The sequence below is a fragment of the Apteryx mantelli genome, chromosome 28, assembly GCF_036417845.1.
Source record: "Apteryx mantelli isolate bAptMan1 chromosome 28, bAptMan1.hap1, whole genome shotgun sequence".
Classification (NCBI taxonomy): domain Eukaryota; kingdom Metazoa; phylum Chordata; class Aves; order Apterygiformes; family Apterygidae; genus Apteryx; species Apteryx mantelli.
The window spans coordinates 7,193,191-7,261,491 of NC_090005.1; the positions used below are offsets into that span (position 1 = coordinate 7,193,191).

At 52.4% G+C, this 68,301-nt stretch overlaps 2 pseudogenes; both read right to left on the reverse strand.

Annotated features, from left to right (window-relative positions):
* Nucleotides 1-9,819: 9,819 nt before the first annotated feature.
* LOC136994350 (olfactory receptor 6F1-like) lies at nt 9,820-12,691 on the reverse strand (annotated as a pseudogene).
* A 17,140-nt stretch (nt 12,692-29,831) lies between these two features.
* On the reverse strand, nt 29,832-37,799 carry LOC136994351 (olfactory receptor 6F1-like; annotated as a pseudogene).
* Between the last annotated feature and the right edge of the window lie 30,502 nt (nt 37,800-68,301).

The window sequence follows — 68,301 nt, forward strand, 5'->3', positions numbered from 1 at the left end:
ACCCAGAAGCGTCAGTTACTGTGCTATTAATTGGAAGCACTGCTTATCCCTACTTGAAAGCTAGCTTGTTCACTGTCTTGGTGAGAGGACTCTCAACCTCGAGGAGTTACCTTAACCCAGCATCCCAGGAAAAGGGGAGGGTTGGGGGGAATACTCACGGTCCAGCTGGAGAGGATGATCAGGTCATGTTTCCATCCCTGCTCAAACTCTCTTAGCTCCCAAGTCTCTTTTTATAGGGCTGGGGCTCTGGCAAACACTGCTTTTGCTGACTTGTGCGAGTTTCACAATGACAGGACTGTTGGTTTGTCTGCTTGGAAAGACCCTGGTAGCGAGGCAAGAGCACAATACCTCCGTATTGCTCCTTCCCTCCCTGGGGGTCCATGCAGATTCCCCAGGCTGTCCTTATCAGGCAGCAGAGTTCTTTAGTGCTGTTAACTCTTCTATTCCGCAGCCTTGAGCATATCAGTCCTTGTGCATCTCAGGCGGCAGACTTCTTCAGTCCTGTTAAGTCTTCACTCGCTCGTCAGCCGGGATTGGCAGGCTGTTGAGGAAGGCACACAGGCTTCTTCTCCTTCCCCTTGTCCTGCCAGGGCCCTACAGGGGTGGTGGAGGGGAGAGATGTGAGTGCTGAGCCTCCAGGTAACTGGCAGTGTTTCTGTAGGGAGGCAGGGGCTGGAGGTGGGATATGACAAATAACCAGATATGAGAAGTTAGATGGAGAATGGGGATAGCAAGAGGGCTGATGAAGTGGTCGATAGATGGATACACGGATAAGCAAAGTTAAAATGCCTTCCTGGCTTTACAGGTCATGCGCAAAAGGACTCTGTGCTCCAGCTCCCACCGAAAAGGACCGTCCAGGCAGGACACAGTGCAACACTGCACTGCAATTTCTCCACCAGCGACTCTTATCCCTACATCTTGTGGTACCAGCAGTTCCTGACCCAGCCCCCTCAGCTGCTGCTGCATGTGGACAAATCCAAAGCTCGTGTGGATTCAGGGAGGTTCTCCTCTGTGCTGTCTGCTGAGAGCTCCCTGGTGCTTCTGCATGTGCAGGATGCCAAGCTCCAGGACAGTGCTGTCTATCTCTGCGCGCTGAGCCCATGCTGGTGCGTACACCCTGCAGCATTGCAGAGAAAGGCTTGTGGGCTGCTTTGGGGAGTGGATGCCTCCCTGCCACTGTCTGCATGAAGCCCTGAGCTGAAGCCTGTGGTAGCAGCCACACCTGGGGGGTTGTGGTGAGGTTTGGTCTCTGCCTGCCAAGCCTGTGCAGCAGGGAAAAACGGTGAGAGGCACGTGCTGGTGTGACTTTTAGAGCTGTTTCTAGAAGCAGGAGCTTGGATGAGGAAAAGGTTCCAATAAATCAGACATGGGTTCCAGGGGAGACAGGGCTGGAGGCAGACCCCTTGAAGCCTGCAACATACACAAGGCAAGGCAAGCTCACAGATCCTGTGCTCAAAATAGCTGGAACATTGGAGCAAGTACTTAGGAGAGTATGCTACCTGCTTCTCTTCTTGTTCCTCTTCCCTCTGTCTCCACCCACGGCCCCTGTTGGGGAAGGGGCTCTTGGTAGGAGACACAACTGCTCTTGTGGTTTTGCCCCCTGGCCAAAGTGGCACACAGAAAGAATATGCCTTCGTAGCCCTGCATCTGGGAATCAGCTAAGCCCTCAGGATGTGAGCAAGACCCGTCAGCCGGGCACTGGACAAGCTTCCCTGTTCAAGCCCCTGCCAGCCCCTGCCTCTGAGCACTCCCACTCCTTTTCATGTCTCTTGTCCAGGCTTGGCTGGGTGAAGGTGTGGTGTCCCTGAGCTGGTGTGGATTTCTCTGCCCACCAGGAAACAGCTGGTCACCCCATTTCTGGGAACTAGTTTGTCCCTCTGCACAGAGTGCTTTTTCCATGCTGAGTGTGACTGGTGGAGCAAAGAGCTGGCCCTGGAGAGCAGGTGTGGCTGATGCTGGCAAATGAGCCATGGTGGCTGCAGGGAAGCATTAGCTGGTGTTTGCTCCGTGAGGGAGTAAATGTGCTGGTGTTTGCTCCTACTGCAGGGCACTGCTCCTTGTCCGCGACATGGGGGAGAGAGCTGGGGAGCCACCTTCACTTTCAAGCTCTGCTTCTGCAGCTATTGGATCAAATAGCCAAGGAGAGAGGAGAGGAATGGGGGTGCAGGGACTGTGAGCATTAGACCTCCCTCTTCCTTTTCAGCCTTGGCATTTCACCTGAGGCAGCCTGACTCCCAGCACCGCTTGCTCGAACCACTAGGGCGGGTGTCTCCTCCAGACGCTGGGCACAGGGAAGTCCACCCCCTTTGACTGGAGCTTGATAAACCCCTTTCCCAACCAAGGACCCAGGAGTCGTGACTCTGCAGTCACAGAGGGTCCTCCAGGCTCCTGGTCTCTGCCCAGACGTGGGGTCAAAAAAGGGGAGTGGGTTTCCAGATGCACAGGTTCCTCACTCTCTAAGAGCTGGGCATGGAGATCTGGTTAGTATAACTTTGACAGAAGGTTGAGGTTAGAGGGGCCCTTTAGAGGTCACCTAGTGCAACCCTCCTGCTCACGCCGGCTCACCTAGGAGGTTGCTGAGGACCATGTCCAAATGGCTTTTGAATATGTCCAAGGGTGGTGACTCCACAACCTCTCTGGGCAAGCTATTCCAGTGCTCAGTCACGCTCACAGTAAAAAAAGGTTTTCCTTAGATTCAGACGCAGCTTCCTGTGTTTCAGTGTGTGCCCATTGCCTCTCGTCCTGTCACTGGGCACCACTGGAAAATGTGTGGCCCCATCCTCCTTAGACCTTCCCTTCAGGTAGCTAAATGCATTGATAAGATCCTTCCTGAGCCTTCTCTTTTCCAGGCTAAACAACCGCAGCTCCCCCAGATCAGGCCGTTAACCTTTTGGAAGCAATGCCTTGTTCTGCTTGGGCACATCTTTGTCATGTCAGAACAAAACGGAACACCTGGACGAGTGTGGGAGCAAGGAAGTGACTGGGCAAATCTTTAGTCTCTGTTGGTGCCAGAGGGTGGCGACACCCCCGCTGTTGTAAAATGTACTGCTAAATTCACCAGCATGGAGGTCTGCGCCTGCCTTGGCTCAGGAGCAGGTGGTAGAAGAGGGTGAAAGCCAGGAGGGGAGAGCCCTATAGCCCCTTCCTACCCATCTTGGGAGGCTGTGGGAGGACAAAGTGGGGCCAGCTCGCTCCGGGGTGGGGTGTAAGGAGAGGACTCCTTGGCTGGGCCAGGCTGTGTCGGTCTCGGGAGCTTCTAGCTCTCCGGGAAGCCCCTTTACGCTGTGAAAGGTACATTTCTTGCAGGGGAGGAACAAGGAAAAGATTCAGAGATCCTGCTGGCTTTAATGCCTGTGTTCTTGTGGGGAATGCAGGCAAACATTGTTATAATTATTACTGTCATTCCTTTCAAAACAGAGACTATTTAGACTTAATCAGAATCCCCTAACCCATGTAATAAGACCATTTTGTCATGTCTGGGTTTATGGCAGTCCTACAGCCCCCTCTGGAGCCTGCTTCCTCTCTGGGGTTGCAGCTTATGCCCCCTGCACAGGACACAGCCATACTCCCAGGGGTAGGTCAGAGCAGGGCTCCCCACCCAGCCTGCTAGAGATTTTGCGGAGAGGTGTTGTTCCCAGGCCCTGGAGTAAGGGATGGGGAGAAGGGGTAGCAATAGCAGGGACACCTGTTCGTAGAAGAAATACCACTGTCCAACGAGAAGCGGGGATCATGGGGAAAGATGTGAAACCCCAGTGAGGCAACCTGCCTTGGCAAAAAGGCCAAGCAGTGGTGTGCAGAAGAGCAGGCATTTGTAGCTGAGGAGGCACAGACAATGGTGGAGGAGAGAAAACCACAGCAGGGGCATTTCAGGCACGGTGAGAAAAAATGTGCTGCTTCTTTGCTCCGTTAGTGGTGTCATTTCTGGCAGCTCTGCTCCCTCGAGGTTGTGAGGTCTTTTTTTGACTCTCTCACACACGAACTGGGGGATTAGGTTCAGCACGCGTCTCAGGTATTTCATCCTCACTGCCTTCCTGTGGCAACCACTGGCTAAGCTCTGGCTTTTACCTGAGGCATAGTTCCTCTTTTCTATGGGAAACTATTGCACAGTTGCTGACTGCAATTCTGCCAGCTGCAATGGTCCAGGCCACCATTACCCAGCCAGAGGTACTAGTCACAGTGGAGGAGATCAGCACCTTCCAGACTACCTGCCTGTGCCAAATCCTTAACTTTTACACCTTGTTCTGGTAGCAGCAGAGATGTCAAGCCCTCCAGCTGGTCTCTTATCAATTGGCAGCTGGCCTCAAGGACAGCAGACGTTCACCACATTGCTGAACACGACAGGGAAATACAGCCTCCTGCAGCTGGAGGAGATCAAGGGCTCTGACTGCCTTGCTCCTCTGTGCTGTGAGTGACAGTCTGGTGCAGGCAACTTCCTTGGCTGTGCAAAAACTGGGAGGGAAGAAGGTGGTGTCTCTGTGCAAGGCTGAGCTCTGGGGAAGGGGCTCTCAGCTCTCACTTGGCAACCTATTTGTCCTCCATACTCAGGGTTCAGCAGGCCTCAACCCCCAAGAAGTGGGAATCTCTTGGGGCGGGGAGAATCAGTGACCACACACCAATGTTTCCCAGTGCATTTGCTGAACCCTGTGACAATCTGCATGCACTTCCGCCTTGACTTGGATGCATGCTGACCACTGTGAGGGGCATTGTTGTTTTGGATGAAAACAACTCTTGAAGATTTTTTTTTAAAAAACCCTGATGGTTCTGGAGGCCAGAGCCAGGGGTGAGGATGTTTCATCCTCACCTGAGCAGTTTCTCAGGGGCAAGTTTGACTGCAACCTCTACAGACCTAAGGGGGAGGAACTGGGAGCAGAAGAGAATACATCTCAAATTTGTGCACTGTCCAGGCAGTTCCCCAGCTGGAAAATATCAACCTTACTTTGTAAATTAAATTTATAATCCAAGCAAAACACAACCAAACAAAATCCTCAGCGCTGTATTTTATCAGGAGAAGATGGATTTTCTCATGAAAGCAAGAAACCTCATTCTCATTTGCCCTCTGAGAAGTTGTTAGTGGGAAACAGGGGGCGGGGCGGGGGGGGGGCATTGTCTATTCTCTTTGTGTGCATAAAATACAGCTTTGTGAAGGACTTGCTGACCTGGACTGCACAGACCTGAGCTGTTCCTCCATATCTGTGAGTGACTCTGGCTGAGCAGGAGAGCCTGTTGTCAGTGCCTGCAGTTGGGGCTGGAAAGCAGTGTCCTTTTGGCAGTCCTTGCAGGTCTGTGAGGGACAATTGCTGGGAAGAGATGGGTGTTTCCAGCCTGGTGGGTTTAAGAACGAATCTGTGTACATGTCAGGTTTCACTTAACTTCATATGGAGCTCCTCTGCGCTCAGGGACAGGCCTCAGCCAGGCAGGGTGTGCACAGCTGGAGAGATTTTGCTGCCAGCTCAGGAGATTCATGGGGGAGAGTGCAGCAGGGTGAGGAACAGAGAAGGGCTGTGACATTCCTGTCCTGTGCAAGACAAGCTTTGGAAAATGCAGTGCTTGTGAAATCCCATCTCAGCTGGCTGGGACTCAGGAGAGTCTGTTCTGAGACACTGTCAAGATGTCCTGGTCCTTAGAGTATTCACCTCGTTTTGTCCTGGTCCTTAGAGTATTCACCTCGTTTTCTCAGCCTTAACTCTAAAGACACAACAGTCTAGGTACAGCCCTCTCCAGACTGTGTTTTCAGTTTTACACTCCCAGAAGGGATGTCAGTCCTGACTGAAGCACCTCATCCAGGCTCCTAACTGACTTGAGAATTAAAAGTAACCTGCAGATTTTTTCTGCCAAAGGGCATGAGGAGCTAGACATAGATATTCACTTTTCTGGGTCTGCTGCACAACTCAAAGAATGATTCCCATGTCAAGAGAAAATCTGTGTTCACAGTAACAAATCACTCATAGATAACAGACTGTATTCAAATGCACACAGCATGGGGAAACTTAGAGGAGGAAGTAAAAGTCTGTGTGCAGCTACAGGGCTCCAATCTCATTGGGATCATGGGGACATGGGGGATAGTTCACACAAGTAGAGTGCTGCAAGGTGCTAGATGGATAGGTACAGGCTCTTTAGGAAGGACTGGCCAGGAGGGCAAGGAGGGGAAGTTGCCCTTTATGTGAGAGAGCAACGGGAATGCATGGAGCTCTGCCTAGGGATGTGCTAGGGGCGTGCCAAGAGCTTTTGGGTCGGGATTAGTGTGCAGACCAGCATGGGTGATGTAGTGGGTGTCCGCTATAGGTGGTCTGATCAGGAAGGAGAGATAGATGAGACCTTTTTCAGAAAGTCTGAAGAAGCCTCATGTTTGCAGGCGCTCATCCTCACGGGGAACTTTAGCCAACCCAACAGCTGCTGGAGGCACAACACAGCAGGGCACAAATAAGCCAGGAGGTTTCTGCAGTGCATTATGATAACTTCCTAACACAGGTGACTGAGGAGCTGAGAAGGAGAGGAAAACCTCATACTTACAAACAAGGAAGAACTGCTCAGAAATGTGAAAGCTGGGGACAGCCTTGGCTGCCGCAACTACGAGGCAGTGGAGTTCACAATCCTGAGAGGAGGGAGGAAGGAAAAAAGCTGGATCAGAGCCGTTGACTTCAGGAGAGCAGAATTCAGCCTGTTCAGGGAACTGCTTGGAAGAATCCCGTGGGATATGGTTTTGGAGAGAAGAGGGATCCAAGAGACCTGGTTGATATTCAAGCATCTGCTCCTTCAACCTCAAGAATGGTCCATCCCAACATGCAGGAAAGCAAACAAAGGTGGCAGGAGGTCTGCATGAATGAACAAGGAGCTGCTGCCAAAACTCGGACATAAAAAGGAAGTATACAGAAGGTGGAAGCAGGGAGAGATGACCCAGGAGGAATATAAGGACACTGTCAGAGCATGCAGGGATGGGGTTAGGAGAGCTAAAGCCCATCTGGAGTTGAAACTGGCAAGGCACGTGAAGGGCAACAAGAAAGGCTTCTACAAGTGCGTCAGCAACAAAAGGAAGGCTGGGGAAAATACGGTCCTGCTGCTTAGTGGGACAGGGGCCCTGGTGACAAAGGACACTGAAAAGACAAAGGTACTGAATGCCGCCTTCTCCTCAGCCTTTACTGGTAAGACTGGCCTTTGGGAATCCCAAGCCACTGAGACCAGTGGGGAATTCTAGAGCAATTAAGACTCCAAACCCACTGAGGCAGGGGGAGGATCAGTTCAGGGATCACTTAAGCAAACTGGACATACACAAGCCCATGGGCCCTGATGGGATGCATTCATGAGTGCCGAGGAAGCTGGCTGATGTCACTGTGAGGCCACACAATTCTCTCTGAAAAGTCATGGCAATCAGGGAAGATGCCTGAGAATGGGAAGAGAGCAAATGTCACCCCTATCTTCCAGAAGGGAAAGGAGGAGGATCCAGGGAACCGCAAGCCAGTCAGCCTCACTTCAGTCCCTGGAAAGGTGATGGAACAACTAATTCTGGAAACCGTTTCCAGGCATGTAAAAAACAAGCAGATGATCAGGAGTAGTCATCACGGATTTATGAAGTGGAAATCCCGCTTAACCAACCTGATAGCCTTCTATGACCAGATGACTGGCTTGGCGGATGAGAGGAGAGCAGTGGGTGCTGTCTGTATTGCTTTTAGTAAGGATTTTGACACTCTCTCCCATAACTTCCTCATAGAGAAGCTGATGAAGTGCTGGCTAGGTAAGTGGACAATGAAGGTGATTGAGAAGTGTCAGAAGTGCTGGGCTCAGAGGGTTGTGGGAAGTAGGAAGTCCAGCAGTAGGAAGTCCAGCAGGAGAACAATCACTAGTGTTGTACTCCCAAGGGTCAATACTGGGTCCAATCCTGTTCAACTTCTTCATTAATGATCTGGATGACGGGGCAGAGTGTACCTTCAGCAGGTTTGCTGAGGATGCAAAACAGGGAGGAGTGGCTGATACCGCAGAGGGTTGTTTTGCCATTGAGAGGGACCTCAGGAAATGGGCAGAGAGGAGCCTAATGAAGTTCCACAAAGAGAAATGCAGAGTCCTGCACCTGGGAAGGAATAACCCCACACATCAGTATAGGTTGGGGGCTAACGTGCTGGAAAGCAGCTTTGCAGAGAAGGACGTGCAGGCCCTGGTGGACCAGAGGTTGACCATGAGCCAGCAGTGTGCTCTTGTGGCAAAAATGACCAATGTATCCTGGGCTGCATTAGGAAGAGTGTCGTCAGCAGGTTGAGGGAAGTGATGCTTCCCCTCTACTCAGCCCTGGTGAGGCCACTCCTGGAGTGCTGTGTCCAGTTCTGGGCTCCCCAGGGTAAGAGAGATACGGAGCTACTCGAGTGAGTCCAGTGAAAGGCTACTAAGGTACTTGAGGGATTGGAGCATCTCTCGTATCAGGAAAGGCTGAGAGAACCGGGATTGTTTAGCCTGGAGAAGAGCAGACTGAGGGAGGATCTTATCAATGTGTATAATACCTGAAGGGAGGGTGTCAAGAGGATGGAGGCAGTCTCTTTTCAGTGGTGCGCATTGACAGGACAAGAGGCAATGGGAACAAAGTGAACCACAGGAAATTTTGTCTGAATCTAAGAAAAAGCTTTTTTTTACTGTGAGGCTGGTTGTACACTGAAACAGATTCCCCAGAGACGTGGAGTCTCCATCCTTGGAAATATTCCAAAGCCATCTGGACGCAGTCATGGGCAGCCTGCTCTAGTGAGAACTGTGACTCTGCTTGAGCAGGGGGTTGGACTAGATGATCTCCAGAGGTCCCTTCCAACCTCAGCCGTTCTGGGGGTGATTCTGGGGGTCACACAGACTCCCTTTGTTGTTAGTGTGCAGAAAGAGGAACTTCAGGAGCATGATTCATCTTGTTCTGAAATAAAAGCCCTAGGAAGGGTAAAAGCAAGCGCCCTTTGGAAGTACTAATCTCTTTTCACTGAGTGTAAAGACAGACCTGCTACCCAGGAACCCTCTCAGTCCTCTGTCATTTCCAGTGAGAGGAATCTGTTCTCTGGTGACTTTGCAAAATAGCTGTAAGTGTTTCCACAACAAAGCCACAAATGCATGGAATGATGGTCTGCTTAGGACTGGCATGGAACTGTAGATGTGGACACGCCCTGACTCACCTAGCACAAATCATGGTATTTTGAGTATTTTTAATGAAAATTAATAAATACATTGAGAAACTAGGGGTGGTGAGGAAATGAGAATGTAAACTTTGTTGATCGTCTTATGCCAGGAATAACGGCTACTGCTAGAGATAGCAGCCATGGTCAAATACATCTTGCATCTAAGGATGATCCAGTGAAACAGCCACAAGAAGGTGGCATAGATGCATCCAGACAATAGCAGATTAAAAAGGAGACTATGTGTCCACTTCCAAAAAGCAATGATGCAGGTATTTGAAGTTCTTTAGGGGATTCACATTAATCCCTGACAAAGTTAAACCTTTAGCAAATTGAAGCATGAACCACCAGAGGACCACTCCTCCGGCTCTGCCAGGGAGTTGTGTTTGGGTGGGCTATCTTGTCCTTGTCAGGGGCTAGTCTTTGGAGCGCTATGAGGCACTCTAGGTTTATCCTATAGTGACCAGAGGGAGGTGGGCACATGAGAATCAAGCTACACCCCATCCTTCACCCCAGCCGTCTTAATGGCTGCAAGGTGATTGAGATGAACTTGCACTGGAGCTGGTGGTTTGTTGCCACCTGCGATGCCCAGGTGCACTTACACCAAGGTGAGGAACTTCTGGGGGCCAGAAGTCAGGGGGGGGATGAGTCTGTTGCTCACATCAAGGCCTTTTGATAAGCTCCTTCACTTCTTCTGGAAAGCCTTCTCCAGAGCTTGTATCACTTCCTTGTTTCTGAGTGTGTAAATGAAGGGGTTCAACAAGGGAGTTACAACTGTGGTAAAGGTATTAACAAGTTTGTGCAGATCCAAGGAGTTCTGGGCCGACGGCTTGACATACAGGAATATAGTGGAGCTGTACCATATTGTAACGACCATGAGATGGGCAGAGCAGGTGGAAAAGGCTTTCTTCCGGCCCTGGGCTGATTGGATTCTCAGGATGGTAGAGATGATGTACATGTAGGAGACTAGCGTAACCACACAGGAGACCACCACAACAATTATGGAGATGAGGAAGGTCGCCAGCTCCACGGGCCGTGTATCTGTGCAGGAGAGGGCGAGGCAGGAATCTATATCACAGAGAAAATGATTGATGACTTTTGGTCCACTGAATGTCAGCCTGGATGTCAAAAAGGCCAGCAGCGAGATGGCCAGAAAGCCTCCCAGTCAGGAGCCGAGGGCCAGCTGAGCAGAGAAGACATTGTTCATGAGGGAGTTGTATCTCAAAGGGTAACATATGGCTAAATAGCGGTCATAGGCCATGACAGCCAGGAGAAAACATTCGGTGGAGCCTAGGGAGAGAAGAGAGAACAACTGAAGGATGCAGACTCTGAAGGAGATGGTCTGGCTAGTCCCCAGCATGACTCCCATAGCTTTGGGAACAATGCCCGTTATGTACCAGATCTCCAGAAAGGAGAGATTACAGAGGAAAAAATACATTGGGGTATGGAGGTTCCTGTTTGCCCATACAAGGGCTATGATGGATGCATAGCCTGTTACTGTCAGGGAATACATCAGTGCAAACAGCACCACAAGGGACACCTGGAAATGCCATGTGCCTGGGAAACCCAAAAGGATGAATTCTTGCACAGTTGTCATGTTTTCCATGTCCCTCCAAGTGCAGGGGTCCATCTGTCAAGACAGAAAAGATCGTGTGGTAGTTTGAATGCCTAGGCTGGGCCTACTGGCAGGTAAACATGCTACCAGTAATTAAACAAGATCACCATCCCTGAAAATACAGCTTCTCCAGAGCAGGAAAAAGCTGTACCTGCGCTCCATACTACATGAGGAAGAGACTGCACTGCAATACTTTAGGGAGGGTTTTGTCTACCTTGAATTAAAGATGTCAGCTAAATCATACCTATGTTTGGACAGTTGAATAGGACTCTGAAGACCAGGCAACACAGTCGAAGGAACCTGGAGAATTCTTTATCTGACCAAGTGCGTGGGTCTTCTTTAGAACATGGTGACTCTAATGGCTTCTGAGAGACGAAAATCCTGTTCAGGGAAGTGCAAAAAACAGGCTGAGAGTCTTCACCTACATGAAAGGCTGTAGCACAGAGGAAGGGAATAGCATAGCTGCACTCCGCAGGGCAAACAATACTGAGTTATGATTTCAGCAAATGAGACTGAGGTACCAGTAAACGATAAGGAGAACATGACACTGGAGAAGATTTTCTGACCTCTTATAGGCCAGCTGATCACAAGGGCTTCAGGCTGAAGTGGCAGTGTCACAGGACAACAGAGTAGAATGACAGGCGTTACTTAAGAACTCACGGTCTCCTAAATTTACCTTTTTCCAAGTCCTCAGGACTGGAAGCTTTCAGAATTACCTCTATTACCTCCATTTAGGTCTGCTTCTCAACATAGCTGCTCAGGAGGTGTAGGACTCACCTCCGTAATTTTGCCATCTGAAAGTCATGGGAAGAATCTATGCTGACCACATTTAAACAACAACAACAACAACAACAGTAACAATAATAATAATAAAAATAAATCATATCTGACCGCCTCAGCTGAAGTCCCTTCCTTCTCAATGGATACAAAAACAGGAGGCATGGCTTACCTCGTTTCATATAGATGGCTAAAAGCACTCTAGAAGTGCCAATTTCTCCCCGAGGACAAGGGTAGGAGTCTAGCAACCAGCTCAGGTGGACAAGTCAGACATGTCAACCTGGGCAGAGGCATCCCTGTATCTATCACCTCTTGCAGGCCAAATTCACTAAGCTGAATCCCACCCAACATAACTCTGTTGAGAAGCCAGCTGATCTGAGGGGTTTAAGCTACTTCCTCCTTCCAGTTAATGGAGGGAGAACAGTACCTCCAGAGAAGAACTGATCTCTTCCTCAGGGGTGTGTCTAGGACAGATGGGGTTGAATCATCATCTGAAGAATCCCTTTCTTTCCTTTCATCCTCCTTAGGAACATATATGCAAAATCTCACGTGGCTAGAGCAAAGAAATCCTCCTTAATCCATTTCCCTTTAAATGTGCCAGGCATTGAAAGTCTACACCAGATGTCCTGGGCAGGCGTCACGTACCAGCTCTGCCAATGGAAATGATCTAAACAAACTCTCTTCATGCAACATCATCTCTCCTCCAGATGAAGCCATGATCCCCCTTGGCTGAAGGAAAACAGAGGAAAGAGGGTGATTTATTGGAGCTGGTCTAGACAAGTGCCTCAGAAAGCACTGCCTCTCGCTATGGCAGGCTCCAGTCTCTCCACAAGAGAAGTGAAGATGAACACCTTCCTGACTCATTGCAAGATGTATCAAATTGCCTGATGGTGATTCCTCCCCTTCCACCCATTAGGTAGTGGCAGCTTGCACTCCTGCTTTTCTTTCCCCCTCACAGCCACCACTGTACCTCTACAAAGCAGGCTTAGCATGCACACACGCGCACACACACACACACACACACACACACACACACAGAGTAAATTATCTCCACTTTACCTCCATGTAGTGACAGCATACAGCAGAGAATTACAAGACAGGCAAACTCTTCACAGCCAAAGACTGTGAACAAATGCCTTTTTCCTGCTGAGAACTCCCCCAGCATCCCTAGCATAAAAACATCCCCACACCCACCTTGTTAGCACACTGAAGCTCCAACTGGCTATGCAGAGGAGACTGTTTTGAATTTTTCCTCTGTGTGCCACAGGGAGTTTGATCTCTTAGGGGAATTTCACAGGCTTGTTGAAGATGGATAGTGTTCTCTCTTCACACAGGCTAATTAAAGAACAGTAATGCAATTCTCTAAAGTGGCTGTCAGATGTGGGGTTTTTTTTTTGCCACCTGCCTGCCACGGTATGTGAGCCTTGGCAGAAACTCAATGTTCTCTTGTGTGGCAATTTCCTGACATGCTGATGTCTGAAATAGCCATGCCCCAAAAGACTGGAAGTGTCAAATACCTGGATGCTGGGCATTAAGATCTTGAAATCTCCAGGCTGGGGATAATTAAAGACAAATATGGTCATACGAATACAGAGATAGAAAGGTGGGATTCACCTACCTCTTTTCAGCTGTCAGAATATCGAACAGCAGTTGCGGCCTAAGTTTTCAGTCTTAATCTAAGTGAAGAGCTAAGCTCTAAGTCAGACAAGACTTGAGTATAGGCATATTGACCTCCCCTGCCTTCAGGGCAGGTGCCTCCACACGATCTATTCATCTTTGCTCTGCTGATCAGCAGGGAAGAGAAACAGGCACTTTCAGGCCTCAGTTCACCTCCTCCAAAAGTTCCTGTCTAATACAGGTCAGGCAAGCCCTGCCTAGAAGCATCCATTTTTCTTCCGGTGATGCTTAAGAGAGACTAGACAACTGACTCAGACAGAAAACAAACTACAACAACAACAACAAAACCCCAGCAGAGTAGACATCCAGAGTTAGTTGAGGAGCTTTGCACCCAAAGAGAAGATGTCTTCACTGCCCAAGGCCACCACAGAGAGATGTTGTAAATGACAGAGTCATCTTCTGCAGCTCCTGTGTCATGTCTAAGGGCTTGCTTAATTAACATTGGTTGATGTTAAGGAAAGAGTGCTTCGCATGGTGCATGGGGCAGGTCCAGCCGATTAGAGTAACCTGCCCAACTTGACTCCTGCACACAAAATCTCTCTCCCTGCCACCTCTCTCTCTTGAAAACTTTGGACATGGGTACGAGGTTCAGCCAGGGGACGGAGGTGCTTGTACAAGCCAGTATGGCAGGTGATGGGTTCACTTCTGATCATGTGATGAAGTGAGCCATGCACTTGTGGCCATACAGCAGGTTCACAGCACTCAATCAGAGATCAGAGGACAGTTTATTCACATTGCCTTTACTAACACCTTCAACACTCTCTCCCAAATTATCCTTATAGCCAGACTGTGGAGATAAAATATGGAGAAGTGGAGCTTAAGGTGGGTGAAACAGTTGCTGGCTGTCTGGGCTCGGAAGGTTGTGATCAGAGGTATATACTCCATCTCCTATGAAGGCATTTTGATCCACTGAATTTGTGACCTCTGAATGTTTCGTCTTCACTTGGACCAGAAGGCAAAGCCTTAGGCAAAGAAAAAGACTGAAAAAATTAGATTGTCATCTTCTGCAACTCCTGTTATGGAGTAACAGTTCTGGTTAAGGCAATTTGTTTGAGGGAAGGCTGTTTCATGATGTGTGGGCAGATGCAGCTGGCTAGAGCAACTTGTCTAGCTTGAGCATGTTCATCCACACCCCCTGCCCCTTCCCTGCTCTCCCTCTCCCTAGAGTACCTTGGACATGGGTATGGAGTTCAGTGATGGCATGGAGGTGCTTGTAGAAGCCGGTAAAGCAGGTGATTAATTCAGTTCAGATCTTATGATGACATGAGCCATGCATGCATGACCATGCCTACTGGTCCTGCTGTGAGCTCATGCTAGACTGGTAGTTCAGAGGCCATGACTGGGCAAGAGAGAGAGATCAGTGCTGCCAAAAAGGTGATTCATCCCATTTATCTTACACGTCAGCTTTGCGATAGGTTAATTTCTTCTCTGAGTGAGCTGCTGCCTCTTCACTGAGTGTGTGTGGGGTGGGGCCTGGAGAGTTAGACTTGGAACAAAAAAGGCTCTGTTGGCTGCTAACTCCAGGGCAGTGAGTTTGGTGAAGGAGCTTCTACACGAGGATGTCTTTGGAGTCTGAGTCTGAACCCCATAGGAATGGAATGAAATTTACCCTGAAGGGGTAAATAACCCATTTCATTTTCAAATTCTTCATTTCTTAGACTACTAAGACCAAAATGCAAAGCATGACACAGAAGAGAAAATAAAATCCCGCTTCCTCAAGGTCTCATTCGAATCCTCCTGCTTAGCAGCTCCCTGGCTAAGAAAACAAGCTTTCTGATTAGCTGTCTGTGAACGACTGACCCAAACTGTACTCTGGGAGGCTGTCCAGCCCAGGAGCATCTCAGAGGTACACTGAGTTAAGGAGAGTTGGGCATCACTGGGACATCTGACAGAATGCTCAAGGAAGCGGTGCAGAGACACAGAGGACAAGCTGATCATCATTTTAATGGCTCTCCAAAGGGGTTGTTAGCATGGTTTTATAGGCAGGGCACACTGGTTTCATGAATTGTCCCACTTCGGCTTATAAGAGACAAAGAGCAGAGAGGCAAGCTTAGAACAGCGAGCAGAAGATGGGAACTGATGGACTCAGGATGTTTGGAGAGAAGAAGATCATATCATCCTGGAGGCACACGATCTTCTCTTCCATTAATTTCACCAGCTTTCTCCCCATCTCCCCAAGGCTGAGAGGAACTGAGTGAGAAGGAGAGGATGTGAAGCTGATCCACAAATGGAGTGGGTCCAGCTGAAAGAGAAAAGGCATAGACCTCGCTGGGTCAGAATCAAATGGTACCTTTGTGCCTAGGCTTCACTGCTGGAAATCAAGGTTATCTCCATGGTCCTGTTCTCATCCCGAACCATCTTGGCAATCTGGAGCCACAGTGACTGCTGGCTTCATTCTCACTGTGTCACAGAAGTGAAGTCCACAAAGCTGGGTCCAGTCCCTCACTGCCTCACCAACATAGTACCACCCTCAGCAGTCTGCAGGGTGTCTCTACACCCACTCCTTCTCTCACCCACAAACCCAGACATGCACACATATACACACAATGATTGCCTCAACACGCTCCCACAGCCCACACATTCTCCAGTAGGAGTGCTAGTGACCTGAGGCCAAACTGTGCTGAAACATTTCTAACATCTGAGTAGTCCAGATGATCATATCCATCACCCTGAATTAGTGCTGGCTAATTAGCTAAGAAAAAGGGTTGCACCAGTCTTCGTTTTGCCATTTAGAGGTGAAGTCACACCAGTATTCGTGCTGTCGGGCCAGAACATATGCTTGGACACCTTGCTCTCGTGCACAGAATGACCCAGGGGTATTACAGTGATAGGACAGAGACAAGGATGGGGGCAGTGGACTGGGGTGGAAAGACCTCCAAGAGCTACTCAGGCTTCATCTAGTTGCAGAAGGACCAGAGGCCCCAGTAGCTCGAAGCAATACCTTCCACTCTCGGGACCAGGTCAAGGCAGCTCAGGAGTCAGGGAGAAATTCCAGCAGGGTAGGGCTGTCACAGCTTGTGTCAGGATGATGCACACACATGCATTGAGTGGAAGATGACCCCATGAGAAGAGCTCTGAGAGTGGAGGAGGAAGTTCCCTGGGGCCAGGACTCACTTGTCCCAAGTTTTTAGTGCCCTGCCTGCATAGGGACAGGTGTGGGTGCCAGGGGCAAGAGGGCTGAGAGAGTCACAGGCCCCTGGGCCTGGCAACGCTGGCCTTGTTCCAGGTAAGAGCGATCGAGGGAAGGAGCCCAGGGCTCAGCTCCAGGATACCCAAACTCTTCCTTGTGCCCGCAGCTCAAGGGACACCTTGGGGGAGCGACTGCACAGGCCAGCATGGCCACTGGGAGCTCTACACTGGCACTGCTGCAGCCTTGCCCCCGGCCTGGCACACAAACACACCAAGCTTGGGTGTGGGCTTGTGATCCCCAACTTCGAGGCGAGGGAGCACCGCTCCGTCGCAGCAGTTCTGTCCTGCCCAGCCCCACACCACCACTGCCTGCAGAGCTGTTATAAAATATTCCTGCACCGCCCTGTGTGCAGCTGCTACCTTCTCCCTCCCCACAGTGCAAAAATGCATTCCATGCTGTGCGATCAGGTAAAGAACAGGCTCCTCTGGGAAACATTTCCAGACTTAGCTGATTCTTCTTCTTCTTCCTCTTCTTCTTCTTCTTCTTCTTCTTTTGTTAACTTACCTTAACTGGTCCTTTCAAGATTTTTTCTTTTTTTTTGCTTCATGATCAGACAAAATATCTAGTTTTGCTTGTTTGTTAGTTTTTACAGCATTTTTGTAAATACCTGCTATCTGTTTCTCTAATTTACAGCCTTTTTTTTCTTTGTAACTGTACCTTCAGGGTTTCTCTCTTTCTCCCAATCTTGGCAGCCATAATCATGACTTTACCAACAGCTCTGATTTCTTTTAAAGCCTGTAAAACTTCCTCCTTTTTATTGGTTCCCCCTCAATAAGCCCACCCACTGGCATTTCTTTTTCTTCCTGAATTTGTCAATGGCAGTTGTCACTGCACTTCATCGACTGAAATGATGTCAAAGTTTTTACATTGAGTGGATGGATGTGTTAGCATCCAGCAGAATCCAGAGTTCTTTATTTCCAGTTCTACTTTTAAATGGAGTAAAATTACAAACAGGCATTTATTTAAAAAAAAAAAAAGCAATATTTTAAAATACATGAGTACTTAACTTTAAATGATTCCTGCCATTCCCTTTTGTCTGCCGTCCCCACCCCGATAGCACTACTTCCAGGGCAGCCAGGGGTCCCCGTGGCCAAGCAAGGGTTGCCGCAGGCAGATGTCGCTCCTGAGGCGACCTCACGCGTGTCTGCGTTCAGACCCCGCGGCTGAGAGGCGGCTCCTGCTCGCAGCCGCTGCTCTGGGGACGCTCCTGGGGTTTCACGGGAGACTCGGCCAGCGGCAGCAACTCCACGGGCAGCAGAAACCCGCGGGCACCTGGCGGGAAAGTTGGTATTCTTCTGGGGTGTGCTGTCCCCGTGCAGCAACACATTAACCGTTCCTGCCGCCGGGATTCAGGACCTCTGGGTCGCTCCGCAACCGCGGCTCGCCCCGCTCCGCGGCAGCAGCGCTCGTCCCCGCCGCGACGCCCGCCCCTGCCGCGCTCGTCCCGCGCGGCCCCGGCTCCCCCCGCCGCCGATGCGCCTTCTGCTCCCCACTCGGCCCGGCCCGGCCCGGTTCCTGTGTCCGTGCCATGGCTGCGGTCACCGGGCACCGTGCCGGGCCCCGGAGCGCCGTGCGCGGCGTGGACCGCCGCCCGGCCCCGCCGCCTCCCTGTGCCGCAGGGAGCCGAGCGCCACGCTCCCGCCCCTCTCGCCTCCCCGCCACGGCCCGGGCCCGGGCGTGGACGCGGACGAGAAGCGGGGCCGGCGCCGGGGCAGGGCGCAGCCCCGGGGCGGAGCTGGCGCCGGCGGCGGCGGCCGAGAGGAGGCGCCGGCGCCGCAGCAGAGAGTCGGTGCTGGCGGGGGGCAGCGAGGCGCGGGCGGCCGAGCGGAGCGCAGCGGAGCGGCGCTGGCGCGATGCGGTGGTGCCGGGGCGCAGGGCTGGCGGCGCTGGCCACGGTGCTCCTGGGTGCGCGGGGCTGGCGGCGGCGGCGGGCCGGGGGTCTGGGGAAGCCCCCGGGGTCACATCCCCTGCGGGGCCCGCGACCCTCGAGCCGCCCTCGCCTCTGGCCCTCGGGCTCCTTTGCACACCTCCGACCCCCGGCCCTCTTCTCGTCCCTCCCTCCCTTAACACCCGTCCCACCTTCCCTCCATATTCTCAGCGGGCCATTTCTCTTCCACCCCCCCAACCCCTTCCTCCCTGTCCTTCTGCAGACATCCTTCCATTCAATCCTTACGCCCTGCTTTTTTCACCGCCTCCCTCCGGGCTCTTCTCCGTTTGCACCAGCCCTCCAAACATCACTCCTCACTTCTTCTCTCCGAGGAGCCACTCCTCGAGAAAGCTGCTCTCCATCCTTTCTTCTCAAAAGACCTTCCTACCATCCCTCAACGGTCTTCTCCTCCCCTCTCCCTCTGCCTGACCTTTTCTCTGCAAGCAAAGCGATCTTCTGAGATTTTTTTGCCTTTTCCTCGGCAGTGGCTGCGGGCAGAGCCCAGGTGCAACAGGAGCCGTCGGCAGAGACCACCGAGGGCGCCAGCATCAACATCAACTGCTCACACCCCAAAATACAGACCAGCGAGTACATCTACTGGTACCGGCAGCTCCCGGGACGAGGTCCCGCCTTCATCGTGAGGGCTGTCAGAGGGTCCAAAGAGGTGCAGGACCCGCCGGGGACCCTGTTCGTGGCCGCAGACCGCCAGTTCAGCGTCCTGCAGCTCTCCCGGCCCTGGCTGCGGGACGCCGCGGTGTATTACTGCGCCGTGGGAGACCCGGCGGGACAGGTCGGGGCTGTGGCCGGGCACGAACCGGCGCGGGCGGGGTTTGCGGGGCGGGGCGGGGTCTGTGTCTGGGGCGGGGTCTGGGTGTGGGGCGCTGCCGCTCCGCCCGCCGGGGCCGCCTGTTCCCGCGCCGCCCCGCACAGCGCCGGGCGCGGGTCCCGCTGCGCCGGTTGTTCCTAGCTTAGGTCCGCAGTGCAGGGAGCACCAGAAGCCGCCAAGAATGTGTGTCCCTTGAGCAGAGCAGTCTTCTCAGGGCGTGTGCCTGCTGGCCCCGCAGAAGGAGAGGGGCCAGCAGGTGGCCCCTTGGCTGGGTTGGGGGGTGGGGGTGGGGGGGGCGTGCCATGGCCAGCGAAGCAGAAGAGAACAAAGAAAGGGGCGAGAGTGGAAGACAGGCAAGTCAGACATTGTCGGCTGTGTTTTGAGGGAGTCCACGCTAGCCCCTTTGCTGCCCTCCTTTTGCAAGGGGAGCCCTGGATTCTCAGCCTCAGAAAATCAACGGCCTGTGTCAGCTTCTGAATTCCTTCTGTGGTGCCATCGCCAGCGGCTGTAGCAGGGGAGGCACCTTCTGCCACAGGAGCGTCTGGAAATGCTGGAGAGGTCACAGCATGTAGAGGTGATGGGGACTCCCTCACAGCTGAGGATGCTGCCAACAGCAGCAGAGGTGGAGGATCCCATGATGGTTTTGTGCGGGAAGGAGCTGAGGATGGTGCCGGGCAGGGCAACCACCACGGGAGGGGGTTCAGTGACAACGGTGGAGTCCTGGCACTGCCTGACACAGGGCTCGTTGCAGCTGTTGGCCAGCGGGGTGGGGCCGCAGGGCCGGCATGGCAAGCACCGGTTGTAGCAGGACATGTCTGGGAGCTGGAGGTGCACCAGTGACAGAGGGCAGGGAGAAAGCAGAGCAGGGAGCTGTGTGAGCAGCATCCTGTCACCCGCCACAGAGGAGCCAAAGCACCTGCTGGGCTGGTGTCACGCTATGAAGGTTCGATAGCAACGGCTGAGACAGTAACTCAATAAAAAATATGTTTATTTCCTCACGCAAGCTCTTGGATTAGTAACATCCATTAAAATAATGTGATTACTAATTTAGAAAGGATAACCCAAAACTGTCAATTACTACTTTAGAAAGGATAACCCAGAACTGTCAGTTACTGCGCTATTAATTGGAAGCACTGCTTATCCCTACTTGAAAGCTAGCTTGTTCACTCTCTTAGTGAGAGGACTCTCAACCTCGAGGAGTTACCTTAACCCAGCGTCCCAGGAAAAGAGGAGGGTGGGGGGGGAATACTCATGGTCCAGCCGGAGAGGATGATCAGGTCACGTTTCCATCCCTGCTCAAACTCTCTTAGCTCCCAAGTCTCTTTTTATAGGGCTGGGGCTCTGGGCAAACACTGCTTTTGCTGACTTGTGCGAGTTTCACAATGACAGGACTGTTGGTTTGTCTGCTTGGAAAGACCCTGCTAGCAAGGCAAGAGCACAATACTTCCGTATTGCTCCTTCCCTCCCTGGGGGTCCATGCAGATTCCCCAGCCTGTCCTTATCAGGCAGCAGAGTTCTTTAGTGCTGTTAACTCTTCTATTCCGCAGCCCTGAGCATATCAGTCCTTGTGCATCTCAGGCGGCAGACTTCTTCAGTCCTGTTAAGTCTTCACTCGCTCGTCAGCCGGGATTGGCAGGCTGTTGAGGAAGGCACACAGGCTTCTTCTCCTTCCCCTTGTCCTGCCAGGGCCCTACAGGGAGCGTCCATGCCCAGGAAGGGCCTTGCCTTGCCCATAACCTGGGAGCCACCTCAGTGAAGCCCCAGCATCACTCTGAGCCAGACCTTCTTCCCCCTTCTCCCTCCCATGAGAAGCAGCCCCAAGACGCAGGCTAAGATGAGGGAGCAGGTATTGTCTGAGACAACCCAGAGGAGAAGGAGGAGGAGAAGGGGGCCTCAGACTCTCCTGGTTCACACCAAGTAGGAGGTGAGGGAAGTGGAAGAGAGAGCAAGGGAGTCGGGCTGCCTGTTATGGTGGGCCTGCACTGCCCCAGGCACAGTGGCACCCTTTGCAGAAGTGACAATTTGCTAAGATGCTCATAATGCATGGAAAACATCCCAGGTAATGACACAGGCTGTATTGTTGCTTCCCTGCAGGCTGCCTTTTCATTTCCTGCTGTCTTCCTACCAATACAGGCTATCCTATCTTCCTGCCCAGGCTGCCACTCCACCTGCTGGGGCCTGCTGGGGCCACCTCACCCCACGCCGTGCTGTGCCACACCGGCCACAGGTCTCATTGCGCTGGGGCCTTGGCAGTGGAAGGGGCCCTGAAATGGTCCCAAGGCGGCAAGTGGGCAAGAAGCTCCTCCCACCCCTCGCCCCCCACTGCTGCCCACGCTCCCCCAAACCGGGATGAGGACAGACATTCCCCCTGCGGCAGTGGGTCACCGACCTGAATGGTGGTGGTGCCAGCAGTGCCCCGAGCAGGGCAATTTCAGGATAGGCATGGTTTGTAAAAGAGAGGGTTATGCTGGGGTGTCCTCCCTTTACTGGATTCAAGGAGTGTGTCTGTGCCTGCATGGGTGATTTCTGCAGCAGGCACTCTTTTCAAGATGTTTCTCTTGAGGAGCCCCCTCTGTGGTCGAGGGAGAAGGAAGAGAAAAATGCTTGTGCATGGTCCTTTCTCCATCCAGACTGTCCCTGGGACAGGGTGCACATGGGTGCCTGCAGGGGTTCCTTTTCCATCTTTTCCAGAACTGGTTGGAGGTCCCTCTGTCTGCCTGGGTGCTGGGTGGCAGGAGAAGATCACTGGGGTGCTTGTCCCTTGCTGTGGGATGGTTGGGCAGGTTGCGATCTACAGGAGGGCCAAAAGAGAGGGAAGGCCTCAGTAGCCTCCTTTGTGTCCCCTTTGCCTGAGCACAGCCTGCATTAACCGTCCACTAGGTTCCCACAGTCCCTTTGGCAAAGTAGCCTGGACTTCAGAGGAAGCAAATGCCACCTGTGGCTTGACTGTCCAAGTACAAAGGTGCAGTTTGATTCGTTTGCTGAGCGCTTTCAGCGCTAGCCACCATGTGTCTAGAGAGCCTTCTTGTGGTATAGGTGTGGGTCTCAAGGAGGTCTGTCTGAAGCAGCAGTGAGGGAGCTTTGCTCCACCCTGTGTGCTGAGGTTTGGAGGCTGCTTTGAGGTGGCGGAGGGAGGAGGAGGCAGGCACCTGCAAGCTTCAGCTCGCTCCTTCTGGGAGGTCCCTGGTCACCCTGTGAAGAGGAGAGCTTGACATGGCCGTGATCTTCCTGGCAGCCGTGGCGGGACTGGCAGACTTTGGTGAGACACGACTTGCAGGCTGAGAAGGAACAGGGCAAGAGTTTGTGCTGTCAGTGGTGGAGGGGAGAGATGTGAGTGCTGAGCCTCCAGGTAACTGGCAGTGTTTCTGTAGGGAGGCAGGGGCTGCAGGTGGGACATGACAAATAACCAGATATGAGAAATTAGATGGAGAATGGGGATAGCAAGAGGGCTGATTAAGTGATCAATAGATGCATACACGGATAAGCAAAGTTAAAATGCCTTCCTGGCTTTACAGGTCACGCGCAAAAGGACTCTGTGCTCCAGCTCCCATCGAAAAGGACTGTCCAGGCAGGACACAGTGCAACACTGCACTGCAATTTCTCCACCAGCGACTCTTATCCCTACATCTTGTGGTACCAGCAGTTCCTGACCCAGCCCCCTCAGCTGCTGCTGCGTGTGGACAAATCCAAAGCTCGTGTGGATTCAGGGAGGTTCTCCTCTGTGCTGTCTGCTGAGAGCTCCCTGGTGCTTCTGCATGTGCAGGATGCCAAGCTCCAGGACAGTGCTGTCTATCTCTGCGCGCTGAGCCCATGCTGGTGCGTACACCCTGCAGCATTGCACAGAAAGGCTTGTGGGCTGCTTTGGGGAGTGGATTGCTCCCTGCCACTGTCTGCATGAAGCCCTGAGCTGAAGCCTGTGGTAGCAGCCACACGTGGGGGGTTGTGGTGAGGTTTGGTCTCTGCCTGCCAAGCCTGTGCAGCAGGGAAAAATGCTGAGAGGCACGTGCTGGTGTGACTTTTAGAGCTGTTTCTAGAAGCAGGGGCTTGGATGAGGAAAAGGTTCCAATAAATCAGACATGGGTTCCAGGGGAGACAGGGCTGGAGGCAGACCCCTTGAAGCCTGCAACATACACAAGGCAAGGCAAGCTCACAGATCCTGTGCTCAAAATAGCTGGAACACTGGAGCAAGTACTTCGGAGAGTATCCCACCTGTTTCTCTTCCTGTTCCTCTTCCCTCTGTCTCCACTCAGGGCCCCTGTTGGGGAAGGGGCTCTTGGTAGGAGACACAACTGCTCTTGTGGTTTTGCCCCCTGGCCAAAGTGGCACACGGAAAGAATATGCCTTCGTAGCCCTGCATCTGGGAATCAGCTAAGCCCTCAGGATGTGAGCAAGATCCGTCAGCCGGACACTGGACAAGCTTCCCCGTTCAAGGCCCTGCCAGCCCCTGCCTCTGAGCACTGCCACTCCTTTTCATGTCTCTCGTCCAGGTCAGGGGAAAGAGCAGGGCTTGGCTGGGTGAAGGTGCGGTGTCCCTGAGCTGGTGTGGATTTCTCTGCCCACCAGGAAACAGCTGGTCACCCCATTTCTGGGAACTAGTTTGTCCCTCTGCACAGAGTGCTTTTTCCATGCTGAGTGTGATTGGTGGAGCAAAGAGCTGGCCCTGGAGAGCAGGTGTGACTGATGCTGGCAAATGAGCCATGGTGGCTGCAGGGAAGCATTAGCTGGTGTTTGCTCCGTGAGGGAGTAAATGTGCTGGTGTTTGCTCCTACTGCAGGGCACTGCTCCTTGTCCGCGACATGGGGGAGAGAGCTGGGGAGCCACCTTCACTTTCAAGCTCTGCTTCTGCAGCTATTGGATCAAATAGCCAAGGAGAGAGGAGAGGAATGGGGGTGCAGGGACTGTGAGCATTAGACCTCCCTCTTCCTTTTCAGCCTTGGCATTTCACCTGAGGCAGCCTGACTCCCAGCACCGCTTGCTCGAACTACTAGGGCGGGTGTCTCCTCCAGACGCTGGGCACAGGGAAGTCCACCCCCTTTGACTGGAGCTTGATAAACCCCTTTCCCAGCCAAGGACCCAGGAGTCATGACTCTGCAGTCACAGCAGGTCCTCCAGGCTCCTGGTCTCTGCCCAGACGTGGGGTCAAAAAAGGGGAGTGGGTTTCCAGATGCACAGTTTCCTCTCTCTCTAACAGCTGGGCATGGTTAGAGAGGTTAGAGGTTAGAGAGGCCCTTTAGAGGTCATCTAGTGCAACCCCTCTGCTCACGCTGGCTCACCTAGGAGGTTGCTGAGGACCACGTCTAAATGGCTTTTGAATATGTCCAAGGGTGGTGACTCCACAACCTCTCTGGGCAAGCTATTCCAGTGCTCATTCACACTCACGGTAAAAAAAGGTTTTCCTTAGATTCAGACGCAGCTTCCTGTGTTTCAGTGTGTGCCCATTGCCTCTCGTCCTGTCACTGGGCACCACTGGAAAGCGTGTGGCCCCATCCTCTTTACGCCTTCCCTTCAGGTAGCTAAACGCATTGATAAGATCCCTCCTGAGCTTTCTCTTTTCCAGGCTAAACAACCACAGCTCCCCCAGATCAGGCCATTAACCTTTTGGAAGCAATGCCTTGTTCTGCTTGGGCACATCTTTGTCACCCGGACGAGTGTGGGAGCAAGGAAGTGACTGGGCAAATCTTTAGTCTCTGTTGGTGTCAGAGGGTGGCGACACCCCCACTGTTGTAAAATGTACTGCTAAATTCACCAGCAAGGAGCTCTGCGCCTGCCTTGGCTCAGGAGCAGGTGGTAGAAGAGGGTGAAAGCCAGGAGGGGAGAGCCCTATAGCCCCTTCCCACCCATCTTGGGAGGCTGTGGGAGGACAAAGTGGGGCCAGCTCGCTCTGGGGTGGGGTGTAAGGAGAGGACTCCTTGGCTGGGCCAGGCTGTGTCAGTCTGGGGAGCTTCCAGCTCTCCGGGAAGCCCCTTTACGCTGTGAAAGGTACATTTCTTGCAGGGGAGGAGCAAGGAAAAGATTCAGAGATCCTGCTGGCTTTAATGCCTGTGCTCTTGTGGGGAATGCAGGCAAACATTGTTATAACTATTACTGTCATTCTTTTCAAAACAGAGACTATTTAGACTTAATCAGAACGAGCAGAGCTTGTTATCTCTGCTGTGACTGGTGCATAGGGTTGATCTGAAAAGACGGGGCCTCCCCCACCCGCCCACTCCCCCACCCCTTCCCATCCCCTTCCTGCTCCAGAGTGCAGGGCTGCCCCATTCACTCCCTCACATTGCAGCACCCTGAGGAGTGCCCCATCGGCTCCCTGGTGGTGCTGGTGTTAGTGGTGATGGATGTGGTGGGGAGGACAAACTGTTGATGCCCCATCCAGTTCGCTGCTCACTGTTCACCCCTTCACCCATGCAATAAGACGATTTTGTCACATCTGGGTTTATGGCAATCCTACAGCCCCCTCTGGAGCCTGGTTCCTCTCTGGGGTTGCAGGTTATGCCCCCTGCACAGGACACAGCCATACTCCTAGGGGTAGGTTGGAGCAGGGCTCCCCATCCAGCCTGCTAGAGATTTTGCGGAGAGGTGTTGTTCCCAGGCCGCAGAGTAAGGGATGGGGAGAAGTGGTAGCAATAGCAGGGACACCTGTTCGTAGAAGAAATACCACCGTCCAACGAGAAGCAGGGATCGTGGGGAAAGATGTGAAACGCCAGTGAGGCAACCGCCCTGCACTCCCCAAAGGCCAAGCAGTGGTGTGCAGAAGAGCAGGCATTTGTAGCTGAGGAGGCACAGACAGTGGGGAGGAGAGAAAACCACAGCAGGGGCATTTCAGGCACGGTGAGAAAAAATGTGCTTCTCCCTTTGCTCCGTTCGTGGTGTCATTTCTGGCAGCTCTGCTCCCTCGAGGTTGTGAGGTCTTTTTTTGACTCTCTCTCACACACGAACTGGGGGATTAGGTTCAGCATGCATCTCAGGTATTTCATCCTCGCTGCCTTCCTGTGGCAACCACTGGCTAAGCTCTGGCTTTTACCTGAGGCATAGTTCCTCTTTTCTATGGGAAACTATTGCACAGTTGCTGACTGCAATTCTGCCAGCTGCAATGGTCGGGATGGATGGAGCTTTTGGGTCGGGATTAGTGTGCATACCAGCATGGGTGATGTAGTGGGTGTCCGCTATAGGTGGTCTGATCAGGAAGGAGAGATAGATGAGACCTTTTTCAGAAAGTCTGAAGAAGCCTTATGTTTGCAGGCGCTCATCCTCATGGGGGACTTTAGCCAACCTAACAGCTGCTGGAGGCACAACACAGCAGGGCACAAATAAGCCAGGAGGTTTCTGCAGTGCATTATGATAACTTCCTAACACAGGTGACTGAGGAGCTGAGAAGGAGAGGAAAACCTCATACTTACAAACAAGGAAGAACTGCTCAGAAATGTGAAAGCTGGGGACAGCCTTGGCTGCCGCAACTACGAGGTAGTGGAGTTCACAATCCTGAGAGGAGGGAGGGAGGAAGAAAGCTGGATCAGAGCCCTTGACTTCAGGAGAGCAGAATTCAGCCTGTTCAGGGAACCGCTTGGAAGAATCCCATGGGATATGGCTTTGGAGAGAAGAGGGATCCAAGAGACCTGGTTGATATTCAAGCATCTCCTCCTTCAACCTCAAGAATGGTCCATCCCAACATGCAGGAAAGCAAACAAAGGTGGCAGGAGGTCTGCATGAATGAACAAGGAGCTGCTGCCAAAACTCGGACATGAAAAGGAAGTATACAGAAGGTGGAAGCAGGGAGAGATGACCCAGGAGGAATATAAGGACACTGTCAGAGCATGCAGGGATGGGGTTAGGAGAGCTAAAGCCCATCTGGATTTGAAACTGGCAAGGCACGTGAAAGGCAACAAGAAAGGCTTCTACAAGTGTGTCAGCAACAAAAGGAAGGCTGGGGAAAATACGGTCCTGCTGCTTAATGGGGCAGGGGCCCTGGTGACAAAGGACACTGAAAAGACAGAGGTACTGAATGCCGCCTTCTCCTCAGCCTTTGCTGGTAAGACTGGCCTTTGGGAATCCCAAGCCACTGAGACCAGTGGGGAATTCTAGAGCAATTAAGACTCCAAACCCATTGAGGCAGGGGGAGGATCAGTTTAGGGATCACTTAAGCAAACTGGACATACACAAGCCCATGGGCCCTGATGGGATGCATTCATGAGTGCCGAGGAAGCTGGCTGATGTCACTGTGAGGCCACACAATTCTCTCTGAAAAGTCATGGCAATCAGGGAAGATGCCTGAGAATGGGAAGAGAGCAAATGTCACCCCTATCTTCCAGAAGGGAAAGGAGGAGGATCCAGGGAACCGCAAGCCAGTCAGCCTCACTTCAGTCCCTGGAAAGGTGATGGAACAACTAATTCTGGAAACCATTTCCAGGCATGTGAAAAACAAGCAGATGATCAGGAGTAGTCATCACGGATTTATGAAGTGGAAATCCCGCTTAACCAACCTGATAGCCTTCTATGACCAGATGACTGGCTTGGCGGATGAGAGGAGAGCAGTGGGTGTTGTCTATATTGATTTTAGTAAGGATTTGGACACTCTCTCCCATAACTTCCTCATAGAGAAGCTGATGAAGTGCTGGCTAGGTAAGTGGACAATGAAGGTGATTGAGAAGTGTAGAAGTGCTGGGCTCAGAGGGTTGTGGGAAGTAGGAAGTCCAGCAGGAGAACAATCACTAGTGTTGTACCCCCAAGGGTCAATACTGGGTCCAATCCTGTTCAACTTCTTCATTAATGATCTGGATGACGGGGCAGAGTGTACCTTCAGCAGGTTTGCTGAGGATGCAAAACAGGGAGGAGTGGCTGATACCGCAGAGGGTTGTTTTGCCATTGAGAGGGACCTCAGGAAATGGGCAGAGAGGAGCCTAATGAAGTTCCACAAAGAGAAATGCAGAGTCCTGCACCTGGGAAGGAATAACCCCATACATCAGTATAGGTTGGGGGCTAACGTGCTGGAAAGCAGCTTTGCAGAGAAGGACGTGCAGGCCCTGGTGGACCAGAGGTTGACCATGAGCCAGCAGTGTGCTCTTGTGGCAAAAAAGACCAATGGTATCCTGGGCTGCATTAGGAAGTGTCGTCAGCAGATTGAGGGAAGTGATGCTTCCCCTCTACTCAGCCCTGGTGAGGCCACTCCTGGAGTGCTGTGTCCAGTTCTGGGCTCCCCAGGGTAAGAGAGATACGGAGCTACTCGAGTGAGTCCAGTGAAAGGCTACTAAGATACTTAAGGGATTGGAGCATCTCTCATATCAGGAAAGGCTGAGAGAACCGGGATTGTTTAGCCTGGAGAAGAGCAGACTGAGGGAGGATCTTATCAATGTGTATAATACCTGAAGGGAGGGTGTCAAGAGGATGGAGGCAGTCTCTTTTCAGTGGTGCACACTGACAGGCCAAGAGGCAATGGGAACAAAGTGAACCACAGGAAATTCTGTCTGAATCTAAGAAAAAGCTTTTTTTACTGTGAGGCTGGTTGTACACTGAAACAGATTCCCCAGAGATGTGGAGTCTCCATCCTTGGAAATATTCCAAAGCCATCTGGACGCAGTCATGGGCAGCCTGCTCTAGTGAGAACTGTGACTCTGCTTGAGCAGGGGGTTGGACTAGATGATCTCCAGAGGTCCCTTCCAACCTCAGCCGTTCTGGGGGTGATTCTGGGGGTCACACAGACTCCCTTTGTTGTTAGTGTGCAGAAGGAGGAACTTCAGGAGCATGATTCATCTTGTTCTGAAATAAAAGCCCTAGGAAGGGTAATAGCAAGCGCCCTTTGGAAGTACTAATCTCTTTTCACTGAGTGTAAAGACAGACCTGCTACCCAGGAACCCTCTCAGTCCTCTGTCATTTCCAGTGAGAGGAATCTGTTCTCTGGTGACTTTGCAAAATAGCTGTAAGTGTTTCCACAACAAAGCCACAAATGCATGGAATCATGGTCTGCTTAGGACTGGCATGGAACTGTAGATGTGGACATGCCCTGACTCACCTAGCACGAATCATGGTATTTTGAGTATTTTTAATGAAAATTAATAAATACATTGAGAAACTAGGGGTGGTGAGGAAATGAGAATGTAAACTTTGTTGATCGTCTTATGCCAGGAATAAAGGCTACTGTTAAGGATATCAGCCATGGTCAAATACATCTTGCATCTAAGGATGATCCAGTGAAACAGCCACAAGAAGGTGGCATAGATGCATCCAGACAATAGCAGATTAAAAAGGAGACTATGTGTCCACTTCCAAAAAGCAGTGATGCAGGTATCTGAAGTTCTTTAGGGGATTCACATTAATCCCTGACAAAGTTAAACCTTTAGCAAATTGAAGCATGAACCACCAGAGGACCACTCCTCCGGCTCTGCCAGGGAGTTGTGTTTGGGTGGGCTATCTTGTCCTTGTCAGGGGCTAGTCTTTGGAGCGCTATGAGGCACTCTAGGTTTATCCTATAGTGACCAGAGGGAGGTGGGCACATGAGAATCAAGCTACAGCCCATCCTTCACCCCAGCCATCTTAATGGCTGCAAGGTGATTGAGATGAACTTGCACTGGAGCTGGTGGTTTGTTGCCACCTGCGATGCCCAGGTGCACTTACACCAAGGTGAGGAACTTCTGGGGGCCAGAAGTCAGGGGGGGGATGAGTCTGTTGCTCACATCAAGGCCTTTTGATAAGCTCCTTCACTTCTTCTGGAACGCCTTCTCCAGAGCTTGTATCACTTCCTTGTTTCTGAGTGTGTAAATGAAGGGGTTCAACAAGGGAGTTACAACTGTGGTAAAGGTATTAACGAGTTTGTGCAGATCCAAGGAGTTCTGGGCCGACGGCTTGACATACAGGAATATAGTGGAGCTGTACCATATTGTAACGACCATGAGATGGGCAGAGCAGGTGGAAAAGGCTTTCTTCCGGCCCTGGGCTGATTGGATTCTCAGGATGGTAGAGATGATGTACATGTAGGAGACTAGCGTAACCACACAGGAGACCACCACAACAATTATGGAGATGAGGAAGGTCGCCAGCTCCACGGGCCGTGTATCTGTGCAGGAGAGGGCGAGGAAGGAATCTATATCACAGAGAAAATGATTGATGACTTTTGGTCCACAGAATGTCAGCCTGGATGTCAAAAAGGCCAGCAGCGAGATGGCCAGAAAGCCTCCCAGCCAGGAGCCGAGGGCCAGCTGAGCAGAGAAGACATTGTTCATGAGGGAGTTGTATCTCAAAGGGTAACATATGGCTAAATAGCGGTCATAGGCCATGACAGCCAGGAGAAAACATTCGGTGGAGCCTAGGGAGAGAAAAAAGAACAGCTGAAGGATGCAGACTCTGAAGGAGATGGTCTGGCTAGTCCCCAGCATGACTCCCATAGCTTTGGGAACAATGCCCGTTATGTACCAGATCTCCAGAAAGGAGAGATTACAGAGGAAAAAATACATTGGGGTATGGAGGTTCCTGTTTGCCCATACAAGGGCTATGATGGATGCATAGCCTGTTACTGTCAGGGAATACATCAGTGCAAACAGCACCACAAGGGACACCTGGAAATGCCATGTGCCTGGGAAACCCAAAAGGATGAATTCTTGCACAGTTGTCATGTTTTCCATGTCCCTCCAAGTGCAGGGGTCCATCTGTCAAGACAGAAAAGATCGTGTGGTAGTTTGAATGCCTAGGCTGGGCCTACTGGCAGGTAAACATGCTACCAGTAATTAAACAAGATCACCATCCCTGAAAATACAGCTTCTCCAGAGCAGGAAAAAGCTGTACCTGCGCTCCATACTACATGAGGAAGAGACTGCACTGCAATACTTTAGGGAGGGTTTTCTCTACCTTGAATTAAAGATGTCAGCTAAATCATACCTATGTTTGGACAGTTGAATAGGACTCTGAGGACCAGGCAACACAGTCGAAGGAACCTGGAGAATTCTTTATCTGACCAAGTGCATGGGTCTTCTTTAGAACATGGTGACTCTAACGGCTTCTGAGGGATGAAAATCCTGTTCAGGGAAGTGCAAAAGACAGGCTGAGAGTCTTCACCTACATGAAAGGCTGTAGCACAGAGGAAGGGAATAGCATAGCTGCACTCCGCAGGGCAAACAATACTGAGTTATGATTTCAGCAAATGAGACTGAGGTACCAGTAAACGATAAGGAGAACATGACACTGGAGAAGATTTTCTGACCTCTTATAGGCCAGCTGATCACAAGGGCTTCAGGCTGAAGCGGCAGTGTCGCAGGACAACAGAGTAGAATGACAGGCATTACTTAAGAACTCATGGTCTCCTAAATTTACCTTTTTCCAAGTCCTCAGGACTGGAAGCTTTCAGAATTACCTCTATTACCTCCATTTAGGTCTGCTTCTCAACATAGCTACTCAGGAGGTGTAGGATTCACCTCCATAATTTTGCCATCTGAAAGTCATGGGAAGAATCTATGCTCTCTGGGTTGCCCCTGACCAGAGGGGGTTGGGGCCTTTGATCCCAGTGGCCCTTGATTGGGCGGTCAAGCACCCTGTGAGTCAGTGCTAGGGAGAGGCCTATATAAGAGCCAGGCCTAGAGCGCAGCTCCCAGAGCGCAGCTAACAGAGGCAGCGAACAGACGCAGCAGTTTGCGCAGCAGTGGTTGGGCTCTGACTAGAACTTGAGGATCTTGTGGAAGTTGTGGGCTTTCTGAGGACCCCCGAGGACCTAGAAGGTGATCGCTGTGAACAGGAAAGGGGAAGCTAGGCAAGGACAACTGCAGGAGGCCTTGACTTCTCCTGGGAAAAGCTCGTGGGAAAAGCTCCAGCTAGGAGTGGCTGCTGCTAACGAGCTCTCTGGGTTGCCCCTGACCAGAGGGGGTTGGGGCCTTTGATCCCAGTGGCCCTTGATTGGGCGGTCAAGCACCCTGTGAGTCAGTGCTAGGGAGAGGCCTATATAAGAGCCAGGCCTAGAGCGCAGCTCCCAGAGCGCAGCTAACAGAGGCAGCGAACAGACGCAGCAGTTTGCGCAGCAGTGGTTGGGCTCTGACTAGAACTTGAGGATCTTGTGGAAGTTGTGGGCTTTCTGAGGACCCCCGAGGACCTAGAAGGTGATCGCTGTGAACAGGAAAGGGGAAGCTAGGCAAGGACAACTGCAGGAGGCCTTGACTTCTCCTGGGAAAAGCTCGTGGGAAAAGCTCCAGCTAGGAGTGGCTGCTGCTAACGAGCTCTCTGGGTTGCCCCTGACCAGAGGGGGTTGGGGCCTTTGATCCCAGTGGCCCTTGATTGGGCGGTCAAGCACCCTGTGAGTCAGTGCTAGGGAGAGGCCTATATAAGAGCCAGGCCTAGAGCGCAGCTCCCAGAGCGCAGCTAACAGAGGCAGCGAACAGACGCAGCAGTTTGCTACAGAGGCAGCGAACAGACACAGCAGTTTGCTACAGAGGCAGCGAACAGACGCAGCAGTTTGCGCAGCAGTTCGCGCAGAAGGGCGTGCGAAGGGACGTGCGAAGGGACCTTCATTTCTGTTCCCTGCGGTGTACACTTCCCCAATATGGTCGTGACACGCCGCACAGCACGTTCCCCAGCGGCTGCTGGAGTTGCTGTGTCAGAGGCTTGGACCCAGACTGGCCCTCTGACAATAGATGCAGCTCTACAGGTCTCAGGCTGCAGGGAGTGCTTGGGGCCTCTCCAGGAGGCCTGGGCTGGCAGCCAGCTCTCCTGCAGGAGGTGTGCTGCTGTTGATGAGTTGTGTCGTCAGGTAAGGGAGTTACGGGAGGAGGTCAGTAGGCTGCGCAGCATCCGAGAAGCAGAGCAAGAGATAGACAGGGTATTCTCGGAGACTGTGCAGCTTCGGGAGTCCCAACCCCCTGCAGCAGTGGAGTTGCCAGAGGGCTCTGTGCCGTGTGAAATGGTACATCATAACATCATAGAAGAAGGCTGGAAACTGGTCACTGCTCGTGGGAGGAGAAAGGCTCCTACTCCTCCTGAAGACCTGAAGCTGAAGAACAGGTTTAGTGCGCTCCAGGATGAGGAGGAGATGGGCATGGCTGCCAGGGAAGTAACCGGGACAACAGACCCTGTGCCCTACCGGAACACCCGGAAAAAGCGGCGGGTGATTGTTGTGGGGGACTCCCTGCTACAGGGGACGGAGGCATCTATCTGCCGACCTGACCTCTTGTCTAGAGAGGTTTGTGGCCTGCCGGGGGCTCGTGTGAGAGATGTCATGCAAAGACTGCCAAGGCTCGTCCATTCTTCGGACTATTACCCACTGCTGCTCTTCCATGTGGGCGCCAATGACACCAAGGGCAAACTGCAGACCATCAAGCAGGATTTCAGAGCTCTGGGGATGGTGGTCAAGGGTCTGGGAGCCCAGGTCATCTTCTCCTCAATCCTGCCAGTGAGGGGGATGGATGAGAGGAGGAGGAGACGGACTTTCCAGGTTAACGACTGGCTGCGCCGCTGGTGTTGGCAACAGGGTTTTGGTTTCTACGACCATGGGACCCTGTTTGAAGATCGACAACTGATGGCGAGAGATGGGATCCACCTCACGAGGCGGGGCACGCGGGTCTTTGCCAACAGGTTGGCCAACCTGGTAAGGAGGGCTTTAAACTAGGAAAGATGGGGGAAGGGGAGAGTTATAGTGACAGGGTAGTTGGCAAAAGACTGCTCAAGTCAGGATGCCTCCAACAGGTGAATGCAGCCAGGGAAGTGCGCATGGGATGTGGCTATGGAGGACCCTCTTGTATCCCTCCTGGGAAACCTGCATGCTCGATCACCTCCCTGAAATGCCTGTACACCAATGCACGCAGCTTGGGGAACAAACAGGAAGAACTAGAGATGTGTGTGCGGTCGCAGGGCCATGATCTCATTGCCATTACAGAGACATGGTGGGATAGCTCGCATGACTGGAGTGCTGTCATGGATGGCTACGTACTTTTTAGGAAAGACAGGCCAGGAAAGCGAGGTGGTGGAGTTGCTCTTTATGTGAGAGAGCAACTGGAATGTATTGAGCTGTGCCTAGGGGTGGATGAAGAGCGAGTCGAGAGCTTATGGGTAAGGATCAAAGGGCAGGCTAATAGAGGTGACACTGTTGTGGGTGTTTACTACAGGCCACCTGATCAGGATGAGGAAGTGGATGAGGCCTTCTACAGACAGCTGGAAGTAGCCTCACAATCCCAGGCCCTGGTTCTCATGGGGGACTTCAACCACCCCGATATCTGCTGGAAAGACAACACAGCTAGGCACAAACAGTCCTGGAGATTCCTGCAGAGCATTGGTGACAACTTCTTGACCCAGGTGGTGGAGGAGCCAACAAGGAGAGGTGTGCTGCTGGACCTCGTACTAACAAACAAAGAAGGACTGGTGGAAGATGTGAAGGTTGGGGGCTGCCTTGGCTGCAGTGACCATGAGATGGTGGAGTTCAGGATCCTGCGAGGAGGAGGCAGGGCACCAAGTAGGATCGCAACCCTGGACTTCAGGAGAGCAAACTTTGTCCTCTTCAGGGACCTACTTGGAGGAATCCCATGGGTGAGGGCCCTAGAAGGAAGGAGTGTTCAAGAGAGTTGGTTAATATTCAAACATCACTTCCTCCAGGCTCAAGAGCGGTGCATCCCTATGAGTAAGAAGTCAAGCAAAGGAGGCAGGAGACCTGCATGGATGAGCAAGGAGCTCCTGGCAAAACTCAACCAGAAGAAGGAAGTATACAGAAAGTGGAAAGGGGGACAGGCCACTTGGGAGGAATATAGGAATGTTGTCAGAGTATGCAGGGATGCGACGAGGAAGGCTAAGGCCCGTTTGGAATTAAATCTGGCTAGAGATGTCAAGGACAACAAGAAGGGCTTCTTCAAATACATCAGCAGCAAGAGGAAGACTAGGGAAAACGTGGGCCCTTTGCTGAATGGGGTGGGTGCCCTGGTGACGAAGGATGCAGAGAAGGCAGAGTTACTGAATGCCTTCTTTGCTTCAGTCTTTACTGCTCAGGCCAGCCCTCAGGAACCCCAGACCCTGGAGGCAAGAGAGAAAGTCTGGAGAGAGGAAGACTTTCCCTTGGTGGAGGAGGAGTGGGTTAGAGATCATTTAAGCAAACTTGACACCCACAAATCCATGGGCCCTGATGGGATGCACCCATGAGTGCTGAGGGAGCTGGCGGACGTTATTGCTAAGCCACTCTCCATCATCTTTGAAAGGTCATGGAGAACAGGAGAGGTGCCCGAGGACTGGAAGAAAGCCAATGTCACCCCAGTCTTTAAAAAGGGCAAGAAGGAGGACCCAGGGAACTACAGGCCAGTCAGCCTCACCTCCATCCCTGGAAAGGTGATGGAGCAGCTCATCCTGGAAGCCATCTCCATGCATGTGGAGGAAAAGAAGGTGATCAGGAGTAGTCAGCATGGCTTCACCAAGGGGAAATCATGCCTAACCAATCTGATAGCCTTCTATGATGGAATGACTGGCTGGGTAGATGAGGGGAGAGCAGTGGATGTTGTCTACCTAGACTTCAGCAAGGCTTTTGACACTGTCTCCCATAACATCCTCATAGATAAGCTCAGGAAGTGTGGGTTAGATGAGTGGACAGTGAGGTGGATTGAGAACTGGCTGAATGGCAGAGCTCAGAGAGTTGTGCTCAGTGGCACAGAGTCTAGTTGGAGGCCTGTAGCTAGCGGTGTCCCCCAGGGGTCAGTACTGGGTCCAGTCTTGTTCAACTTCTTCGTCAATGACCTGGATGAAGGCACAGAGTGCACCCTCAGCAAGTTTGCTGACGATACAAAACTGGGAGGAGTGGCCGATACGCCAGAGGGCTGTGCTGCCATTCAAAGAGACTTGGACAGGCTGGAGAGGTGGGCAGAGAGGAACCTCATGAAATTCAACAAAGGGAAGTGCAGGGTCCTGCACCTGGGGAGGAATAACCCCATGCAGCAGTACAGGCTGGGGGTTGACCTGCTGGAAAGCAGCTCTGCTGAGAAGGACCTGGGAGTGCTGGTGGACACCAAGTTAAGTATGAGGCAGCAATGTGCCCTTGTGGCCAAGAAGGCCAATGGTATCCTGGGCTGCATCAGAAAGAGTGTTGCCAGCAGGTCGAGGGAAGTGATTCTCCCCCTCTACTCAGCCCTGGTGAGGCCACATCTGGAGTACTGCGTCCAGTTCTGGGCTCCCCAGTACAAGAGGGATGTGGCACTACTGGAGCAAGTCCAGCGAAGGGCCACAAAGATGATTAGGGGACTGGAGCATCTCTCTTATGAGGAAAGGCTGAGAGAGCTTGGCCTGTTTAGCTTGGAGAAGAGAAGGCTGAGAGGAGATCTTATCAATGTGTATAAGTATCTGAAGGGAGGGTGTCGAGAGGATGGGGCCAGACTCTTTTCAGTGGTGCCGAGCGACAGGACGCGAGGCAATGGGCACAAACTGAAACACAGACACTTCCATCTTAACATGAGGAAAAACTTTTTCACTGTGAGGGTGACAGAGCACTGGAACAGGTTGCCCCGAGAGGTGGTGGAGTCTCCTTCTCTGGAGATATTCAAAAGCTGCCTGGATGCAATCCTGTGCAATGTGCTCTAGGTGACCCTGCTTGAGCAGGGGGGTTGGACTAGATGATCTCCAGAGGTCCCTTCCAACCTCAGTGATTCTGTGATTCTGTGATTCTGTGATTCTGTGATTCTGTGATTCTGTGATTCTGTGATTCTGTGATTCTGTGAACAACAACAACAACAACAACAACAATAATAATAAAAATAAATCATATCTGACCGCCTCAGCTGAAGTCCCTTCCTTCTCAATGGATACAAAAGCAGGAGGCATGGCTTACCTCATTTCACATAGATGGCTAAAAGCACTCTAGAAGTGCCAATTTCTCCCCGAGGACTAGGGTAGGAGTCTAGCAACCAGCTCAGGTGGACAAGTCAGACATGTCAACTTGGGCAGAGGCATCCCTGTATCTATCACCTTTTGCAGGCGAAATTCACTAAGCTGAATCCCACCCAACATAACTCTGTTGAGAAGCCAGCTGATCTGAGGGGTTTAAGCTACTTCCTCCTTCCAGTTAATGGAGGCAGAACAGTACCTCCAGAGAAGAGCTGATCTCTTCCTCAGGGGTGTGTCTAAGACAGATGGGGTCGAATCATCATCTGAAGAATCCCTTTCTTTCCTTTCATCCTCCTTAGGAACATATATGCAAAATCTCACGTGGCTAGAGCAAAGACATCCTCCTTAATCCATTTCTCTTTAAACGTGCCAGGCATTGAAAGTCTCTACCAGATGTCCTGGGCAGGCGTCACGTACCAGCTCTGCCAATGGAAATGATCTAAACAAACTCTCTTCATGCAACATCATCTCTCCTCCAGATGAAGCCGTAATCCCCCTTGGCTGAAGGAAAACAGAGGAAAGAGGGTGATTTATTGGAGCTGTTCTAGACAAGTGCCTCAGAAAGCACTGCCTCTCGCTATGGCAGGCTCCAGTCTCTCCACAAGAGAAGTGAAGATGAACACCTTCCTGACTCACTGCAAGATGTATCAAATTGCCTGATGGTGATTCCTCCCCTTGCACCCGTTAGGTAGTGGCAGCTTGCACTCCTGCTTTTCTTTCCCCCTCACAGCCACCACTGTACCTCTACAAAGCGGGCTTAGCACGCACACACACACACACACACACACACACACACACACACGCTAAATTATCTCCACTTTACCTCCATGTAGTGACAGCATACAGCAGAGAATTACAAGACAGGCAAACTCTTCACAGCCAAAAGACTGTGAACAAATGCCTTTTTTTCTGCTGAGAACTCCCCCAGCATCCCTAGCATAAAAACATCCCCACACCCACCTTGTTAGCACACTGAAGCTCCAACTGGCTATGCAGAGGAGACTGTTTTGAATTTTTCCTCTGTGTGCCACAGGGAGTTTGATCTCTTAGGGGAATTTCACAGGCTTGTTGAAGATGGATAGTGTTCTCTCCTCACACAGGCTAATTAAAGAACAGTAATGCAATTCTCTAAAGTGGCTGTCAGATGTGGGGTTTTTTTTTTGCCACCTGCCTGCCACGGTATGTGAGCCTTGGCAGAAACTCAATGTTCTCTTGTGTGGCAATTTCCTGACATGCTGATGTCTGAAATAGCCATGCCCCAAAAGACTGGAAGTGTCAAATACCTGGATGCTGGGCATTAAGATCTTGAAATCTCCAGGCTGGGGATAATTAAAGACAAATATGGTCATACGAATACAGAGATAGAAAGGTGGGATTCACCTGCCTCATTTCAGCTGTCAGAATATCGAACAGCAGTTGCGGCCTAAGTTTTCAGTCTTAATCTAAGTGAAGAGCTAAGCTCTAAGTCAGACAAGACTTGAGTATAGGCATATTGACCTCCCCTGCCTTCAGGGCAGGTGCCTCCACACGGTCTATTCATCTTTGCTCTGCTGATCAGCAGGGAAGAGAAACAGGCACTTTCAGGCCTCAGTTCACCTCCTCCAAAAGTTCCTGTCTAATACAGGTCAGGCAAGCCCTGCCTTAGAAGCATCAATTTTTCTTCCTGTGATGCTTAAGAGAGACTAGACAACTGGCTCAGACAGAAAACAAACAACAACAACAAAACCCCAGCAGAGTAGACATCCAGAGTTAGTTGAGGAGCTTTGCACCCAAAGAGAAGATGTCTTCACTGCCCAAGGCCACCACAGAGAGATGTTGTAAATGACAGAGTCATCTTCTGCAGCTCCTGTGTCATGTCTAAGGGCTTGCTTAATTAACATTGGTTGATGTTAAGGAAAGAGTGCTTCACATGGTGCATGGGGCAGGTCCAGCCGATTAGAGTAACCTGCCCAACTTGACTCCTGCACACAAAATCCCTCTCCCTGCCATCTCTCTCTCTCTCTCTCTCTCTCTCTCTCTCTCTCTCTCTCTCTCTCTCTCTCTCTCGAATACTTTGGACATGGGTACGAGTTTCAGCAAGGGGATGGAGGTGCTTGTGCAGACCAATATGGCAGGTGATGGATTCACTTCTGATCATGTGATGAAGTGAGCCAGGCACTTGTGGCCATACAGCAGGTTCACAGCACTCAATCAGAGATCAGAGGACAGTTTATTCACATTGCCTTTACTAACACCTTCAACACTCTCTCCCAAATTATCCTTATAGCCAGACTGTGGAGATAAACTATGGAGAAGTGGAGCTTAAGGTGGGTGAAACATTCACTGGATGTCTGGGCTCGGAAGGTTGTGATCAGAGGTATATACTCCATCTCCTATGAAGGCATTTTGATCCACTGAATTTGTGACCTCTGAATGTCTCGTCTTTACTAGGATCAGAAGGCAAAGCCTTAGGCAAAGAAAAAGACTGAAAAAATAGATTGTCATCTTCTGCAACTCCTGTTATGGAGTCACAGTTCTGGTTAAGGCAATTTGTTTGAGGGAAGGCTGTTTCATGATGTGTGGGCAGATGCAGCTGGCTAGAGCAACTTGTCCAGCTTGAGCATGTTCATCCACACCCCCTGCCCCTTCCCTGCTCTCCCTCTCCCTAGAGTACCTTGGACATGGGTATGGAGTTTAGTGATGGCATGGAGGTGCTTGTAGAAGCCGGTAAAGCAGGTGATTAATTCAGTTCAGATCTTATGATGACATGAGCCATGCATGCATGACCATGCCTACTGGTCCTGCTGTGAGCTCATGCTAGACAGGTAGTTCAGAGGCCGTGACTGGGCAAGAGAGAGATCAGTGCTGCCAAAAAGGTGATTCATCCCATTTATCTTACACATCGGCTTTGCGATAGGTTAATTTCTTCTCTGAGTGAGCTGCTGCCTCTTCACTGAGTGTGTGTGGGGTGGGGCCTGGAGAGTTAGACTTGGAACAAAAAAGGCTCTGTTGGGTGCTAACTGAATGACCCAGGGGTATTACAGTGATAGGACAGAGACAAGGATGGGGGCAGTGGACTGAGGTGTAAAGACCTCCAAGAGCTACTCAGGCTTCATCTAGTTGCAGAAGGACCAGAGGCCCCAGTAGCTCGAAGCAATACCTTCCACTCTCGGGACCAAGTCAAGGCAGCTCAGGAGTCAGGGAGAAATTCCAGCAGGGTAGGGCTGTCACAGCTTGTGTCAGGATGATGCACACACATGCATTGAGTGGAAGATGACCCCATGAGAAGAGCTCTGAGAGTGGAGGAGGAAGTTCCCTGGGGCCAGGACTCACTTGTCCCAAGTTTTTAGTGCCCTGCCTGCATAGGGACAGGTGTGGGTGCCAGGGGCAAGAGGGCTGAGAGAGTCACAGGCCCCTGGGCCTGGCAACGCTGGCCTTGTTCCAGGTAAGAGCAACTGAGGGAAGGAGCCCAGGGCTCAGCTCCAGGATACCCAAACTCTTCCTTGTGCCCGCAGCTCAAGGGACACCTTGGGGGAGTGACTGCACAGGGCAGCACGGCCACTGGGAGCTCTACACTGGCACTGCTGCAGCCTTGCCCCCGGCCTGGCACACAAACACACCAAGCTTGGGTGTGGGCTTGTGATCCCCAACTTCGAGGCGAGGGAGCACCGCTCCGTCGCAGCAGTTCTGTCCTGCCCAGCCCCACACCACCACTGCCTGCAGAGCTGTTATAAAATATTCCTGCACCGCCCTGTGTGCAGCTGCTACCTTCTCCCTCCCCACAGTGTAAAAATGCATTCCATGCTGTGCGATCAGGTAAAGAACAGGCTCCTCTGGGAAACATTTCCAGACTTAGCTGATACTTCTTCTTCTTCTTCTTCTTCTTCTTCTTCTTCTTCTTCTTCTTCTTCTTCCTTTTAACTTACCTTAACTGGTCCTTTCAATTTTTTTTTTCTCTTCATGATCAGACAAAACATCTAGTTTTTCTTCTTTGTTAGTTTTTACAGCATTTTTGTAAATACTTACTATCTGTTTCTCTAATTTACAGCCTTTTTTTTTCTTTGTAACTGCACCTTCAGGGTCTCTCTGTTTCTCCCAATCTTGGCAGCCATAATCATGACTTTACCAACAGCTCTGATTTTGTCTAAAGCCTGTTAAACTTCCTCCTTTTTATTGGTTCCCCCTCAATAAGCCCACCCACTGGCATTTCTTTTTCTTCCTGAATTTGTCAATGACAGTTGTCACTGCATTCCATTGACTGAAATGATGTCAAAGTTTTTACATTGAGTGGATGGATGTGTTAGCATCCAGCAGAATCCAGAGATCTTTTTTCCAGTTCTACTTTTAAATGGAGTAAATTTACAAACAGGCATTTATTTAAAAAAAAAAAAAAAAAAAAGGAAAAAAACCCACAATACTTTTAAATACATGAGCACTTAACTTTAAAAGATTCCCGCCATTCCCTTTTGTCTGCCGTCCCCACCCCGATAGCACTACTTCCAGGGCAGCCAGGGGTCCCCGTGGCCAAGCAAGGGTTGCCGCAGGCAGATGTCGCTCCTGAGGCGACCTCACGCGTGTCTGCGTTCAGACCCCGCGGCTGAGAGGCGGCTCCTGCTCGCAGCCCCTGCTCTGGGGACGCTCCTGGGGTTTCACGGGAGACTCGGCCAGCGGCAGCAACTCCACGGGCAGCAGAAACCCGCGGGCACCTGGCGGGAAAGTTGGTATTCTTCTGGGGTGTGCTGTCCCCGTGCAGCAACACATTAACCGTTCCTGCCGCCGGGATTCAGGACCTCTGGGTCGCTCCGCAACCGCGGCTCGCCCCGCTCCGCGGCAGCAGCGCTCGTCCCCGCCGCGACGCCCGCCCCTGCCGCGCTCGTCCCGCGCGGCCCCGGCTCCCCGCGCCGCCGATGCGCCTTCTCCTCCCCACTCGGCCCGGCCCGGCCCGGCCCGGCTCCTGTGTCCGTGCCATGGCCGCGGTCACCGGGCACCGTGCCGGGCCCCGGAGCGCCGTGCGCGGCGTGGACCGCCGCCCGGCCCCGCCGCCTCCCTGTGCCGCACGGAGCCGAGCGCCCCGCTCCCGCCCCTCTCGCCTCCCCGCCACGGCCCGGGCCCGGGCGTGGACGCGGACGAGAAGCGGGGCAGGCGCCGGGGCAGGGCGCAGCCCCGGGGCGGAGCTGGCGCCGGCGCCGCAGCAGAGAGTCGGTACTGGCGGGGGGCAGCGAGGCGCGATGCGGCGGCGCCGGGGCGCAGGGCCGGCGGCGCTGGCCACCGTGCTCCTGGGTGCGCGGGGCTGGCGGCGGCTGTGGGGTTGGGGGTCCGGGGCTGTGCCCGGGTTCAGACCGCCCGCCTCTAGCTCTCCAGCTCCTTCACAAACCTCCTTCCTCTGTCCGTCCTGCCGTACTTAACCCAACCCCCTATCTGCTTCTTTGCTCTTTATCGTCCTCAGATCCAACCCTGAATTCTCCTGCCTTGCCACTCTGCATCGCTTCATCCATACTTTAGCCCACGCTTCTTTCTAGCCACTAAAGCACCACCAGCAAACTGCCCCTCCAACCAAACCCTAGGCCATATCTTCCCTCCACACAGGCCGTTTCTATTTCCACTTCTGTACCCGTGTTTGAGCTCTTCTGCAGACTTTATGCAGGAAAATGAAAGTCGGAGAAGGAAACTGATTTTCGGCGTTTTCTCCTTCTTCCTCGGCAGTGGCTATGGACAGAGCCCAGGTGCAGCAGGAGGTGTCGGCAGAGGCCAGCAAGGGCACTGGCATCAACATCGCCTGCTCACACCCCAGCATACAGGAGAACATGTATGTTTACTGGTAGCAGTACATCCCTGGCCGAGGCCTCGCATTCATCATATTCAGTGACAAAGGGAGCAGAACCATGCAGGACCTGCCGGGGACCCTGCTCGTGGCCACAGACCGCCGCTCCAGCGCCCTGCAGCTCGCCCGGCCCCGGCGGCGGGACGCCGCGGTGTATTACTGCGCCGTGGGAGACCCGGCAGGAGAGGCCGGGGCTGTGGCCGGGCACGAGCCGCCGCGGGGGATGCGGAGCAGGGCGCGATGTGCGGGGCTGGGGCTGGGGCTGGGGGCTCACCCCGGCCGGGCCCGCCGGGGGGCGCTGCCGCTCCGCCCGTAGGAGCCGCCTCGCCCCGCGCGGCTCCCACCCAGCCCGCGGCAGTTTCCCCCCGCCCGCCCGGGCTCAGGCCCGTTGAGGCCACCGCATCCCCCGGCACCTGGCAGCCCTGCGCCTCGGCCGTGAAAGGCTTCCCCGAAATGGCTCCCAAGCCACCGACCAGGCAAACCCTCAAACTGGGATGGCAGCAGTGGGGAAGGAAAGAGTGACCTGAGCAGTGGTGGCGCTTGTCAGCCAACAGCCCCACTGGCCTCAGCCAGGAGCTGGAGCTGGCTCCATGATGCCTTGGTCTCTCCCTTTGCTAGAACCTGGGTTTATGTGCCCCTGAGGTCCACAGCCTCAGAAGAGTTGATGGTACTCAGATCTATACACACACACACACACACTCTGTGCATACTATGAGTCCCTCTGGTAATTGGGACACTCAGGTCTATTCAATAGCTGGCCCCTGGATAGTCTGGGCTCCCAGTTGCCTCAGGCACAGACAAACACACACAGAAGAAAACACGGATGCAAACTGGTCTCTCTAGTAGCTGGTTGCAGACTTGTGGCCCTACTACTAGGCAATCCCAGAGCCCATGGTTTCTCCAAGAGCTGGCTTGGCCCTCCTGGTTCCTCCAGTGGTTGTCTCTCAGCGCCTTTGGTCTCTGCAGCATCTGACCCAGACTTACCATCTCTCCTTCCATACCTGGCTCACAAGCCTCTGTCCCACTCTCCAGCTGGTCCAGCTTGCTGTTTGCTAGTGATTATACACCAATACCCACTCCCACACAATCTGCACACACTACAGTCTCTCCAGGTGCTGGCACCACAGACACGGTGTTGCTGGCACTGACACCCCCACACAAACATGCACACAAACTAGACAGCCCCCTCACCCAGGAAGAGTGTTAGAAATGGAGTTTAATTAGAAGGCAGGACAGGCTGTGCTGCTCAGGTGCAGGATGTGGCCAGGAAAGCATACTGACTAGTCACCTGTTCACATGCAGTTGGCCCCTTTCATCCCTTTCTCTTTTTCCCACGCTTCCTTCTTGCCAAACTTCCTTGATCCCTCCCTTTCCCAGTCTTTGGACATTCCTCAAAGCATTCCATAAGAAGTCTTGTGCAATCCTGAAATGGTCCTCCACTGCATCCCATACTGACTCCCATGCCTCTGTAGGCAGTAACACGCCTACGTTCACATGATGTTCGAGGGAGAGCCATTCCCGTTGACTCATCTTGCTGGTGTTACCTCAGGAGAAGGGGACTGCAGGTGCCGATCACAGAGATAGTTCCCTTGATGAGCCTTCTCTGTGGCTGTGGGGGAACGGACAGAAAACTCCCTTGGGATGGAAATCAGACACATGGGTGCAGGTGCCTTTGTCTGTGTCTGTGTCTGTGTCTGGCCCTACCTCTGTTCAAACAGTACCTAGGGAGAAGGGGGACACGAGCAGGTGCAGAGGGGCCCTTCCTGATCCTGTGCTGGGGTGGGCACAAGCCTCTGTCTCGGGCTGGGCTCTGGATGGCAGGGGAAGTTCACCACGGACACTTCTTCCTTGCTGGGGGATGGCTGGGCTGCTTCTGATCTCCAGGAGGGGCAAAAAGCAGGAAGACACCCAGCAGCCTCCTTGTGCCTGACAGCAGGCTGCACAGTCTTAGGCTCCTACGTGATATTTTAGGTGCCCAGGGCCCATTTGTCAATGCGGCACAGAGTTCAAAGGCAGCAGTGCTACAGCTGGGTATGTCTGAGTGAGAGGCTATGCAAGCACCTTTGGAGCTATTGGGTTGTGAAAGAGCTCGGATGTGGCCTGAGTGCACATGGGAACCTCCCAGTGCTGAAGAAGCCTCCCCTCGGCCCTTGGGAGCATGGAGCACAGAAAAGGGGGCAACTTGATTGCTTCCTTAGGCTGAGCATTTTAACAACTGCAGCTCCTTTCTCCAGAGAGCCTCCCTGGGTCAGAGGTGTAAGGTCCCAAGGAGATCTGTGTGGAGCAGCAGTGAGAGAGTTTTGCTCCACCCTCTGGGCTGAGGCCTGGAGGGTGCTTTGAGCTTGCAGAGGGAGGGGAAGGCAGGACCTGGTATCTTCAGCACCCTCTTTCTCGGAGATAGCGGACACCTGGTGGAGTGGAGATCGTGACATGGCCCTGATTTTTCTGGCAGCCTTCGTGGGACTGGCAGACTTTGGTGAGACACGACTTTCAGGCTGGGGAGGATCAGAACAAGGGAGTGTCCCGTCAGTGCTGGAGGGGGGCATGCGAATTCTGACTTTGTGGGGACCTGGCAGTCTTCCTGCAGGGAGAGCAGGGGGCTGCGGGTGGAGCACAGCAAGTACTCTGAGGGATGTCAGGAGTAATGGGCATAAAAGGGGGAATAAGGCTCCGCACATCTCTTTCTCAGAAAACAAGAGCCTTTATGTGCACTGTTTATCCATATGTTGTTAGAGAGAGAGAGAAATGCCAGGGGGGAGGGGAGGGGGGACCATTGCTAGATATGGGAAATTCTCTCCTGGGTGTCTTTGAAAAAAGTGTTGCCAATCTGTGCTGGAATGACAAAATGCTTGAAGGGCATTCAGAGAAGGCTAAATCCATGCTGGGAGAGGTGGAAAGCTTTAAAAAGCCAGGGCATGGACAGACACAGTGGTATGAATGCTACAGTGAGAAGTAGGAACAGAGCTAGGAGAGGCAGAAGGAGAGAGCAATAGTTAATACAGCTGCTTCTGATCTCCAGGAGGGGCAAAAAGCCAGTGACACATACAGAAACACCTGATGGCCTCACAGCCCAAAGAGCTACTGATGAAAATCAGGATGAGCCTGGCCTATGAGGAGCACCAAGAACTTGCAGAAAGAAGAGTGGACAGACAAACCCCTTAGTCTTTCCTAGGCTGTGAAAAGTGAAAAATGGAGATGGGGGATAGTGGGAGAGCTGATGAAGTGATAGATAGATGGATACAGAGACAAGCAGTGCTGAAATGCCTTTCTGGCTTTACAGGTCATGCACAAAAGGACTTTGTGCTCCAGTTCCCACCAGAAGCCACCATCCAGGCGCGACACAACACAACGCTGCGCTGTAATTTCTCCACCAGCTATTCTGATCCCTACATCTTCTGGTACCAGCAGCTCCCAACACAGTCCCCTAAACTGTTGCTGCAAGTGAGAAAAAGGAAACCTCATGTGGAGTCAGGAACGTTCTCCTCCGTGCTGTCTGTGGAGAACTCCCAGGTGCTTCTCCATGTGCAGAACGCTGAGCTCCAAGACAGTGCTGTCTATCTCTGTGCACTGAGCCCACACTGGTGCCCTCAGTGTGCAGCCTTGCACAGAAAGGCGTGTGTGGGTGCTCTGAGGAGTGTTTCTCTCCTTGCCTCTGTTTGCATGTAGCTTTGAGCTCCGCCTGCCCAGCAACAGCACCTGGGGGCTGCGGTGAGGCTGGATTGTTGCCTCCCCTGCCCGTGCAGCAGGAAGAAGTGTCCTTAAGCAGATGTCAGTGGGACTTGAATAGATGTGCCTAGATCCAGGGTCCTGGGAAATGATCAAAATGGTATAGCAAAACTGACACGGTTTCAAGGGGAGCCTGCCCTGGGAGGAGAGCTACTGCAGAGCTATTAGCACATAAGCCACACCAGACTCAGGAACACCCCTGAGCTGTAGAAACTAACAGGGTCCCAGGGGCACATATGCAGGAGCAGTATCCTACTTGCTTGTCCAGCTCTTGTTCTTTCCTCAGCCACCACTGATGGCCGCTGTTGGAGAAGAGGGCCCTTCATGGGAGACACGTCTGTCCTTAGGGTTTTATACCACCTAGCGTAGGTAGCCTGAGGAGGGAAAGATGTGTAACAGAAGATTCAGGATTTTGTGAGAAAAGTGGGACGTGTGGGAGACCAAATAACAAACATGTTTGAATATGGGGGCACTATTAACTCATTCCAAAATGACAGTTGAAATGACCTGCGTGCTTTTTTCTCAGCATGTTACATTGATCCTGATTGCCCATGGGACTAATCTTTCCCTGTTCTTTTATGGTCACAGCTTTGCCAGATGTCCTGAAAAGTGAATGCCATGACTTAGCATTGCTGAGGATGCTGTTGGGGGACCCTTCAGAGACTGAGCAGTCACTGCGAAGTGCAGGCAGAGGGCATGAGTTAGTCTGCTGAGTTAGTATGCTCACATCTGTTGCGTTTTCCTGGCCACATTTGGAGATGGAGAGCTGGACGCACAGTGTGTCTGGCGAGAGCTCAGAGGACGATTCTTCCATGCGGCTGTCTGCAGTACTTCTAACACTCCCGCCTGCCAATGACTGACCCCAGAAGAGCAAACTAAACTGCGGGTTCCCTGTGCCCAGGTGTCAGACAGAAAGGGAGGCACTGCTTCCCAGGGCATTTTCCCCCAAAGGCTTGACTCAAGAGACAACATTTCCCCTGGGCAAAGGCCCCTTTCAGCTTCTCGAGGCACTGACATGCAGGCGTGAGTTTGGCAGAGGCCACCGAGCAGGTCATGGGGCTGGAGCACATGACACACGAGGAGAGGCTTGGCGACCTGGGCTTCTTCAGCCTTAAAAAGAGAGAGCTAAAGGAAGCCTTTCTTGCTGTCCACAGTTACCTGACTGGAGGCTAAAAAGCCACCCGGAGGCAGGCTCTTCTCAAAGTCAAAGGTGCTCAGCAAGAGAGTGAAAGGCAATGGACACAAGCTGGAACATGGGAAATTTGGATTAGAAATTAGGACATTATTATTATTCTTATTTACCCTGCGGATGGCTCAAGTTTCCCAGAGAGGTTGTAAAATAGCAGTCCTTGGAGGTATTCAAGACTTAACTGGGCAGGACCCTGAGCAACTTGATCTCATGACATCTGCTTGGACTAGATGACCTCCAGAGGTCTCCTCCAGCCTAGTAGTAGTAGTTGTGGTAACAGTGGTGGTGGTGTTATCATTATCATTGTGGAGTTTTTTCGAGCAAAGCCTAAGTCAGACTTAAACAAAATGAACAGAGCTTGTTCTCTCTCCTGTGGTTGGTACATGGGGTTCCTCTAGAGCTGATCCAAAAAGGAGGTGGTGGTGTGTATGTGTGTGTGTGGGTGGGGAGGGGGGTGTATTCCCATCCTCATTACCCCACCCCTTCCCATCTCCTTCCTGTTCCAAGGTTCAGGGCTGCCCTGTGCACAGGCTTCACAGACCAGCACCCCAAGGAGTGCCTCATGTACACCCTGGGGAGGCAGCAACTTCCTAATTCACAGCTTTTCCCCCTTCAGCCATACAATAAGATGTGCTTGTCACCTCTGGGTTTGTGGGAGTCCACAGCCCCCACTGGAGACAGGTTATGTATATATATAAATATATATAAAAATATATCTATATCTCAAGACGTAAACTGTTACCAGGGGCCTCAGACAAGAATACACCCAAGGACACAATTCTTGCAACTGTGAATGGTACATCCTGAAGGAGTACAGCTAAACCAGCAGAAACCAAGATAGGGAACGAGACAGCTTTTTCAAACAAAGAGATGAGTCAAACCGAGACCATATATGGAAAAGGAGCTCAAAGTTCATGGAAAAACACTAGGAGGTACCTCTTCAGCAACCACCAGGGACCACCAGGGACCCCCATAGAAGCCCCTCGGAGACTCAGACCGCATGCGTAATGACTATGCAAATATGATTATTAGTTCCAGGAAATAGAATGAATATGTATAATCATTCCAGGAAATTTAGTGCATGTGTATGTAACAGAGCAATATAAACTTTGGCTGATGCAACATACGGCATGCCCGTTGGGCAGAGCGATCCCCTGCGCATCCGGCGCCATAATAAAGAGAATGCCACCTTCTTAATGTTGCACTGGTGTTAAGGACTTTTACTCCTGATTTCCGTGACAGTTTTCGGTGACACATGAGTCCCTGACTGGGTTTGTCCAGCCCTTGGTGCTATGCAGAGAGCAGAACAGCCCACCAGCTCCATGTGAAAAAATGTGTGGGCAGTGTGGACCGTGGCTTGCAGGTTATCCTGCTGGAACAGGACACAGCCAGACACCCCGGGGTGGTGCAGAGCAGGGTTGCCCACCTACTTCTGGGAATTCTGGTGAGAGGTATCATTCCCAGGCCCCAGAGGAGGAAAAGGGCAGAAGCCCCAGAGGTGGAGGATACTTCTGTTTGAAGAGGAAATTGCACCTTCCCCAGAGAGCTGAGGAAGTGCAAGACGTGAAACCGCAGTGGGGAAGAACCCCCTGAAATCACAAGTGGCCAAACCGAGGGTGTGCAGAAAAGCAAGCACTTCTAACCGCTGAGGAGAGGACTCCACTGGGAGATCAAACCAAGAACAGATGCTTCCTGCCATGGGGAGCCCAGAGCTCCCAGGTCCCCTCCGCTGTCAAGGCATTCAGTGGCCTGTTGGCTGAGGGAGCAACACTGTGTCACTGCCGGAGGAGCGAGAAACACCGAGGGAGCATTTCAGGCATGATAACAACAAGCACTTTCTCTTCCCCGCTTCTACCTTTGCTCCCTGCCCTGTGGACTCATTTCCGACAGCTCTGCTCTCTCTGGGCTGGCAAGTGGTTTTCTGACTGTCCCTCCCTAACAGGAGTGTCCACCTAAGTCTGCACCTCAGGTATCTCGTCCTCACTGCCTTCCTGAGGCAATTGCTAGGTAAGTACGGGTTTTGCCGCGAGGCACAGTTCTTCTTTGCTCCAGGAAACCCTCACCACCCTTACCAGGTCACTGCAGGCCACTGCTCTTGAGTAATGGGAAAATGCTGGGAAATCTCAGCTCCCAGATGTGTTCTTGCAGCAGTTTTCTCCAGGTGTTGTCACTGCTGGCAAAGAAGAGAGGAGGCAGGGAAGAGACTCCTCCTCCCCATTCTCTTCAGACAATTTGCTCCTGCCTTTCTTTCCCCTTCTGCCCATCTTTCTCTGCCTCTCTCTTCTGACCCATCCTGGCACCAATGTTTTGCAGCTCTTTCACAGCTATTCTGCACACCCCCATTTCTGTCTTTGCAGCACAAAAAGCTGGTCTTATCAAAGCCAAAGCCCATGAATGGACTTGCAAGCTCTCATCCAGTTGACATCATTAGGGAGTGCCAGTCTCCCTCCAGACTGGCACATGCAAGGCAGCATGCTGTGGCCCCCAGTCTCCTTCAGCAAGTCAACACTGCCAGGGCTTCCTTTCTTGTGTGTACTTGGGCACCCAGGAGTCATCCTGTTATCTGAATTATTAACTGAACTTGCGAATTTCACTTCAGAAGGAACTTAAATGGTTAAGATTTAGGACTGGAGCACCTATCTTTAAAGCTGCCAAGGGTGAACAGGGGAGGAACTCCTAATCACTGTTAGCGCCCGATGTTCATACTTTCAGTTAGGAACTTCTTGGGAACCTGTATATATCTAATCATTCAGCAAAAAAACAACAACTAGCTGTAACCGAGAGTGAACTTTCTTCATTATAATATCATTATAATGCTAAACATCACACCCACTAGGTTGCAGACCCCTAATTGTGGGGAAACCTTTCCCCACTGGGCATGCATAAGTGAGAAGTGCAGTGTAAGCAATATGCAAATAATTTAACCACTCATGTAATAGGGGCAGAACAAGAGGCAGCTCTTGGCTGAGAAGAACTGTACAAATAGAATGATAAAGAAATACTTGGTGTGCTAGCTTTGTGGATTTACCACCTAGCGCCCGACTTTGTGCAATCTCGAAACAAAATGATATCTCGACTCTGTGTGTGGATTGACTTGCTGCACACCGGGTAACGAATCCCTGATTTGGGACAACAATCCAAGATGACAGGGAACGGGGAGCAAGATGTGACTTTTCTTAGCAGCTTGCCTAGATCCCTCACCCTGCTGGAGGTGTCCTGGTCCAAGCGCGTGAGGGCCAGGCCTGACAGTGTGTTCCCTGGGCCTCTGGGCAGCAGGAGAACAAGGAGCAGGGGCACAGCAGAGCTCTCCTTCTGGGGCATCCTGGCAGGTGAGGGTGGGTGTTATAGACCTGTGGGATCTACATGGAGCCAAGAACTCTGAGATCCTGCCCCAAACCACTCACCACCTTGCTGTCCCCAGCCTGGGGCTCCTGTTGCAGAGCAAGAGAGAGGGAGCCTTCTTCCCTGAGGGGTTTGCACCCCCTCTTCCTTTGTGTCCTGAAGCCTTTCCCTGTGCAGTCCCCGGCCCTTGCTTTCTTCCAGGTGCCATGGGCCAGACCCCCACCCCCACCCCCCCCATAAGAGGAACTAGTCACAGTGGAGGAGACAGGCACCTTCCAGATCACCCAGATTTACCAGACCTCCACCTTTGATGCCTTGCTCTGACAGCAGCACAGGAGAGGCCAGGCCCTCAGCTGGTCTCCTATCAGGCAGCCACTGGCCTCAAGGAGAGGGGCTGATTCACCACATTGCTGAACACCATGGGGAAATACGTCTCTTCCAGCTGGAGGAAGTCAAGGTCTCCACTATGGCCTTGGACCTCTGTTATATGCAAGAAACCCTGGTGCAAGCACATTCCTTGGCTGTGCAGCAACCTGGGGAAGGAAGGGGGTGTCTCTGTGCAAGGCTGAGCTCCAGCTCTCCCTAGGTAGTGCCATCTTCCCTCCACATCCAGGCATCTCCAGTCAAAGATCCTCTTTCTGAAAGGGGCTGGTGCCAGTGGCTTCACAGGAAGGAGGGAGGCAGTGAAAAAGCCTCTGCTGTGCAAGTGTTCTCCCCACACTCCAGCACAGCACCACACTGCCCACACATTTTTCACATGGAGCTGGTGGGCTGTTCTGCTCTCTGCATAGCACCGAGGGCTGGACAATCCCGGTCAGGGACTCATGTACATCCTGAGATATAGATATATATTTTTATATATATATTTATAGATATATATTTTTCCCCCCACAGGACATTTGCCTGGAGGGCAGAGAGGAGGGACCTTCTGAGACTGGGCATTGCTGGAAACCTAAGGGATGCCCTCACACAGCTTCAGCAAGAGCTGGAGCCCTGACCCCAAGGAGGGCGATACACTGAGGTGGGGAGGAGCAAAGGGCATGCACCAAGGTCTCCCCTGTGACAATCTGCATGCAATTTCCTCCTGCTCAGTGCAGGAGGGCACTTGGGGGAAAACACCTCTTGCAGCAGGTCTTTTCCCACCCAGGTGGTTCTGGAGGATAAACCCAGGAGTGAGAGATGATCCAGGCTCTCACTGAACAACAGTGTTGCGGGACAACCGACTACCTTACAGTCCCGGACCGTGTGGGTTTCCTGTGGCACGAGGGAGGGGAGGAATGGGAGAAGGAGATTTACTGCATGACTCTGCAGCTTCTGTAGTAAATTTTGGTCTTTGAAACAAGCTGTGATGGCACAAAGCAGAAATTCTTATTAACAGAAACTCAGCTCAGCTAGAATACTTATTTCTAATTACACTAAGTTATGCTAACAGTAACTACTTAGTGAACAGAAAAAGACAGTTAATTTATACTAACTATACTAACTATATACTCAAATGAATGAACCAGGCAAAACAATTCTGATTGATCTTACCCACGTATTGCCTCAGCAGCCAACATACACTCAATCCCAGGGAAGTAATTGCGGGAGGGCATCCCCCTCCCGAGGGGTTCCACAAGTTGGCAGACCCACTGTCACCCACAAACAGCCAAAGACAGCCTCCAGGCCCAACCTATTTACACCCTCCAGGGGAAGGTGGAGGTGGAGTCACCAGGCCAGTTGCAGTTCTCTTCACACAGGTGCAGTCCCTAGTTCTTGGCTGCTGCAGGGTTCAACTCTCCTCCCTCCTTGTTATGAGGATCACACCCACAGGCATGGGGTGGGGGGTGGGGGTGGCCAAACACCCCCAACAGTAGGCTAGCTGCCTTGTGCACTCTTCAGCACTGAAGAAAGGTGTCTGAGCGACTGTGAATGACTGCTTTACTCTTGCAGTGGGGGTCCCAAGGAGAGATCCCCTAGCTGGGGTAAGAAGGAGTTAATTCCAGTCTGCAATGGGGCCCCAGCTGTGAAAGCAGGTGTTATCTCTCAGGGTCCTGATGAGGAGGAGACAGTCCTGACCACAGCAATTAACACTGCCCCAGCAGTGAGAGGAGGCTTTTGTTTCTCAAGGCCCAGGTGCTGAAGCAGGCCTTATCTCAAAGTCTTGACATCCTCCCTTTTGGAGTGTGAAACACAGGAATCCAGGCTACTTGTAACTGGCACCAAATGTGTGTTTGTGTGTGGGGGGGAAGCTGGGAGCATCCCCCCACAACCAGTACTTGCCACTGGTGTCTCTTGTTGGGCCTGGAAAGCAGTCTCCTTTTGGCAATCCTTGTAAGGTTGTGAGGGTCAAAGGTTAGGAAGAGACGGGCATTTTCAGCCTGGCAGGATCACGAAAACTCATGTGCGCACATCAGGTCTCACTGAACTGCTTGCGGAGCTCCTCTGTGCTCGCAGCCAGGCCTCAGCCAGGCCGGGGGTGCACTGCTGGGGAGATTTTGCTGCCAGCTCAGGAGATCTGTGGGGGAGAGTGTGGCAGGGTGAGGGGCAGAAAAGGGCTGGGATACTCCTAGCCTATGCATTGCATCCCATGAAGAGGCTGTATATTAGACACTGCTGAGCAGGTCCTCAGAGATGCTGGGGAATTTGTCACCTATGCTCTGAACATCCCCAGGAAGGAATTGCCACCCATGCTCTGCCTGCACAGCAGCACTCTCTTCTCTCTTCTGGGAGAGTGCTTGATAACTTGTGTGTCCTTCCTCCTTCCTCCCCCAGTCACTTCCTTCCCAGCCACTTCCCAGCCACCCTGCCTCGCTCATCTCTCAATGGCTCTTGTACCTGAGTACCACTGATGGGACCTCCACACACTGACTTCTGGCCAGTCTTACAGACCTTGTGAGTCTTTTCCCCTTCCTCTTGCTCTGCCTTTCACCTTGCAGTGAACTTTATATGGGTCCATGCCCAGCTTTCCCAGCCTCACCTGTGAGGAACGGAAGACAATTTGCACTGAACACAGCCAAAACATCACATATATGGCCACAGGACGAACAGCCCCATCTCAGGCAGGAACCACCTGTTCTCCTCAGGAGTGGGTTCGATGACACCCCTAGGGCTGGGGACGTCCTCATGAGCGTGATCAGGCTTGAGCACTCCACCAGCCTCAGCCCAAACAAGCCCAGCAGAGCGATACTGGCATGCTTTGCTGTGCCTTGTGCCTTTGCTGTGACACGGGAAAGGAGCCTGCCTGCGTGCTGCACAGAAACTCTCTGAGCTGCCTTCCTGCTAAGCCCCCTCTCACCTCCACTGGAAATGACTGAGTTTGGAGGACTCTGACTTTCTTGTGAGCCTGAAACAAGTGGTGGAGTCGGGAGGGGGAAGCAAAGGCAGCTAGAGTCCCTCAGTATTGTCTTGTACTCCCAGTTGGCTTCCCTGTTCTTCCCCATCTTCAGCCAGCATCTGGAGTCAAGAACAGTCATTCTGTTGGCTCACCATGCCGCAGCAGGACTCAGCACCATCCTCTCTCTCTCTCTCTCCCAGGAGAACCAAGTATCCCCAAGCATCACCTCTGCAGTCTCCTAGGAATTAGACCGAGTTGTTAGCTTGCCTCTTGGGTTGATGCAGCCAAGCCTGTCCCAGTGTTTGGGCCATGGGTTTTGTGTTGGCTGTGGAGAGACTGACCCTGGCTGACCAGCTGGGGCAGCACTGCCCTACTCTGCTGCCCTTGCTAGCCGGCTCAGCTGGGCAAACCCTGCTGGGAACCAGAACTCCTGCAACCAGCCTGCAGCCCCTCTCGCCCACTGCTTGCAAGCTCCTGAAAGCCTGCTCTTGAGCAGGGAAATCAGGCACTCGGCCAGCCCTGCCTGGCTGCCCTTACAGGAGGTGTTTTGACAGAGATTCAGGCAGGTGTTTTCTAACTGCAAGGGAAAAAGAAAGAAACCCTATGTGTGTGAGGGACAAAGTAAAGCATGCAGAACAGCCCTGATTGCCAAAGACCCCAGTGTTCCCCACGTTTGCAAGGAACAAATAAATAAATAAATAAATAAGCAAAGACCTAAATGGAGCCTTACATCTCCCTGGGGTTCTTGTGGGGTCCTTATGGGTGACAGCTAGTTAGTCTCAGCTCCAGAGCAGGGAGCGGTGCCACAGTGACACTCGCATGGCAGCAGAGGGTTTTGTGTCCGCAACAAGACAGATTCCCTGCAGGCTGCAAAAGCTGGGTCCGGGAATCCAGAATTGAGGCTGTGCTTATGATGCTCTCTCCAGTCTCATGTACCATACTCAGATACAGTTTTTTTATTCCCAGAGCTGAAAAAGCCCTGCTATACACTGTGTCTCTTTTTCACTCCTCTCAAAACACCAAACTAGGCAGGGGTGCTGTAAAGTGTCCTTGTAAGGTCCAGCATGAAGGTGCCGTCTTGTCAGTCCTGATGCGGTAAAGGTGCACTGAACACTGCACAATCGAGTACAAGGTAGTCTGGGAAACATTTCTCGGCTTCATTGGCCCATTTCTGTTCCTTGTAGCTTTCAAAATGTCATGCTCTTTAAATACATAAAGTTACATCTGTGCACACACATCCACAGTCACATGCACAGTCATTGCACTCACATGATCCCTATTAATAACAGGAGTCACATTGGGCCCCACCAAAACAACCTGGCTATCTCTTGCTTTGAGAGGGAGACCGCTGAAAATTAGATTCATTTCCATTTCTTATTTTCTCCTTTCCTTTATCTGCAGCCATGAGAGCTGACCTAAAGAGAACCTGTCCCACTTTTTCCTTCTTCTATTTGCATGCATGACAATAAAAGAAAGGAAGAGAGAGAAAAAGCAGCAGTTAAGCAGCAGTCACCAATATGTGTAGGTAGGTAACTCATCCCTACCATTATGGGCATTTATCTGATGATCTGATGAAATGCTTTAGGGGGTTAAGGGGGGGGGGGGGTGAGGGGCGGAGAGAGAGAGACTCAAGACTTAGATCAAGAGGAACTGCAATAAATACAGACAAGAAGAACCACAGGATGTATTGACCAGGTATGGCTTGCCTGCCACAGCTGAAATCCACACAGCTGAAATCCACACACACTAGCTTGAACCCACTGCTCTCCAACGTGTTGGTCCATCATTGCTCCTTGATTAAAAAAAAAAACAAAAAAAACCTCCCTTCTTCTTACTCCTAGCTCGAACCCACTGCTCTCCAACATGTTGGTCATCATTGCTGTTTCGGGCCCTAGGAAAGAAAGGGACACGCAGGTTCAAACAATCCTCTACACACGCAGCTCTCCTTCTTCTTCCCCACTTTGGCTTCAGTGAAAGACCTCATCTCCCCCCTGCCTAGTCTCACCTTCCCCTTGTTTTCACTCTGGATTGTGCTTATCCCCCCCCCCCCCCAAATGTTCCAGTGAGGCAAGGGGTAATGCAGGGGTTTGGGTCTCACCTGTAATGTGTTAGGTTATGCGATAAACAGCTCATCTACACACATACAAAAGAGCACAGAGAAACAATGGCAGGTGGGGGAACCCGCATAATACCCTGCCCCAGCTACTCGCAGGCCCATCTCAAGAGAGCCTTCAGCCCATCAGGGACTCACCTCCACAAGCATTAAGGAGCACAGTGGCAGGTGGGGGAACCCAAGTTACATACTCAGAGGAAAAGACACCCTACCTGGGCTCCTCCCAGGGATGTGCCAGGAGAGCCATGATCTCCACAATCTCCATGATCAAGGCTTGAAACCCTTCAAGATGCATCATCCAAAGAGGCTCAGCAGAGCAGCTGTCAGACTAAGCGTGTGTGTGTGTGTGTGTGTGTGTGTAGGGAGTGGTGGTGTGTTTACTGCTGAGGGATTTGGGACACCTTATGGGACGCAGGGCAAGAGCATTTGGGGATTACTTAAGGCATTAAGATTGCTTAAGGGCTGTTTTGGGGTGGAACCAAAGGCAGGAAAGGGAAGGAGCAAGTGCCACTGGCTGCTGTGTGCTTGTCCCAGGTTACCCTGTGCTGTGGCAAGGCCATAAGGTCCCAGGCAGGGCAGGATACCAGCTTTGTTTTCACACCCTCAGCCCTCCTTGCCCTGCTCGTGGGCTGGGCCTTGTGCAGTGGCTTCAGGCTTGTCCATCTGTTGCATCTCTGCAGTAGCTGGGGATGTCTTCCTCAGCTCCACGGGACAGTGCCCGAAAGGGGCCCGTGGCAGTGTGTCTGCCCCTCCCATTACTCTGGGAAAGGGCCACCTTGCTCCCCTACCTTCACTGCCCTGCCCCCGCACCCCACCAAGTGATGCCTTTCTCCCTGTACACCTTGAGACACTGTCCGCAGAGGGAGAAAACACATGGACGCCCAGGCTTGGATGCAGCAGAACTTTAATGAGTCTAAAGAGGGAAACGGGGTTGCTCGAGCTTAGGTCCCCAGTGCAGGACCAGGGGCCGGGCGCAGGAGAGAAGCGGCGCCGGCGCCGGGGCAGGGCGCAGCCCCGGGGCGGAGCTGGCGCCGGCGGCGGCGGCCGAGAGGAGGCGCCGGCGCCGCAGCAGAGTCGGTGCTGCCGGGGGCAGCGAGGCGCGGGCGGCCGAACGGAGCGCAGCGGCGCGGCGCGATGCGGCGGTGCCGGGGCGCAGGGCTGGCGGCGCTGGCCACGGTGCTCCTGGGTGCGCGGGGCTGGCGGCGGCGGCGGGCCGGGGGTCTGGGGAAGCCCCCGGGGTCACATCCCCTGCGGGGCCCGCGACCCTCGAGCCGCCCTCGCCTCTGGCCCTCGGGCTCCTTTGCACACCTCCGACCCCCGGCCCTCTTCTCGTCCCTCCCTCCCTTAACACCCGTCCCACCTTCCCTCCATATTCTCAGCGGGCCATTTCTCTTCCACCCCCCCCAACCCCTTCCTCCCTGTCCTTCTGCAGCCATCCTTCCATTCAATCCTTACGCCCTGCTTTTTTCACCGCCTCCCTCCGGGCTCTTCTCCGTTTGCACCAGCCCTCCAAACATCACTCCTCAGTTCTTCTCTCCGAGGAGCCACTCCTCGAGAAAGCTGCTCTCCATCCTTTCTTCTCAGAAGACCTTCCCACCATCCCTCAGCGGTCTTCTCCTCCCCTCTCCCTCTGCCTGACCTTTTCTCTGCGAGCAAAGCGATCTTCTGAGATTTTTTTGCCCTTTCCTCGGCAGTGGCTGCGGGCAGAGCCCAGGTGCAACAGGAGCCGTCGGCAGAGACCACCGAGGGCGCCAGCATCAACATCAACTGCTCACACCCCAAAATACAGACCAGAGAGTACATCCACTGGTACCGGCAGCTCCCGGGACGAGGTCCCGCCTTCATCGTGAGCACACTCAAAGAGTCCAAAGAGGTACAGGACCCGCCGGGGACCGTGTTCGTGGCCGCAGACCGCCAGTTCAGCGTCCTGCAGCTCGCCCGGCCCCGGCTGCGGGACGCCGCGGTGTATTACTGCTTGCTGAGAGACCCGGCGGGACAGGTCGGGGCCGTGGCCGGGCACGAACCGGCGCGGGCGGGGTTTGCGGGGCGGGGCGGGGTCTGTGTCTGGGGCGGGGTCTGGGTGTGGGGCGCTGCCGCTCCGCCCGCCGGGGCCGCCTGTTCCCGCGCCGCCCCGCACAGCGCCGGGCGCGGGTCCCGCTGCGCCGGTTGTTCCTAGCTTAGGTCCGCAGTGCAGGGAGCACCAGAAGCCGCCAAGAATGTGTGTCCCTTGAGCAGAGCAGTCTTCTCAGGGCGTGTGCCTGCTGGCCCCGCAGAAGGAGAGGGGCCAGCAGGTGGCCCCTTGGCTGGGTTGGGGGGTGGGGGTGGGGGGGTGTGTCATGGCCAGCGAAGCCGAAGAGAACAAAGAAAGGGGCGAGAGTGGAAGACAGGCAAGTTAGACGTTGTCGGCTGTGTTTTGAGGGAGCCCACGCTAGCCCCTTTGCTGCCCTCCTTTTGCAAGGGGAGCCCTGGATTCTCAGCCTCAGAAAATCAACGGCCTGTGTCAGCTTCTGAATTCCTTCTGTGGTGCCATCGCCAGCGGCTGTAGCAGGGGAGGCACCTTCTGCCACAGGAGCGTCTGGAAATGCTGGAGAGGTCACAGCATGTAGAGGTGATGGGGACTCCCTCACAGCTGAGGATGCTGCCAGCGGCAGCAGAGGTGGAGGATCCCATGACGGTTTTGTGCGGGAAGGAGCTGAGGATGGTGCCGGGCAGGGCAACCACCACGGGAGAGGGTTCAGTGACAACGGTGGAGGCCTGGCACTGCCTGACACAGGGCTCGATGCAGCTGTTGGCCAGCAGGGTGGGGCCGCAGGGGCAGCCTGGCAGGCACTGGCTGTAGCAGGACATGTCTGGGGACTGGAGGTGCACCTGCAAGAGAGGCAGGGAGGTGTGTGAGCAGCATCCTGTCACCCGCCACAGAGGAGCCAAAGCACCTGCTGGGCTGGTGTCACGCTATGAAGGTTCGATAGCAACAGCTGAGACAGTAACACAATAAAAAATATGTTTATTTCCTCACGCAAGCTCTTGGATTAGTAACATCCATTAAAATAATGATTACTAATTTAGAAAGGATAACCCAGAACCGTCAGTTACTGCGCTATTAATTGGAAGCACTGCTTATCCCTACTTGAAAGCTAGCTTGTTCACTGTCTTGGTGAGAGGACTCTCAACCTCGAGGAGTTACCTTAACCCAGCATCCCAGGAAAAGAGGAGGGTGGGGGGGAATACTCACGGTTCAGCCGGAGAGGATGATCAGGTCACGTTTCCATCCCTGCTCAAACTCTCTTAGCTCCCAAGTCTCTTTTTATAGGGCTGGGGCTCTGGGCAAACACTGCTTTTGCTGACTTGTGCGAGTTTCACAATGACAGGACTGTTTGTTTGTCTGCTTGGAAAGACGCTGCTAGCGAGGCAAGAGCACAATACCTCTGTATCGCTCCTTCCCTCCCTGGGGGTCCATGCAGATTCCAATAGGTTCCAATAAGGTTCCAATAAATCAGACATGGGTTCCAGGGGAGACAGGGCTGGAGGCAGACCCCTTGAAGCCTGCAACATACACAAGGCAAGGCAAGCTCACAGATCCTGTGCTCAAAATAGCTGGAACACTGGAGCAAGTACTTAGGAGAGGTATGCTGCCTGCTTCTCTTCCTGTTCCTCTTCCCTCTGTCTCCACTCACGGCCCCTGTTGGGGAAGGTGCTCTTGGTAGGAGACACAACTGCTCTTGTGGTTTTGCCCCCTGGCCAAAGTGGCACACGGAAAGAATATGCCTTCGTAGCCCTGCATCTGGGAATCAGCTAAGCCCTCAGGATGTGAGCAAGACCCGTCAGCCGGACACTGGACAAGCTTCCCCGTTCAAGGCCCTGCCAGCCCCTGCCTCTGAGCACTGCCACTCCTTTTCATGTCTCTTGTCCAGGTCAGGGGAAAGAGCAGGGCTTGGCTGGGTGAAGGTGCTGTGTCCCTGAGCTGGTGTGGATTTCTCTGCCCACCAGGAAACAGCTGGTCACCCCATTTCAGGGAACTAGTTTGTCCCTCTGCACAGAGTGCTTTTTCCATGCTAAGTGTGATTGGTGGAGCAAAGAGCTGGCCCTGGAGAGCAGGTGTGCCTGATGCTGGCAAATGAGCCATGGTGGCTGCAGGGAAGCATTAGCTGGTGTTTGCTCCGTGAGGGAGTAAATGTGCTGGTGTTTGCTCCTACTGCAGGGCACTGCTCCTTGTCCGCGACATGGGGGAGAGAGCTGGGGAGCCACCTTCACTTTCAAGCTCTGCTTCTGCAGCTATTGGATCAAATAGCCAAGGAGAGAGGAGAGGAATGGGGGTGCAGGGACTGTGAGCATTAGACCTCCCTCTTCCTTTTCAGCCTTGGCATTTCACCTGAGGCAGCCTGACTCCCAGCACCGCTTGCTCGAACCACTAGGGCGGGTGTCTCCTCCAGACGCTGGGCACAGGGAAGTCCACCCCCTTTGACTGGAGCTTGATAAACCCCTTTCCCAGCCAAGGACCCAGGAGTCATGACTCTGCAGTCACAGCAGGTCCTCCAGGCTCCTGGTCTCTGCCCAGACGTGGGGTCAAAAAAGGGGAGTGGGTTTCCAGATGCACAGGTTCCTCACTCTCTAACAGCTGGGCATGGAGATCTGGTTAGTCTAACTTTGACAGATGGTTGAGGTTAGAGGGGCCCTTTAGAGGTCACCTAGTGCAACCCCCCTGCTCACTTTGACTCACCTAGGAGGTTGCTGAGGACCATGTCCAAATGGCTTTTGAATATGTCCAAGGGTGGTGACTCCACAACCTCTCTGGGCAACCTGTTCCAGTGCTCAGTCACGCTCACAGTAAAAAAAGGTTTTCCTTAGATTCAGACGCAACTTCCTGTGTTTCAGTGTGTTCCAACTGCCTCTCGTCCTGTCACTGGGCACCACTGGAAAGCGTGTGGTCCCATCCTCTTTACGCCTTCCCTTCAGGTAGCTAAACACATTGATAAGATCCTTCCTGAGCCTTCTCTTTTCCAGGCTAAACAACCGCAGCTCCCCCAGATCAGGCTGTTAACCTTTCAGAAGCAATGCCTTGTTCTGCTTGGGCACATCTTTGTGACCTGGATGAGTGTGGGAGCAAGGAAGTGACTGGGCAAATCTTTAGTCTCTGTTGGTGTCAGAGGGTGGCAACACCCCCGCTGTTGTAAAATGTACTGCTAAATTCACCAGCAAGGAGCTCTGCGCCTGCCTTGGCTCAGGAGCAGGTGGTAGAAGAGGGTGAAAGCCAGGAGGGGAGAGCCCTATAGCCCCTTCCCACCCATCTTGGGAGGCTGTGGGAGGACAAAGTGGGGCCAGCTCGCTCTGGGGTGGGGTGTAAGGAGAGGACTCCTTGGCTGGGCCAGGCTGTGTCAGTCTGGGGAGCTTCCAGCTCTCCGGGAAGCCCCTTTACGCTGTGAAAGGTACATTTCTTGCAGGGGAGGAGCAAGGAAAAGATTCAGAGATCCTGCTGGCTTTAATGCCTGTGCTCTTGTGGGGAATGCAGGCAAACATTGTTATAACTATTACTGTCATTCTTTTCAAAACAGAGACTATTTAGACTTAATCAGAACGAGCAGAGCTTGTTATCTCTGCTGTGACTGGTGCATAGGGTTGATCTGAAAAGACGGGGCCTCCCCCACCTGCCCACTCCCCCACCCCTTGCCATCCCCTTCCTGCTCCAGGGTGCAGGGCTGCCCCATTCACTCCCTCACATTGCAGCACCCTGAGGAGTGCCCCATGGGCTCCCTGGTGGTGCTGGTGGTGCTGATGGTGGTGGTGATGGAGGTGGTGGGGAGGACACACTGTTGATGCCCCGTCCAGTCCGCTGCTCACTGTTCACCCCTTCACCCATGCAATAAGACGATTTGGTCACGTCTGGGTTTATGGCAGTCCTACAGCCCCCTCTGGAGCCTGGTTCCTCTCTGGGGTTGCAGGTTATGCCCCCTGCACAGGACACAGCCATACTCCCAGAGGTAGGTCAGAGCAGGGCTCCCCACCCAGCCTGCTAGAGATTTTGCGGCGAGGTGTTGTTCCCAGGCCGCGGAGTAAGGGTTGGGGAGAAGTGGTAGCAATAGCAGGGACACCTGTTCGTAGAAGAAATACCACCGTCCAACGAGAAGCAGGGGTCGTGGGGAAAGATGTGAAACGCCAGTGAGGCAACCGCCCTGCACTCCCAAAAGGCCAAGCAGTGGTGTGCAGAAGAGCAGGCATTTGTAGCTGAGGAGGCACAGACAATGGTGGAGGAGAGAAAACCACAGCAGGGGCATTTCAGGCACAATGAGAAAAAATGTGCTTCTCTCTTTGCTCCGTTAGTGGTGTCATTTCCGGCAGCTCTGCTCCCTCGAGGTTGTGAGGTCTTTTTTTGACTCTCTCTCACACACGAACTGGGGGATTAGGTTCAGCATGCATCTCAGGTATTTCATCCTCACTGCCTTCCTGTGGCAACCACTGGCTAAGCTCTGACTTTTACCTGAGGCATAATTCCTCTTTTCTATGGGAAACTATTGCACAGTTGCTGACTGCAATTCTGCCAGCTGCAATGGTCCAGGCCACCATTACCCAGCCAGAGGTACTAGTCACAGTGGAGGAGATCAGCACCTTCCAGACTACCTGCCTGTGCCAAATCCTTAACTTTTACACCTTGTTCTGGTAGCAGCAGAGATGTCAAGCCCTCCAGCTGGTCTCTTATCAATTGGCAGCTGGCCTCAAGGACAGCAGACGCTCACCACATTGCTGAACATGACAGGGAAATACAGCCTCCTGCAGCTGGAGGAGATCAAGGGCTCTGACTGCCTTGCTCCTCTGTGCTGTGAGTGACAGTCTGGTGCAGGCAACTTCCTTGGCTGTGCAAAAACTGGGAGGGAAGAAGGTGGTGTCTCTGTGCAAGGCTGAGCTCTGGGGAAGGGGCTCTCAGCTCTCACTTGGCAACCTATTTGTCCTCCATACTCAGGGTTCAGCAGGCCTCAGCCCCCAAGAAGTGGGAATCTCTTGGGGCGGGGAGAATCAATGGCCACACACCAATGTTTGCCAATGCATTTGCTGAACCCTGTGACAATCTGCATGCACTTCCGCCTTGACTTGGATGCATGCTGACCACTGTGAGGGCCGTTGTTGTTTTGGATGAAAACAACTCTTGAAGATTTTTTTTAAAAAAAAAACCCTGACGTTTCTGGAGGCCAGAGCCAGGGGTGAGGATGTTTCATCCTCACCTGAGCAGTTTCTCAGGGGCAAGTCTGACTGCAACCCCTGCAGGCCTGAGGGGAGAGGAACTGGGAGCAGAAGAGAATACATCTCAAATTTGTGCACTGTCCAGGCAGTTCCCCAGCTGGAAAATATCAACCTTACTTTGTGAATTAAATTTATAATCCAAGCAAAACACAACAAAACAAAACCCTCAGCGCTGTATTTTATCAGGAGAAGATGGATTTTCTCATGAAAGCAAGAAACCTCATTCTCATTTGCCCTCTGAGAAGTTGTTAGTGGGAAACAGGGGGCGGGGCGGGGGGGGGGCATTGTCTATTCTCTTTGTGTGCATAAAATACAGCTTTGTGAAGGACTTGCTGACCTGGACTGCACAGACCTGAGCTGTTCCTCCATATCTGTGAGTGACTCTGGCTGAGCAGGAGAGCCTGTTGTCAGTGCCTGCAGTTGGGGCTGGAAAGCAGTGTCCTTTTGGCAGTCCTTGCAGGTCTGTGAGGGACAATTGCTGGGAAGAGATGGGTGTTTCCAATGTGGTGGGTTTAAGAACGAATCTGTGTATATGTCAGGTTTCACTTAGCTTCATATGGAGCTCCTCTGCGCTCAGGGACAGGCCTCAGCCAGGCAGGGTGTGCACAGCTGGAGAGATTTTGCTGCCAGCTCAGGAGATTCATGGGGGAGAGTGCAGCAGGGTGAGGAACAGAGAAGGGCTGTGACGTTCCTGTCCTGTGCCAGACAAGCTTTGGAAAATGCAGTGCTTGTGAAATCCCATCTCAGCTGGCTGGGACTCAGGAGAGTCTGTTCTGAGACACTGTCATGATGTCCTGGTCCTTAGAGTATTCACCTCGTTTTCTCAGCCTTAACTCTAAAGGGACAACAGTCTAGGTACAGCCCTCTCCAGACTGTGTTTTCAGTTTTACACTCCCAGAAGGGATGTCAGTCCTGACTGAAGCACCTCATCCAGGCTCCTAACTGACTTTAGAATTAAAAGTAACCTGCAGATTTTTTCTGCCGAAGGGCATGAGGAGCTAGACATAGATATTCACCTTTCTGGGTCTGCTGCACAACTCAAAGAATGATTCCCATGTCAAGAGAAAATCTGTGTTCACAGTAACAAATTGCTCATAGATAACAGACTGTATTCAAATGCACACAGCATGGGGAAACTTAGAGGAGGAAGTAAAAGTCTGTGTGCAGCTACAGGGCTCCAATCTCATTGGGATCATGGGGACATGGGGGATAGTTCACACAAGTAGAGTGCTGCAAGGTGCTAGATGGATAGGTACAGGCTCTTTAGGAAGGACTGGCCAGGAGGGCAAGGAGGGGAAGTTGCCCTTTATGTGAGAGAGCAACGGGAATGCATGGAGCTCTGCCTAGGGATGTGCTAGGGGCGTGCCAAGAGCTTTTGGGTCGGGATTAGTGTGCAGACCAGCATGGGTGGTGTAGTGGGTGTCCGCTATAGGTGGTCTGATCAGGAAGGAGAGATAGATGAGACCTTTTTCAGAAAGTCTGAAGAAGCCTCATGTTTGCAGGCGCTCATCCTCACGGGGAACTTTAGCCAACCCAACAGCTGCTGGAGGCACAACACAGCAGGGCACAAATAAGCCAGGAGGTTTCTGCAGTGCATTATGATAACTTCCTAACACAGGTGACTGAGGAGCTGAGAAGGAGAGGAAAACCTCATACTTACAAACAAGGAAGAACTGCTCAGAAATGTGAAAGCTGGGGACAGCCTTGGCTGCCGCAACTACGAGGCAGTGGAGTTCACAATCCTGAGAGGAGGGAGGAAGGAAAAAAGCTGGATCAGAGCCGTTGACTTCAGGAGAGCAGAATTCAGCCTGTTCAGGGAACTGCTTGGAAGAATCCCGTGGGATATGGTTTTGGAGAGAAGAGGGATCCAAGAGACCTGGTTGATATTCAAGCATCTGCTCCTTCAACCTCAAGAATGGTCCATCCCAACATGCAGGAAAGCAAACAAAGGTGGCAGGAGGTCTGCATGAATGAACAAGGAGCTGCTGCCAAAACTCGGACATAAAAAGGAAGTATACAGAAGGTGGAAGCAGGGAGAGATGACCCAGGAGGAATATAAGGACACTGTCAGAGCATGCAGGGATGGGGTTAGGAGAGCTAAAGCCCATCTGGAGTTGAAACTGGCAAGGCACGTGAAGGGCAACAAGAAAGGCTTCTACAAGTGCGTCAGCAACAAAAGGAAGGCTGGGGAAAATACGGTCCTGCTGCTTAATGGGGCAGGGGCCCTGGTGACAAAGGACACTGAAAAGACAGAGGTACTGAATGCCGCCTTCTCCTCAGCCTTTGCTGGTAAGACTGGCCTTTGGGAATCCCAAGCCACTGAGACCAGTGGGGAATTCTAGAGCAATTAAGACTCCAAACCCATTGAGGCAGGGGGAGGATCAGTTTAGGGATCACTTAAGCAAACTGGACTTACACAAGCCCATGGGCCCTGATGGGATGCATTCACGAGTGCCGAGGAAGCTGGCTGATGTCACTGTGAGGCCACACAATTCTCTCTGAAAAGTCATGGCAATCAGGGAAGATGCCTGAGAATGGGAAGAGAGCAAATGTCACCCCTATCTTCCAGAAGGGAAAGGAGGAGGATCCAGGGAACCGCAAGCCAGTCAGCCTCACTTCAGTCCCTGGAAAGGTGATGGAACAACTAATTCTGGAAACCATTTCCAGGCATGTGAAAAACAAGCAGATGATCAGGAGTAGTCATCACGGATTTATGAAGTGGAAATCCCGCTTAACCAACCTGATAGCCTTCTATGACCAGATGACTGGCTTGGCGGATGAGAGGAGAGCAGTGGGTGCTGTCTATATTGCTTTTAGTAAGGATTTTGACACTCTCTCCCATAACTTCCTCATAGAGAAGCTGATGAAGTGCTGGCTAGGTAAGTGGACAATGAAGGTGATTGAGAAGTGTCAGAAGTGCTGGGCTCAGAGGGTTGTGGGAAGTAGGAAGTCCAGCAGGAGAACAATCACTAGTGTTGTACCCCCAAGGGTCAATACTGGGTCCAATCCTGTTCAACTTCTTCATTAATGATCTGGATGACGGGGCAGAGTGTACCTTCAGCAGGTTTGCTGAGGATGCAAAACAGGGAGGAGTGGCTGATACCGCAGAGGGTTGTTTTGCCATTGAGAGGGACCTCAGGAAATGGGCAGAGAGGAGCCTAATGAAGTTCCACAAAGAGAAATGCAGAGTCCTGCACCTGGGAAGGAATAACCCCATACATCAGTATAGGTTGGGGGCTAACGTGCTGGAAAGCAGCTTTGCAGAGAAGGATGTGCAGGCCCTGGTGGACCAGAGGTTGACCATGAGCTAGCAATGTGCTCTTGTGGCAAAAAAGACCAATGGTATCCTGGGCTGCATTAGGAAGAGTGTCATCAGCAGGTTGAGGGAAGTGATGCTTCCCCTCTACTCAGCCCTGGTGAGGCCACTCCTGGAGTGCTGTGTCCAGTTCTGGGCTCCCCAGGATAAGAGAGATACAGAGCTACTCAAGTGAGTCCAGTGCTACTAAGATACTTAAGGGATTGGAGCATCTCTCATATCAGGAAAGGCTGAGAGAACCGGGATTGTTTAGCCTGGAGAAGAGCAGACTGAGGGAGGATCTTATCAATGTGTATAAATACCTGAAGGGAGGGTGTCAAGAGGATGGAGGCAGTCCCTTTCCAGTGGTGCGCATTGACAGGACAAGAGGCAATGGGAACAAAGTGAACCACAGGAAATTCTGTCTGAATCTAAGAAAAAGCTTTTTTTACTGTGAGGCTGGTTGTACACTGAAACAGATTCCCCAGAGACGTGGAGTCTCCATCCTTGGAGATATTCCAAAGCCATCCGGATGCAGTCATGGGCAGCCTGCTCTAGTGAGAACTGTGACTCTGCTTGAGCAGAGAGTTGGACTAGATGATCTCCAGAGGTCCCTTCCAACCTCAGCCATTCTGGGGGTGATTCTGGGGGTCACACAGACTCCCTTTGTTGTTAGTGTGCAGAAAGAGGAACTTCAGGAGCATGATTCATCTTGTTCTGAAATAAAAGCCCTAGGAAGGGTAAAAGCAAGCGCCCTTTGGAAGTACTAATCTCTTTTCACTGAGTGTAAAGACAGACCTGCTACCCAGGAACCCTCTCAGTCCTCTGTCATTTCCAGTGAGAGGAATCTGTTCTCTGGTGACTTTGCAAAATAGCTGTAAGTGTTTCCACAACAAAGCCACAAATGCATGGAATGATGGTCTGCTTAGGACTGGCATGACACTGTAGATGTGGACATGTCCCAACTCACCTAGCACGAATCATGGTATTTTGAGTATTTTTAATGAAAATTAATAAATACATTGAGAAACTAGGGGTGGTGAGGAAATGAGAATGTAAACTTTGTTGATCGTCTTATGCCAGGAATAAAGGCTACTGTTAAGGATATCAGCCATGGTCAAATACATCTTGCGTCTAAGGATGATCCAATGAAAGAGCCACAGGAAGGTGGCATAGATACATCCAGACAATAGCAGATTAAAAAGGAGACTATGTGTCCACTTCCACAAAGCAACGATGCAGGTATCTGAAGTTCTTTAGGGGATTCACATTAATTCCTGACAAAGTTAAGCCTTTAGCAAATTGAAGCATGAACCACCAGAGGACCACTCCT